Raw genomic sequence first — 72,089 nt, forward strand, 5'->3', positions numbered from 1 at the left:
CACCTCTATCTCCCTCCTCCCTCTTCTCTTCTTTTTGTAACTCTGTGAACCTCTCTGGGTGTCCCTCAATGTGGAGAATCTTTTCACCATTAACCTAGATGTTTTATCATTGGTGCTGTATGGATGCAGAAATCTTGAGGCTACTATAAGAATAAGACTGAAAGCCAGAGGCAGGAGACCCAAATCCAAAACTTGAGAACACCAGAAAACTCCTGACTCTAGGGAACACTAATTGACAAAAGCTCATCCAAAAGCCTCCATACCTATACTGAAACCAAGCTCCACCCGAAGGCCAACAAGTTTAAGGGAAAGACATGCCAAGCTAATTGTCCAACAAAGCAGGAACATAACCTTGAGAACAAAAATACAGGCGGCCAAGAGTCATACCAAACCCATAGACACCTCAAAACTCACTACTGGACACTTTATTGCACTCTAGAGAGAAGAGAACTCTGACATAATCTTCCCTAAACAGGAAACCTTGACAAGCCACTCGTCCAACCCCACCCACAAGGAAAAACATCCACAATAAAGAGGAACCACAAATTTCCAGCATACAGAAGGACCACCCCAAACACAGCAACCTAAACAAGATGAAGAGGCAGAAAAATATTCAGCAGGTAAAGGAACATGTTAAAAGCCCACCAAATCAAAGAGGGGGAGAAAAGGAATCTAACTGAAAAATAATTCAGAATAATTACAGTAAAAACGATGCAAAATTTTGAAAACAAAATGGAGTTACAGATAAATAGTCTGGAGACAAGGATTGAGAAGATGCGAAAAAAGTTTAACAAGGACTAAGAAGAAATAAAAAAGAGTCAATCAATAATGAATAATGCAATAAATGAGATCAAAAGCACTGTGGAGGGGACCAAGAGTAGAATAACTGAGGCAGAAGATAGGATAAGTGAGGTGGAAGACAGAATGGTGGAAATAAATGAAGTAGAGAGGAAAAAAGAAAAAAGAATTTAAAGAAATGAGGAAAACCTCAGAGACCTCTGGGACAATGTTAAACTCCCCAAGATTCGAATCATAGGAGTCCCAGAAGAAGAAGACAGAAAGAAAGGCCATGAGAAAATACTTGAGAAGATAACAGTTGAAAAATTCCCTAAAATGGGGAAGGAAATAGCCACCCAAGTCCAAGAAACTCAGAGTCCCAAACAGGATAAACCTAAGGTGAAACACCCCAAGACACATATTAATAAAATTAACAAAAATCAAACACAAAGAAAAAATATTAAAAGCAGCAAGGGAAAAACAACAAATAACCCACAAGGGGCTCCCCATAAGGATAACAGCTGATCTTTCAATAGAAACTCTTTAGGCCAGAAGGGAATGGCAGGGCATACTTAAACTGATGAAAGAGATAAACCTACAACCCAGATTACTGTATCCAGCAAGGATCTCACTCAAATATGAAGGAGAAATCACAAACTTCACAGACAAGCAAAAGCTGAGAGAATTCAGCACCACCAAACCAGCTCTTCAACAAATGCTAAAGGATCTTCTCTAGACAGGAAACACAGAAAAGGGGTATAAATTCAGACCCAAAACAACAAAGTAAATGGCCATGGGATCATACTTATCAATAATTACTTTAAATGTAAATGAGTTTAATGACCCAACCAAAAGACAAAGACTGGCTGAATGGATACAAAACCAAGACCCCAATATATGTTGTCTACAAGAGACCCATCTCAAAACAAGCGACACATACAGACTGAAAGTGAAGGGCTGGAAAAAGATATTTCACGCAAATGGAGACCAAACGAAAGCAGGAGTATATGTACTCATATCACATAAAATAGACTTTGAAATAAAGGCCATGAAACTAGACAAAGATGGACACTACATAATCATCAAAGGATCAACCTAAGAAGATACAACAATTATAAATATATATGCACCCAACATAGGAGCACTGCAATATGTAAGGCAAATGCTAACAAGTATGAAATGGGACATTAACAGTAACACAATAATACTGGGAGACTTTAATAGCCCACTCACACCTATGGATAGATCAACTAAGCAGAAAATTAGCAAGGAAACACAAACTTTAAATGATACAATGGACTAGTTAGACCTAAATGATATCTATAGGACACTTCACCCTAAAACAATGAATTACAACTTTTTCTCAAGTGCACAGGGAACCTTCTCCAGGATAGATCAAATCCTGGGCCAAAAATCTGGCCTTGGTCAATTCAAAAAAACTGAAATCATTCCAAGCATCTTGTTTGATCACTATGTGGGAAGATTAGATGACAACTATTGGAAAAGACCCTGATGCTGGGAGGGATTGGAGGCAGGAGGAGAAGGGGACAACAGAGGATGAGATGGCTGGATGGCATCACCGACTCGATGGGCATGGGTTTGAGTAAACTCCGGGAGTTGGTGATGGACAGGCAGGCCTGGCATGCTGCGATTCATGGGGTCACAAAGAGTTGGACACAGCTGAGTGACTGAACTGAACTGAACTGAACAGGGGAAAAAAAATCTAGAACAGACTTTTGAACTTTGTGGGAGAATGTGAGGGTGGGATATTTCAAAAGAACAGCATGTATACTATCTATGGTGAAACAGATCACCAGCCCAGGTGGGATGCATGAGACAAGTGCTCCGGCCTGGTGCACTGGGAAGACCCAGAGGAATCGGGTAGAGAGGGAGGTGGGAGGGGGGATCGGGATTGGGAATACATGTAAATCCATGGCTGATTCATATCAATGTATGACAAAACCCACTGGAAAAAAAAAATAATAATAAAAAAAAAGATTAAAAAAAATGCAAACATATGGAGGTTAAACAACACACTTCTGAATAACCAACAATTCACAGAAGAAATCAAAATATGCATAGAAACGAATGAAAATGGAAACAAAAAAACCCAAAACCTATGGGATTCAGTAAAGACAGTTCTAAGGGGAATAGTCATAGCAATGCAAGCCTATCTCAAGAAACAGGAGAGAAATCTAATAAATAACCAAAATTTACACCTAAAGCAACTAGAAAAGGAAGAAATTAAGAACCCCAGAGTTAGCAGAAGGAAAGAAATCTTAAAAATTAGGACAGAAATAAATGTAAAAGAAACAAAGCGATCATAGCAAAAATCAACAAAGCTAAAAGCTGGTTCTTCAAGAAGACAAATAAAATAGACAAACCATTAGCCAGACTCATCAAGAAACAAAGGGAGAAGAATCAAATCAACAAAATTAGAAATGAAAATGGAGAAATCACAACAGACAAAACAGAAATACAAAGGATCATAAGAGACTACTATCAGCAATTATATGCCAATAAAATGAACAACTTGAAAGAAATGGACAAATTTTTAGAAAAGTATAACTTTCCAAAACTGAACCAGGAAGAAATAGAAAATATGAACAGACCCATCACAAGCATGGAAATCGAAACTGTAATCAGAAATCTTCCAGAAAACAAAAGCCCAGGACCAGGACAGCTGACTTCTACCAAAAATTTAGAGAAGAGCTAACACCTATCCTACTCAAACTCATCTAGAAAATTTCAGAGGAAAGTAAACTGTCAAACTCATTCTATGAGGTCACCATCACCCTAATACCAAAACCAGAAAAAGATACCACAGAAAAAGAAAACTACAGGCCAATATCACTGATGAACATAGGTGCAAAAATGCTTAACAAAATTCTAGCAAAGAGAGGCTAACAACATAATAAAAAGATCATAAATCATGACCAAGTGGACTTTATCCCAGGGATGCAAGGATTCTTCAATATTCGCAAATCAATCAACGTGATACACCACATTAACAAATGAAACGATTAAAAACCACATGATTATCTTAATAGAAGAATAGAAAGCCTTTGACATAATTCAACATACATTGGTGATAAAATCCCTCCAGAAAGCAGGCATAGAAGGAACATACCTCAGCATAATAAAAGCCAAATATGATAAACCCACAGCAAACATTATCCTCAATGGTGAAAAATTGAAAACACTTTCCCTAAAGTCAAGAACAAGATAAGCATGCCCACTCTTACCACTGCTATTCAATATAGTTTTGGACATTTTGGCCACAGCAATCAGAGCAGAAAAAAACATTAATGGAATCCAGATTGGAAAAGAATTAAAACTCACTGTTTGCAGATGACATGATCCTCTACATAGAAAACCCTAAATACTCCACCAGAAAATTTCTAGAGCTAATCAATGAATACAATAAATTTGCAGGATATAAAATTAACACACAGAAATTCCTTGCATTCCAATACACTAACAATGAGAAAACAAAAAGAGAAATTAAGGAAACAATTCCATTACCATTGCAACGAAGAGAATAAAATACTTAGGAATAAATCTACCTAAAGAAACAAAAGACCTATATATAGAAAACTATAAAACACTGATGAAAGAAACCAAAGACTGCACAAATAGATGGAGAAATATACCATGTTCATGGATTGGAAGAATCAATAGAGTGAAAATGAGTACACTACCCAAGGCAATCTATAGATTCAATGCAATCCCTATCAAGCTACCAACAGTATTTTTCAGAGAATTAGAACAAATAACTTCACAATTTGTATGGAATTACAAAAACAAAACAGAACAAAACAAAAAAACCTTGAATAGCCAAAACAATCTTGAAAAAGAAGAATGGAACTGGAAGAAGCAACCTGCCTGACTTCAGAGTATACTACAAAGCTACAGTCATCAAGACAGTATGGTAGTGGCACAAAGAAATATAGATCAATGGAACAAAATAGAAAGCCCAGAGATAAATCTACGCACCTATGGACACCTTATCTTTGACAAAGGAGGCAAGAATGTACAATGCAGAAAAGACAACCTCTTTAACAAGTGGTGCTGGGAAAACTGGTCAACCACTTGTAAAAGAATGAAATTAGAACACTTTCTAACACAATACACAAAAATAAACTCAAAATGGATTAAATAAGTAAGACCAGAAACTATAGAACTCCTAGAGGAGAACATAGGCAAAACACTGTCTGACATAAATCATAGCCGGAATCTCTATGCCCCACCTCCCAGAGTAATGGAAATAAAAGCAAAAATAAACAAATGGGACCTAATAAAACTTAAAAGCTTTTGCACAACAAAGGAAACCATAAGCAAAGTGAAAAAACAGCCTTCAGAAAGGGGGGAAATAATAGCAAATGAAGCAACTGACAAAGAATTAATCTCAAAAATATACAAGCAACTCCTGCAGTTCAATTCCAGAAAAATCAGAGGCCCAATCAAAAAAACGGGCCAAAGAACTAAACAGACATTTCTCGAAAGAAGACCTACATATGGCTATCAAACCCATGAACAAAGGATCAACATCAGTCATTATCAGAGAAATGCAAATCAAAACCACAATGAAGTACTATTTCACGCCAGTCAGAATGGCCACTATCAAAAAGTCTGTAAACAGTAAATGCTGGAAAAGGTGCAGAGAAAAAGGAACCCTCTTACACTGTTGGTGGGAATGCAACCTAGTACAGCAACTATGGAGAACAGTGTGGAGATTCCTTTAAAAAGTGGAACCAGAACTGCCATACGACCCAGCAATCCCACTGCTGGGCATACACCCCAAGGAAACCAGAATTGAAAGAGATACATGTACCCCAATGTTCAACGGCAGCATTGTTTACAATAGGCAGGACATGGAAGCAACCTAGATGTCCATTTGCAGATGAATGGATAAGAAAGCTGTGGTACATATACACAATGGAATATCACTCAGCTATTAAAAGGAATGCATTTGAATCAGTTCTAATGAGGTGGATGAAACTGGAGCCTATTAAACAGAGCGATGTAAGTCAGAAAGAAAAAACACCAATACAGTGTATTCACACATATATATGGAATTTAGAAAGATGGTAATGATGACCATATATGTGAGACAGCAAAAGAGACACAGATGTAAAGAACAGACTGTTGGACTCTGTGGGAGAAGGCGAGGGTGGGATGATTTGAGAGAATAGCATTGAAACATATATATTATCATACACGAAATAGGTCGCTAGTCCAAGTTCAATGCATGAGGCAAGGTGCTCAGGGCTGGTGCACTGGGATGGCCCTGAGTGATGGGATGGGGAGGGAGGGTCAGGATGGGGAACACATGTAAATCCATGGCTGATTCTTGTGAATGTATGGCAAAAGCCGCTACAATATTGTAAAGTAATTAGCCTCAAATTAAAATAAAAATAAGTAAATAAAAATATATACTTTTAAGTAAGAACAACATGATTCTATGTCTGATAAATCCATTTGTATAAATCATAATAAATCCTATTTAAAACTTCCTTACTCAATCACCAAATTCAGTCATCAGAGCAAAATACCCAAAGCAAGATTATGTTTGACTCCATTTGTATTGTATGGTCTAGAAAGTATTTCCAGTGACTTAACCACTTGGAAAACTCTAGAGAAGGAAAAATGAATAATAGGAACTGGTAAGAGTATTCAAAAAAGTTAATAGGGGGAAAATATACACAATAAAATTAATAGATATCTTCCATACTAGCAACAATGAGAAAAGATAAAGCAAAAGTAATCTATGTGCAATAAAGGAAAAAATTCTAATACCAAGGAATAAAAGTATTATGAGTTTTTTTGATCTATATAAGATAAATGTGAACTCTCTCAAGCAGTTAAATAACAGGCTTAATCAACTATACACATATTCATGGTTGATAAGAATAATCAATATTGTATAGATGCTAACCTTTCAAGATTTATTATAGGCATAATTAAAATGCAATTATAACATTTTATAATAATCCATATTCATATTAACAATCGTTTGCTGGAATAAATAAGGGAGATTGGCCAAGGAGTATACATATTTTAAAAGGCATAATGTGGGACATGAGAGGGCTACAAGCAGCATGATTAGTTACAAAGTATAAATAGAATTTAGATACGATGCCTGGGTGGGGAAGAATCCCTAGAGGAGGGCATGGCAACCCACTCCAGTATTCTTGCCTGGAGAACCCCATGGGCAGAGGAGCCTGGTAGGCTGCAGTACCTAGGGTCACACAGAGTAGAACATGATTGAAGCGACTTAGCATGCATGCAAATATATGTATGAATATATTGTTATGTGAAAGGAGCCTCATGAGGCTGTAGTTTCCTCAAGAGGGGAGGCTTGTGGGACCAGATACAGTGTGTGTGTAGCTGGATCATTTCATGTCATATAATCTCTTTATCTGGAAAAAATGCAGTTTTTTAGACCACAATAATTAAAAACATAATTGAATTGATAGATCTAATGATGTTGGTTGAATGCGATATCCTCAGGGAAGTTTTTCAACTTATTCACTTCACAAAGTATTATCAATGAATAACATAATATTTAAATGTAGAATTGCTAAAAATAAATTTTGAAATAATTGACATAAGGATAGGTACTCAGTATTCAACATTGTTGAGAAAAGAAAAGCAAGTTGTAGTATGGTGCATATAATAATCTCCAGGGTTATTAAAAAAATACATGTTAAATGTGATTTTAAGTATGAAAAACCAGTGGAAGGGGATGTACTAAGATGTGGATCTGGAAGGGGAAATAAATGAAGGTAAAACTTTAACTTTCTCTTTAATCATTTGGTACTATTTCTCTAGATTTCATTTTGATATATTAATTAGGTAGTTAAAACATTTAGAGGGGAAAATGCCTAATCTATAGAGGAACAAGGGTAAGAATTATATTGGATTAATCATCAGTAACCATGTAAGGAAGAAGAGATTGGAGTGAAACTTTTAAAATGCTTAAAGAAATAACACTATTAACCTAGTATCCTGTATCACACAAATTATAATTCAAAAATAAACTTAAACACTTAAACATAACACCTGAAAGCATAAAATTCTTAGAAGCAAACAGGAAAAAATCCCCTTGATATTTTCCTTGACAATGACTTTTCTGGATATGACAAAAAGCTCAGGCAACACTAGCAAAAATAAATAAGTGAGACTACATTAAACTAAAAAGCTTCTGCACAGCAAAGGAAACAATAAAATGAAAAAGCAACCTACAGATAAGGAGAAAATATTTGCAAACTGACAAGGGTCTAATATTAAATATATATATATATATATATATATATATATATGTATATATATCAGGAAATTATACAACTTATAGCAGCAAACAACCAGATTGAAAAATGGGCAAAGGACCTGAATAGACATTTTTCCAAAGAAAACATGCAAATGGACAACAAGAATATGAAAAGATGCTCAACATCGCTAATCATGAAGGGCCTGCAAATCAAAGTCATGACAAGATATCACTTCACACCTGCTAGGATGGCTATTACCGGAAGGACAAGAGATAACAAGGGAACCCTGTGCACTATTGGTGGAACTATACATTGGTACAGCCACTATGGAAATCAATATGAAAGTTTCTCAAAAAACTATTCCTGGGATAAAGCCCACTTGGTCATGGTGTATGATTTTTTTAATATGTTGTTGGATTCTGTTTGCTAGAATTTTGTTAAGGATTTTTGCATCTATGTTCATCAGTGATATTGGCCTGTAGTTTTCTTTTTTTGTGGCATCTTTGTCTGGTTTTGGAATTAGGGTGATGGTGGCCTCATAGAATGAGTTTGGAAGCTTACCTTCATCTGCAATTTTCTGGAAGAGTTTGAGTAAGATAGGTGTTAGCTCTTCTCTAAATTTTTGGTAGAATACAGCTGTGAAGCCATCTGGTCCTGGGCTTTTGTTTGCTGGAAGATTTTTGATGACAGTTTCGATTTCCTTGCTTGTGATGGGTCTGTTAAGATCTTCTATTTCTTCCTGGTTCAGTTTTGGAAAGTTATACTTTTCTAAGAATTTGTCCATTTCATCCAAGTTGTCCATTTTATTGGCATAGAGCTGCTGGTAGTAGTCTCTTATGATCCTTTGTATTTCAGTGTTGTCTGTTGTGATCTCTCCATTTTCATTTCTAATTTTGTTAATTTGGTTCTTCTCTCTTTGTTTCTTAATGAGTCTTGCTAATGGTTTGTCAATTTTGTTTATTTTTTCAAAAAAACAGCTTTTAGCTTTGTTGATTTTTGCTATGGTCTCTTTAGTTTCTTTTGCATTTATTTCTGCCCTGATTTTTAAGATTTCCTTCCTTCTGCTAACTCTGGGGTTCTTCATTTCTTCCTTCTCTAATTGCTTAAAAATAGAATTACTATATAATCCAGCAATCCCACTTCTGGGTATATATCCAAGGACATTAAATCAATATCTTGAAGAGATATCTGTTCTTCCATGTTCATTGTGTGAATTATTCACAATAGCCAAGATATGGAAACAACCTAAGTGTCCCTCAACAGATAAATGGAAAAATAAATTATGGAATACATATTCAATGGAACACCATTTAACCTTCAAAAAGGAGATCCTGCTATTTGCAACAGCATGAAAGAATCTTGGTGACACTATGCTAAGCGAAATGAGGAAGACCCAGAAAGCAAAATATACTTCATTTCACTTATATATGGAGCCAAAAATGTCAAATACACTGAAAGAGTAGAACCGTGGTTACTACATGATGGGAAAGTGGGGAAGTGCAGAGATGTTACGTAGGATGAGTAAGTCTGAATTCTAATGTACAGCAGGATTATACTGAATAACATTGTATTATATATTGATGATTTGCCAAAAGAGTAGATTTCAGGTGCTCTCACCACACCCCTCAAAAATGAGATGGATATGGACATTACTTGACTGCAATTATCATTTCACCAATATGAAATGTATATCATGCTATATACTTTAAATATATTTTCATTAAAAAAACACAAAACAAAGTGATGAAGCAAAGCATTTTTCAAAAGGCAAATATTAAAGAAATTTTATGCCAGTAGATAGGCCTTGCAAGAAGTGTTAAAAGAAGTTAATCAGGAGAAATGTAAAATGATTTCAATCACAAATTCAGATCAGAGAAGGAATACATGAAGGTAATATAAAATATTTTACATTTCTAGATCTTAACTGATTGGACAGGTAACTGTTCAAAGAAATAATAGTAAAAATATATCAAATGGATATACATGTACATATGGATAAGTGAAATGAATGACAATGTTAATGCTATAAATAAGAGAAGGAAGCAATTGGGAATACTCTACTATAAGATACCTGCAGTACCCAAGAAGTGGTATAGTATTATGTGAAAGTGGACTTAGATTAGTTGTAAATGTATAATGTAAATTCTAGGGCAAATAACAAAAAAGTTTTAAGGCAATACAGTTTGTATAAGAAGAGAAGAAAGTAAATGGAATCAACACAAAATGCTCTATTAGAATGAAGTAGGAAAGGGGGTAAAGTTATAAAATAAATTAAAAACTACTGCAATGAGTAGAAAAGGGTTACAAACATGGAAGATATTAACCCAACAATATCAGTAATCACTATAGACATGTAAGGTCTAAACATAGCAATTAAGAGACAGAGACTGTCAGAATAGATAAAAAATAAAAAGACCATAAGTAAAAGATCTGGACACCTCACCAAGGAAGATGCACAAATGACAAAAAAAAGCATATGGAAAGATGTTCAACTTTGTACACATTAGGGAATAGAAAATTAAAACAAGACCACTACTCACCTATTAGAATGGACAAAATCTAAAACAACTGACAACAACAAATACTGGTGAGGTTGCTGAGCAATAGGAACTCATGCATTGCTGAGAGGACTGCACAATGGTACAGCCATTTTGGAAGGCAGTTTGGGAGTTTCTTACAAAATTAAATACATTTTTACCATATGATCCAGCAACTATACTCCTTGCTGTTTAACAAAAGCAGTTGAAAATGCAGGTGCACAAACTCATGTACACAAATGTTTATAAAAACTTTATTTGTAAGAGGCAAAACTTGAAAGCAGCCAACTTGTTCTTCAACAGGTGAATGAATAAGTAGTGTGGTACATCCAGAAAATGAAATATTATTTAGCTACTAAGAAAATGAGCTATTAAGCTACAAAAAGATATGTAGGAACCTTAAATGCATATTATTAAGAGAAGCCAATCTGAAAAGGTTATACACTAGATGGTTACAGCTTTATGACATTTTGGAAAAGGTAAAACTATGGAGACACTAAAAAGATCAGCAATTTCCAGAGGTTGGTGAGAGAAAGAGATGAATAGGCAGAACACAGAGGCTCTTAGGGCTGTAAAATTATTTTGTATGATACTATAGTGATGGATATATGTCATTATACATTTGTCCAATTCCACAGAATGTACAACATCAAGAGTGAACCCTGATGTAAAGTATGGACTTTGGGTGATTATAACGTATCAATATGGGGTCACTGATTTTGAAAATGTACCACTCTGGTGGTTGGTCTGGGGGAGGCAAGAATAGGTGGATTAGAGAATTTTTAGGGCAGTGAAAATACTCTGTATGATACTAAAGTGATGGATACATGTCATTTATACCTTTGTCCAAACTCATAGAATGCACAACAAAAAGAGTGAGCCCTAATGTAAAGTATCAACTTTGGGTGATTATACATGTCTGCATAGATTCATGAATTGTTAACAAATGTGCCACTTCAGTGGGGGATGTTAATACTGGGGAAAGGTGTGCATGTGGGGGGCAGGGAATATATAAGAAATCTCGAGACAGATTCCTCTCAATTTTGCTATGAACCTAAAACTGCTCTAATAAAAATAAACCAAAATCAAACAAACAAGCAAACAAACATGGAGGGCTGCCCTGGTGGCTCAGTGGTAAAGAATCCACCTGCCAATGCAGGATACACAGGTCCGACCCCTAGTCTGGGAAGATCCCACATGCTGCTGAGCTAATCCTGGGTACCACAACTATTGAGCTCTAGGGCCTGGGAACTGCAACTACTGAAGCCCGTGCACCCTAGAGGCTGTGCTCCACAACAAGACAAGCCACTGAAATGAAAAGCCCATACATTGTAACTAGAGAGTAGCCCCTGCTCACTGCAACTAGAGAAAAGCCCATACAGCAACGAAGACCCAGTGCAGCTGAAAATAAATAATAAATTAGAAAAAAACATGGAAACCTCTCTCATGACTTTCAGTAGATGTAAGGAGTAAAACTAACAGTGCCAATAATGTTAGTTAATTTGTTTTTAGACAGAGGGAAAAATACAAAAACACAGAACTCAGAACATATTACAAAGTTCATCCCTTATGGCTTAAAATGCTGGGTTTCAGGACACATGAATTCAAACCAAGATATGAATAGAACTCCATAGATATCTATGATGTATTGTTATGTGAGAAAAGCAAATTGCATAATATGTATTAGATCCAATTTTATAAAATATATCCCCAAATACTATGTAAATATGTCTATGTGTATGTATTCATTTAAATATGGAAAAGTCACTCATGTCATTGGCAAAATCAATGAAGTCAGTTTTACTTCTAGTAATAGCTTCCCAAAGAGTAAACATATATATATATATATATATATATATATATGTTGTGTGTGTGTGTGCGTGCATATATATATATATATATATACTCTAAACTAGAAGTAGCAGTGGCAATAATTTTAATAAAATCAATACAGTTAGGACTGACCCAGGGCTGAGAATGAGTCAGATGATATGCTCAGTGCTTCTATGTGGGAAAGTGAAAGTGAAGTTGCTCAGTCATGTTCGACTCTGCAACCCCATGGACTGTAGCCTACCAGGCTCCTCTGTCCATGGAATTTTCCAGGCAAGAATACTGGAGTGGATTGCCATTTCTTCTCCAGGAGATCCTTCCAACCCAGGGATTGAACCCGGGTCTCCCGCATTGTAGACAGACACTTTACCATCTGAGCCACCAGGGAAGGTTTGCCTTTTAATAATCACATCATTCCTATAGAGGAGATGCTCCCATTAATCTGAATTTAGAAGCTTATCTATCACAAGGATCAAAGAAAGCACCATGTCTGTACAGACATGACGAATGCCAGTATACAGTAATTTTTTCACAGAACACAGAAATGAGAATTATATTTTTATATTTTAAAATAAGAATGTGACTATCTACACACACATATCCTGTGAACACACCCAAGGTTGTGCATATACTGAGGAAGTCTGCTTAATAGCTAGTCTGAAATTTCATTTGTAAACCACCTTTTTTTCCAGTGGAAGATCCGCTGGAGAAGGGATAAGCTACCCAGTCCAGTATTCTAGCCTGGAGAATTCCATGGACTATATAGTCCATGGGGTCACAAAGAGTTGGACATGACTTGAAAAACTTTCCCTTTCATTTTTTTTTTCTTCTCTTTTTTTCAAACCAGAAGATCTGTAGTGAGTTGGGCTTTTATGTGATTACCTGGATATGCCTGGTATTAAAGTTCCTCTAAGCACATTTTCTGAGAGCCTGGATTTCAGAAAGGAATCCAGTTTCCTAGGGCCAAAAGTAAAAGGCTTCTGACTGATCTATATGTATATATACATCAAAGAATTTCCATGACATGGTATGTGTTTTTGTTATAAAGATATATCAAAATTACAAAACAAAATCTATATAGAAAGCAAAGTAGTAAAAAATACTCATGATCTTACTTATAAGTGAAATCGGAAAAAGTCAAACTCATAAAACTAGAGAGTATATTGGTGGTTACCAGAGTCTGGAGGGTAGGGAAAATCCGAAGATTTCGTCAAAAGGTACAAACTATCAAGTCTTAAGATGAGTAAGTTCAGGAGATCTATAATGTATAGCATGGTGATTATATTTAATACAAATGCATACTTGAAATATGCCAGGAGAGTAAATCTCAAGTCTCACCACACACACAAAAATGGTAACCATGATGATGGATATACTAATTTGCTTGTGGTAATCATTTCAGCATGTATATGTAAATCTAAACATCATGATGTACACCTTAAATATACACAATTTTATTTCTCAATCATATTTCAATGAAGCTAGGAAAATAGTTAAGTGAGGAAACTTCAGAATACATAATACTTTTAGAAAAGGGACAAAAAGTATAAATTGAGAAATATCAATATAGTCCTTCAATTCAATTCAGTCACTCAGTCATGTCCAACTCTTTGTGATCCCATGGACTGCAGCATGTCAGTTTTCTCTGTCCAGCACCAACTTCTAGGGCTTGCTGAAACTCATGCCCATTGAGTTGGTGATGCCATCCAACCATCTCATCTTCTGTAGTCCCCTTCTCCCCCTGCCTTCAATCTTTCTCAGCATCATGGTCTTTTCTACTGAGTCATTTCTTCACATCAGGTGGCCAAAGTATTTGTGTTTAGCTTCAGCATTAGTGCTTCCAATGAATATTCAGGACTGATTTCCTTTAGGATTGACTGGTTTGACTTCCTTGCAGTCCAAGGGACTCTCAAGAGTTTTCTCCAACACCACATTTCAAAAGCATCAATTCTTTAGTGCTCAGCTTTTTTATATTCCAACTCTCACACCCATACATAACTACTGGAAAAATCATAGCTTTGACTAGACGGATGTTTGTCTGCAAAGTAATGTCTCTGTTTTTTAATATGCTGTCTAGGTTGGTCATAGCTTTTCTTCCAAGGAGCAAGCATCTTTTAATTTCATGACTGCAGTCACCATCTGCAATGATTTTGGAGTCCTTACATTACAGAATTAAATAGGAACATAGAAATAAGAAAACAAATTGAGAAATTACAGAGCCTATAATTAAAGCACAAAGTTGTAGTATATAAAAGTGTTTGAAATAACAGATATATACCCATGCTTTCAAACATGAAGTTGATATTGTAGAGATGTTAACTTTTCTCAAATTCCTTTATGTTTTAAGGTAATCAGATGTAAAATCCCTATGGGAATTTTTTTGTAATTCGACAAATAGCTCTTACAACTTCACCTGGAAGAGTATATTAGTGAAATTCAACAAAGTAAGAAAAATATTGAAGGCCAGTATATTAGTTTCCTAGAGCTGCTATAACAAAGTACCAGAAACTTGGATGACATTAAACAACACAGATTTATCATTTCTTAGTTTTGTAGGCCACAAGCCCTAAATGAAAGTGTTGGCAGGACCATAAGCCCTGTGAAGACTCTAGAAGGAGGATTCCCTCCTTGCCTCTTTCTGCTTCTAGCAGTCCAGAAGTTCCTTGGCTCATAGCAGCATGCCTCTAACCTCTGCCTCTATCTTCACATGGCAATCTTCCTTCTATCTGTGTCTGTATCAAAATTTCTCTCTTCTTATAAGGATACCAGTCAAATTGGATGAAGGGAACCATCCTATTCCAGTATTATATCATCTGAACTAATTATATCTACAATAATCTACTTATAAGAACACATTTTGCATATTAGGACTTCAACATATCTTTGGGGAGGAGACATAATTTAACCCATTGTAGGCAGTGAAGACAAAAGTAACACTAAGTTTACTTCAAAAAATGTGATATTGTATTGGCTTAAAAACTAAAGGAGAATCAAGGAAATAAATGACTTTCCTAAAATTCAGTTATGTGCCCTGGCTCTTTTTAGGAAAATTTAATTTGATTCTTTTTTGGAAATCATATCACATAATGACATCTATTCAGGTTTAAGTTGAATTTTAAAACATAAAATAATTAAGTATATGATGACCTAGAGAGATGTCTAGGAAAATATGCCCAAAAAGAATACTAATTATCAAGAAATGTGTATGATAATATTAACAAGCATTAGTAAAATTTTTATAAAATATTATCCTTGAAAAATGGATATAAACAAGAAAACCATGACATTTTCTACATGTGTATAAATTATTGGCTGTTTTTCTGCATAGAGGGAGATGGAGCACAAGTTTAATATAGGTAATGGAAAAGGTGTGGCATGAATTAGGTTTTTTTTTTTGGAATGAATTAGTTTTTCATGTAGGTTATTAAATTTGTTAAGTTTTTGTAAATTAATTTCTTTTTATTGGAGGCTAATTACTTTACAATATTGTAGTGTTTTTTGCCATACATTCACATGAATCAGCCATGGGTGTACATGCTTCCTCCATCCTGAACCCCTCTCCCACCTCCCTCCCATCCCATCCCTCATGGTTGTCTCAGTGCACTGGCTCTGAGTGCCCTGTCTCAGGCATCAAACCTGGACTGACGATGTATGGTAATAATTTTTATCTGTAAATTCTTTCCTTAGGGAAACTGTGAAAGGACTAATTTTAATTTTAATGATATTGACAATGAGCATTCATATTTTTTAAAAATCAGCGAAAATATCAGCCACTCTCTTGGTTTTGTGTGCTTAAACATGTCATTTAACTTCTCTAAACACACACTTCCCATCTAGAATCAAGAACAAAATAACTACTTTTAATAATAATGATAGTTGCAATAATAAGAATGATAATAAAATCATTAACATTCACTGAAGGTTTACTCCCAGGTATGAAGTCTGGAAATGCCTCTTTATATATTATCCCATAAAAGACCTGATTTGGATATCATCATTAAATCCATGTCATAGGATTGATGTTAGGACTGACTCATTATTCAACATTTGCAAAACACTTCTGTAAATTCAATAGCTCCTTAGAAGCATAAAACATTATATTGTGATGACAATTGAGTCCATGTTTATAAAAATATGTTTAAATGGACATGTAAGTCTTTAGAATATACATACTCATTAACCAATATGTAAGTATTCTGTGCAATTTTTCTTACTAGTTGTTTGCTGCTACTGTTCTTTTTTTTAATTCAGCAATTATTTAATGAGCACACAAGACATTATCTGCAAACAAAATAGAAAAGAATACTTCTTTATTGAACCTATATGCTCTACTTTGGGGTAGAACATGACAATAAAGAAAGAAAACAAAAAATAAAATAAAATTAGATCTAAAAAATTAGATCATAATCAATGTAGTGCACAAAAACTGAAGACTCTATCAGAATAAAAAGAATAGGATTGGTGTTAAGATGGTCAGGTTTCTCCTTACAGAATGCATCAAGATGGTTATATCTGAGGAATGACTTGAAGAAAGTAGTAGTTATCAATGACGCAAAATTGACTCCCAAAAGTTTGTTGTATACATTAGTTACTCGGGAGGAAAATGTCAAGTTTTAATTCATTTGAAAAATTAAACACTAATGAAGAGGTTAGAGAAAGTTGCATTTAAAAAATGATACATGCATATATTTTAAAAGCATATGTCTGTATTATATATTAAAGTCTTCAGATTTATAGATACATGTATATTCTTTATGTTCCTAAATCACATGTGAAAATCAAGCTTGGAAAACTCTGAACAGTGATAAAACATTGTAGTAAGTTGTGTACTAAGAAATAAGCAAAGAAAAATCACTGCTTTCACTTTATGCCAACATTTTATAAAGACAACACAATTAAGAACTAATTCACAATAGCAAGCAAAAACTTTTTTCAGTTACCCACTTGTGAAAACTTATTCAGCCCTATATAATGGCTTCCCTGGTGGCTCAGATGGTAAAGAATCCACCTGCAATGTGGGAGACCTGGGTTTGATCCCTGGGTTGGAAAGATCCCCTGGAGAAGGGAAAAGCTACCCACTCCAGTATTCTGGCCTGGAGAATTCCATGGACTATATAGTCCATGGGATTGCAAAGAGTCAGACATGACTGAGCAACTTTCACTTTCAAAGAAATGACAAAAATTCTTCAAATGGATTTAAAGGGTGGCTTTGAAAAAGGACTCACAAAGACACAACACACAAGATCTGAGACAATAAGTCAATTATCAAATATTTGTTTTCTCTAGTGCTATGGCAAATAAGTTAAGCCAAATGTGGTGTTAGAGAAATTAGAAAAGTGAGGTTACATTTTAGCTGTTAGTCTTTAGTAGGTAGTGGAGCTTCCCAGATGGCACAGTGGTGAAGAATCTACCTGTCAATATAGGAGACAGGCTTGATCCCTGAGTTGGGAAGATCCCTTGGAGGAGGAAATGGCTACCCACTCCAGTACTCTTGCCTGGAGAATTTCATGGACAGAGAAGCCTGATGGGCTATAGTCCATGGGGTCGCAAAGAGTCAGATGTGACTGAGCATGCACTCACACACGCTTTAGTAGGTGATATTATACAAAGAAAACCTCAAAAGAAAGGTAATGAGAGATACTTGTGATTATAGATGTTAAATGGTTCATTAATTAAGAGTTTCATATTGGAACATTAGTTTAAAAAGATAACACTAAATTCCATATATATATGTTAGTATGGTGTATGACAAAACCCACTGAAATGTTGTGAAGTAATTAGCCTCCAACTAATAAAAAAAAAATCTAAAATAAATAAAAAAAAAGATAACACTAAAGCAAAATTGATCATTTAATGGTGCTGGGCCAGTTTGGCATTTCTGCAGTGTGGGGCAGACTGAAGAAATGACTGAAACTTTCACTTCATACAATGTACCCAGATGCATGTTGCATGGGTTGTAAAGCTGAACTTAAAAATATAGCAAAATTAACACACACATATATATATATATGGAGTTTAGAAAGATGGTAATGGCAATACTACATGTAGGACCACAAAGGAGACATGGATGCAAAGAACAGACTTTTGGATTCAGTGGGAGAAGGAGAAGGATGATTTGAGAGAATAGCATTGAAACATGTATATTACCATATGTAAAATAGATGACCAGTGCAAGTTCAATGCATGAAGCAGGGCACCCAAAGCTGGTGCTCTGGGACAATCTAGAGGGATGGGGTGGGGAGGAAGATGGGAGGGGGGGTTCAGGTTGGGGAGACATGTGTGCAGCCGTGGCTGATTCATGTTGATGTATGGCAAAAGCCATCACAATATTGTACAGTAATTATTCTCCAATTAAAATAAGTAAATACACAAATAAAACTAGGAATAAAACTACCATATGACCCAATAATCCCTCTACTGGGCATATACCCTGAGAGGGCCATAATTCAAAAAGATACATATATTCCAATGTTCATAGCAGCACTATTTACAATAGCTAGGACATGGAAGCCACCGAGATGTCCACCGACAAATGAACAGATAAAGAAGATGTGGTACATATACACAGTGGAATATTAGCTATAAAAAGAAGGAATTTGAGTCAGTTCTAGTGAGGTGGATGAACCTAGAGCCTGTTATACACAGTGGAGTAAGTTAGGAAAACAAATTTGGTGTGTTAACACATATATATGGAATCTAGAAAAATTGCATTGATGAAGCTATTTGCAAGGAAGGAATAGAGATGCATATATAGAGAATGGACTTGTGGATACAGGGGGAAGGAAAGAGTGGGATGAACAGAGAAAGTAGAATCAAGATATATGCAATATCATGTGTAAACTAGATAGTTGGTGAGACGTTGCTATATAACACAGGAGGCACAGCCTGGTTCTGTGATGACCTAGAGGGGTGGGATGGGAGGACAGGCTGGAGGCTCAAAAGGGAAGTGATCTATGGATAATTACGGCTGTTTTGCATTGTTGTACGGCAGAAACCAACACAACATTGTAAGCAATTTTCCTCCAATTAAAATATTTTTTTTAATGACAAAAAAGAGCCCTTTTAACATAGGTTGGTGGCTCTGAGGCACTGTTAGGTGTGACAACAGCAAAAAACCTGCAAGTAATATATCAATTATATCTCTCAATTTTTGTATGAACAAAAACAAAAATACATGCCTAGGCAGATGGCAGGAGATGCACCAGGCTATTAACACTGATTATGAAAAGCATGGTAAATAAAATTGATGTGGTATGTTGAGGGTGCAGGAAAGTTCTTAACATGTTTATTTTGCTAAAAAAGACAAGAAATAGTTTAGATGTAATGAATATGTTTATTACTTTACTTGTAGTTGATGTGAATACACCCTAATTCATAAAAATATGTTCACTAAATGTGTGCAATTTTTATATGTGTGTGTGTGTGTTAGTGATGCAATCGTGTCTGACTCTTTGCGACCCCATGGACTGTAGCCCACCAGGCTCCTCTGTCCATGGGATTCTCTGGGCAAGAATAACTAGAGTGGTTTGCCATTCCCTTCTGCAGGGGATCTTTCCAACCCAGGGATCAAACCCAGGTCTGCTGCATTGCAGGCAGATTCTTTTCCACTAGCATCACCTAGGAAGTCTTTATAGAAGCATACCTCAATAAAATAGAGAAAATCCATTCCTTGGCTATGCTAAGAGAGAACTGCATTTGTATTGAGCAAACTGAAAGTGTTAGCATCAGCCATTCACTTGCTTTGTGACTCTAAGCCATGAATCATCTCTAAGACTCAAACTTTCCATTTTAAAAAGAGGCCAATAACTATCTCAGTAATAATGAAAGTAACGATAATGATAGCAGTCATAATGAAGTAAGGAACATTCACTGAAAGCTTACTGGAGTGTCAGGGAATGTGGAAATGCCTTTATGGGAATGACCTCTTTTTACCCTCACAAACATTGGCTGCCATAGGTATTATTTGCTCTATGTGGCAGGACTGCCATTACAATTAAATGAGGCAGAATATTGGGAAATAATACTTTTGTGAGCTAAAATGTGACTCAGAAACCTAAGTAATTATTAGTAAATTTGATTTTGTCCTCCCAGCATAACATACAGTGGGTTCATTGAGAATTTACATGCCTAGAACCAGGTTAACCTCAGGTATTTCAAACTGCAGAAAGTGAAACAGCGAATAAGGAGGGACTACTCTAGCACTGTAGGCTCCTCTCCCTATTCCTCACACTCTGACTGCTAGAACTCTGCTGTGGAATCTGGGCCCTCATCTAAATTGTGTGCAGAGGGATTTTTGTCAGCTCTTCCAGATTTGTATGGTCAAGAGTCTGACCAAACCTCATGAGAAACTTGTATATTATCAATTGTGAAACACATCTCCAGTCCAGGTTTGATGCATGACAAGTGCTCAGGGCTGGAGCACTAGGATGACCCAGAGGGATGGGATGGGGAGGGAGGTGGGAAGGGGGTTCAGGATGGAGAACACATGTAAATCCATGGCTGATTCATATCAATGTATGGCAAAACCCACTACAATATTGTAAAGTAATTAGCCTCCAACTAATAAAAATAAATGAAAAAAAAAGGAGGAAAAAAACTCAACATTAAGAAAACTAAGATCATGGCATCTGGTCACATCACTTCATATCAAATAGATGGGGAGAAAGTGGAAACATTGGCAGATTTCATTTTCTTGGGATCCAAAATCACTGAGGACTGTGACTGCAACCATGAAATTAAAAGATGCTTGCTCCTTGGAAGGAAAGCTATGACAAACTTAGGCAGTGATTTAAAAGCAGAGACGTTATTTTGTCAGCAAAGGTCCATCTAGTCAAAGCTGTGGTGTTTCCAGTAGTCATGTATGGATGTGAGAATTGGACCATAAAAAAGGCCGAGTGTAGAAGAATTGACACTTTTGTACTGTGGTATTGGCGAAATCTCTTGAGAGTTCTTTGGCCAGCAAGGAGATCAAACCAGTCAATCCTAAAGGAAATCAACCCTGAATATTCATTGGAAGGATTGATGCTGAAGCTGAAGCTCTAGTGCTTTGACTACCTGATGTGAAGGGCCAACTCATTGGAAGAGACCCTGATGATGTGAAAGATTGAGGGCAGTAGGAGAAGAGGGCGGTTGAGGATGAGATGGTTAGATAACATCACTGACTCAGTGGACATGAGTTTGAGGTGTTTGCTACATGCATTTCTGCATTCTTCTCCATGCTTAAGCATATATACAATCCCACTGTACAGGTTGGTGAGATTATCTATTGAATGGATGATGTACAGAAGTGAAATGAGATATATAATAAATACAGAAACACACACTCCAAGGTTCTTAATGTCAGTGTTTTCCTTTTCTTTTTTTTTTTTTTTTAAAGCTACCAAAATATTCTCACAGCATGCATATCATAAGGTAGATTGATAGTTGAATTGGGACTGTTACTGTAAGGATATAAGAATTACTAAAAGCCCTGATAAGGCTTTAGGTAGGCATATGACTTCTAATTAGGAAAGCAACATGGTATGAAATATCTTATTTTATCAAGAATGGAAATAATATTGTGTTAATAAAGTCACTTGTTTCTCTATGACTCTTGAGTTTCTCAAAGTACTCTTGTGTACACTGATTTGTTTAATTCTCATAACAGATCTGAGATGTGAAATTAAAAGTATTCACAGCTTTAAGTATTCCAACTGCCATGTAAGTAAGCATGAAGTGGATGTAAATTATTATGATTGTTGCAGGTCTGAAGAGCAGACACTATTCCAAAAGATGCAAAAACTAGAGGCTTTTCCTTGTTAGATCCCTTATTAAATGATTTAATATTGTAAAGTAATTAGCCTCCAACTAATAAAAATAATTGGAAAAAATAAAAAAATAAAATAAATAAATAAATGATTTAATAACAGAGTACCCTAAATCTGTTTTCATGTTTTAGATGCATTGTATTTATTTTCTATTTCATTTTTTTTTCATTTATTTTTATTAGTTGGAGGCTAATTACTTTACAGTATTATAGTGGGTTTTGTCATACACTGACATGAATCAGCCATGGATTTACATGTATTCCCCATCCCGATCCCCCCTCCCACCTCCCTCTCTACCCAATCCCTCTGAGTCGTCCCAGTACACCAGCCCTGAGCACTTATCTCATGCATCCAACCTGGGCTGGTGATCTTTTTCACTATAGATAATATACATGTTTCGATGCTGTTCTCTTGAAACATCCCACCCTTGCCTTCTCCCACAGAGTCCAAAAGTCTGTTCTGTACATCTGTGTCTCTTTTTCTGTTTTGCATGTAGGGTTATCATTACCATCTTTCTAAATTCCATATATATGTGTTAGTATTCTGTATTGGTGTTTATCTTTCTGGCTTACTTCACTCTGTATAATGGGCTCCAGTTTCATCCACCTCATTAGAACTGATTCAAATGAATTCTTTTTATTGGCTGAGTAATATTCCATGGTGTATATGTACCACAGCTTCCTTATCCATTCGTCTGCTGATGGGCATCTAGGTTGCTTCCATGTCCTGGCTATTATAAACAGTGCTGTGATGAACATTGGGGTGCACGTGTCTCTTTCAGATCTGGTTTCCTCGGTGTGTATGCCCAGGAGTGGGATTGCTGGGTCATATGGCAGTTCTATTTCCAGTTTTTTAAGGAATCTCCACACTGTTCTCCATAGTGGCTGTACTAGTTTGCATTCCCACCAACACTGTAAGAGGGTTCCCTTTTCTCCACACCCTCTCCATTATTTATTTTGGATAGCAGCCATCCTGACTGGCATGTAATGGTACCTCATTGTGGTTTTGATTTGCATTTCTCTGATAATGAGTGATATTGAGCATCTTTTCATATGTTTGTTAGCCATCTGTATGTCTTCTTTGGAGAAATGTCTGTTTAGTTCTTTGGCCCATTTTTTGATTGGGTCATTTATTTTTCTGGAGTAGAGCTGCAGGAGTTGCTTGTATATTTTTGAGATTAGTCCTTTGTTGCTCCGTTTGCTATTATTTTCTCCCAATCTGAGGGCTGTCTTTTCACCTTACTTATAGTTTCCTTTGTTGTGCAAAAGTTTTAAGTTTAATTAGGTCCCATTTGTTTATTTTTGCTTTTATTTCCAATATTCTGGGAGGTGGATCATAGAGGATCCTGCTGTGATTTATGTCGGAGAGGGTTTTGCCTATGTTCTCCTCTAGGAGTTTTATACTTTCTGGTCTTACATTTAGATCTTTAATCCATTTTGAGTTTATTTTTGTGTGTGGTGTTAGAAAGTGTTCTAGTTTCATCCTTTTACAAGTGGTTGACCAGTTTTCCCAGCACCACTTGTTAAAGAGGTTGTCTTTTTTCCATTGTATATCCTTGCCTTCTTTGTTGAAGATAAGTTGTCCATAGGTTCATGGATTTATCTCTGGGCTTTCTATTTTGTTCCATTGATCTATATTTCTGTCTTTGTGCCACTACCATACTGTCTTGATGACTGTGGCTTTGTAGTATAGTCTGAAGTCAGGCAGGTGTATTCCTCCAGTTCCATTCTTCTTTCTATAGATTACTTTGGCTATTTGAGGTTTTTTGTATTTCCATACAAATCATGAAATTATTTGTTCTAGTTCTGTGAAAAATACTGTTGGTAGCTTGATAGGGGATTGCATTGAATCTATAGATTGCTTTGGGTAGAAACAAAAGAGACCGCACCAAAAATCAACAAAGCTAAAAGCTGGTTTTTTGAAAAGGTAAATAAAATTGACAAGCTGTTAGCCAGAGTCATCAAGAAACAAAGGAAGAAGAACCAAATCAAAAAAATTAGAAATGAAAATGGACAGATCACCACAGACAACACTGAAATACAAAGGATCATAAGAGACTACTACCAGCAGCTGTATGCCAATAAAATGAACGACTTGGAAGAAATGGACAAATTCTTAGAAGAGTATAACTTTCCAAAACTGAACCAGAAAGAAATAGAAGATCTTAACAGACCCATCACAAGCAAGGAAATCGAAACTGTAAAAAAATCTTCCAGCAAACAAAAGCCCAGGACCAGATGGCTTCACAGCTGAATTCTACCAAAAATTTAGAGAAGAGCTAACATCTATATTACTCAAACCCTGCCAGAAAATTTCAGAAGAAGGCAAACTTCCAAACTCATTCTATGAGGCAACCATCACCCTAATACCAAAACCAGACAAAGATGACACAAAAAAAGAAAACTACAGGCCAATATCACTGATGAACATAGATGCAAAAATCCTTAACAAAATTCTAGCAAACAGAATCCAATAACATATTAAAAAGAACATACATCATGACCAAGTGGGCTTTATCCCAGGAATGCAAGGATTCTTTAATATCTGCAAATCAATCAATGTAATACACCACATTAACAAATTGAAAGATAAAAACCATATGATTATCTCAATAGATGCAGAAAAAGCCTTTTACAAAATTCAACATCCATTTATGATAAAAACTCTCCAGAAAGCAGGAATAGAAGGAACATACCTCAACATAATAAAAGCTATATATGACAAACCCACAGCAAACATCACCCTCAATGGTGAAAAATTGAAAGCATTTCCCCTGAAATCAGGAACAAGACAAGGGTGCCCACTCTCACCACTACTATTCATCATAGTTTTGGAAGTGTTGGCCACAGCAGTCAGAGCAGAAAAAGAAATAAAAGGAATCCAGATAGGAAAAGAAGAAGTGAAACTCTCACTGTTTGCAGATGACATGATCCTCTACATAGAAAACCGTAAAGATTCTACCAGAAAATTACTAGAGCTAATCAACGAATATAGTAAAGTTGCAGGATATAAAATTAGCACACAGAAATCCCTTGCATTCCTATACACTAGCAATGAGAAAACAGAAAGAGAAATTAAGGAAACAATACCATTCACTATTGCAACAAAAAGAATAAAATACTTAGGAGTATATCTACCTAAAGAAACGAAAGACCTATATATAGAAAACTATAAAACACTGATGAAAGATATCAAAGAGGACACAAATAGATGGAGAAATATACCGTGTTCATGGATTGGAAGAATCAATATTGTGAAAATGTTGAGTTTTAACCAAGCTTTTTCACTCTGCTCTTTCACCTTCAGGAGGCTCTTTAGTTCCCGTTTGCTTTCTGCCATTACAGTGGTGTCATCTGGATACCTGAGGTTGTTGATATTTCTCCCAGCAATCTTGATTGCAGCCTGTGAGTCATCCAGCCCAGCATTTCACATGATATATAGAGCATATAAGTTAAATAAGCAGGGTAACAATATATAACCTTGACATACTTCTTTCCCAGTTTGAAACCTGTCCATTATTCCATGTCTGGTTCTAACTGTTGCTTCTTGACCTGCATACAGATTTCTCAAGAATCAGGTCAGGTGGTCTGGTATTCCCATCTCTTTAAGAATTTTCCACAGTTTGTTGTGATCCACACAGCCAAAGGTTTTAGTGTAGTCAATGAAGCAGAAGTAGATGTTTTTTCTGGAATTCTCTTGTTTTCTCTATGATCCAATGGATAGATGTCGGCAATTTGACACCACTGCATACAGATCAGAATGGGTAAAATTTTACAAGACTGACCTTACGAACTGTTGTTGAGTTTGTGGGGCACATAAAACTCATTCATTGCTGGTGTGGAGGCAAAACTGTTAACCCACTTTGGGAAAATTGTATGGTGATACTTTATAAAGTTAAATATATTTGTATACTAAGACCCAGTGATTCTACTCGTCAGTGTTTACTCAAGAGAAACAAAGGCCTTTGCAAAACTGTGTACTGGAGTGCTTACAGAAACGTCATTCAAAACAGCCTCAAAATGGAAACAAATACGGTTCAAAAACTGGTAATTTAATAAACAGATTATGGTATAATGTACATGGTACCATGGAAAGCAGTCTATAAACAGAAAGGAATAATACAATTAATATATGCAATAACATAGAGAAATCTCAAATGCCTTATGCTGAAGTAACAGAAGTACAATGAAAAATATTTCATTTGTATGAAATGTTATCAAAGGCAGACCTATTATGTAAGAAAATATTCTTAATAGTTGCCTGAGTCCCAGGATGGAATAGGAGACTGAATGCAAGGGAACATGAGGAAATTTTTTTTATGATTATAAAACTGTTCTGTATCTTGACTATGTACATGTAATTGTATACTATTACCAAAATCCTTCAAAATTTACACTTAAAATTGGTAAACTTTATTGCATATTACTGTATATAAAGCAATACATTAGTAAACAGGGAAAAGCTGATAGGCAAGTATCATTGGACATTAGGAAAAAATGCTAATCAAAACAATAATGAGATCTCACTAAACTCCACCAGAATGACTAAAAGAAGAAAGAAAAAGGACTGACAACTGCAAATGTTGGTGAAGATGCTGAACAATCAGAACTGTTATACAATGCTCGTGGCAGTGTAAAAGTCTTTGTGCCAATTTTTCATAAAATTAAAAATATTCCTTCCTACGAACCAGCAATTACACTCCCTAAGAATTTATTAAAGAGAAATGAAAAAAATATATCCACAGACCTGTACATGGATGTTAATAGCAGCTTTATTTATAACAGTCACAAATTAGACATGGAAATTCATGTATCCATCTGCAGGAGAATGGGTAAATTATTTGTGATAGATTCATAGATAGAACATTACTCAGTAATAAGAAGTATTAAAACACTGATAGATCAAGTGGAGAGATCTCAAAATGAGTTTTCTTATGAAAGAAAAGAGTTATACACAAAAGACTACATATTACATTATACCATTCACATGAAGTTCTAGAACATATACAACCAACTGTGGTAGAAAAATAATAATGAATCTCTCTGGGGTTGGAGTGGGAAAATATGGGGGGCAATGATAATATTTATAACTTGATAGGGGTTTGGGTTACACATATGAATGAATTGGTAAATTCTCATGTAAGTATACTTAAGAATTTTAAATCTCACTGTATGCAACTTTCACCTCAAAATAAATAAAACTGTCAACAAATATTAAATTCTAGCTTAAAAGTGATAGTTAAAATGCTGTATCATATAATTACATGCATGTGTGCTAAGTCACTTCATTCATGTCCGACTCTGCGACCCTATGGACTACAGCCCACCAGGCTCCTCTGTCCAAGGAATTCTCCAGGCAAGAACACTGGAGTGGGTTGCCAAGCCCTCCCCCAGGGGATCTTATTGACCCAGGGATTGAATCCACATCTCTTACATCTCCCACACTGGCAGGCAGATTCTTTACCACTAGTGGCACCTGGGATTCAGTGTGGAGAATGATATGAATGATCTGAAGTTCTAAAATATGCCTCAATTTCCAGTTTTTTAAGAAATCTCCACACTGTTCTCCATAGCGGCTGTACTAGTTTGCATTCCCACCAACAGTGTAAGAGGGTTCCCTTTTTTCCACACCCTCTCCAGCATTTATTGCTTGTAGACTTTTGGATAGCAGCCATCCTGACTGGAGTGTAATGGTACTTCATTATGGTTTTGATTTGCATTTCTCTGATATTGAGTGATGTTGAGCATCTTTTCATGTGTTTGTTAGCCATCTGTATGTCTTCTTTGGAGAAATGTCTGTTTAGTTCTTTGGCCCATTTTTTGATTGGGTCATTTATTTTTTGAGCTGCAGGAGATCACACTTCTGGGCATACACACCGAGGAAACCAGATCTGAAAGAGACACGTGCACCCCAATGTTCATCACAGCACTGTTTATAATAACCAGGACATGGAAGCAACCTAGATGCCCATCAGCAGACGAATGGATAAGGAAGCTGTGGTTCATATACACCATGGAATATTACTCAGCCATTAAAAAGAATTCATTTGAATCAGTTCTAATGAGGTGGATGAAACTGGAGCCCATTATACAGAGTGAAGTAAGCCAGAAAGATAAACACCAATACAGTATACTAATGCATATATATGGAATTTAGAAAGATGGTAATGATAACCTTATATGCAAAACAGAAAAAGAGACACAGATGCACAGAACAGACTTTAGGACTCTGTGGGAGAAGGCGAGGGTGGGATGTTTCGAGAGAACAGCATCGAAACATGTATATTATCAAGGGTAAAACAGATCACCAGCCCAGGTTGGATACATGAGACAAGTGCTCAGGCCTGGTGCACTGGGAAAACCCAGAAGGATGGGGTGGGGAGGGAGGTGGGAGGGGGAATCGGGATGGGGAATACATGTAACATGGCTGATTCATGTCAATGTATGGCAAAAACCACTACAATATTTAAAGTAATTAGCCTCCAACTAAAAAAATTAATGGGAAAAAATAAATAAATTTAAAAAATAATAAAATAAATAAAATATGCCTCAAGAAAAACTCCAGGATAGAGGGTTTATGTGGGGATGTTACTAAGTTTTCAATGTTCAATTTTACTGACTTTGTCTAGTTTGGCTTCCCAGGTGGTGCTAGTGGTAAACAAACAAACAAACAAATAAACAAAAACCTGCCTTCCAATGCAGGAGAAATAAAAGACGTGAGTTTCACCCCTGGGTTGGGAAGATTCCCTGGAGGAGGAAATGGCAACCACTCCAGTATTCTTGCCTGGAAATTCCCATGGACAGGGGAGCCTGGCAGGCTACAGTCCATCAGGTCACAAAGAGTTAGACAGCACAGAAGTGACTTAGCACACACAGGCTGAGAAAACATTGGTTAAAAAAGAATGTAGAAAAACAATACATAAAACACAAAAATAATGTTGCAATTAATGCAGAGAATCAATTAAAAATTTTTGAAAATGATAAAGTAGTTAAGAAAATTATGATAGAAAATAAACAAGATATTGAAATTCATTGTATATGTTAAAGCTATAGTAACTGAAATGGTGTGGGATAGGTTCAAATAATCAGAGTTCACTGGAAGAAAACAGAGCTGAAATAGTGCTTGATTAAGTCCATACTTGAGAGGGAAAATAATAAAAACCCTCAATTCACTGCCTTCACCATCACACATTCTGCATGGGTTAAAGTGTAGAAATTTAACACAAACGTTAAACAAATCCTATTTACCAGTGGAGATATGCACGGTGTATTGAACTGAGGATGGTGACTGCAGCCATGAAATTTAAAGGTGCTTGCCCCTTAGAAGTAAAGTTATGACAAACCTAGAGAGCATATTAAAAAGTAGAGACATCACTTTGCTGACAAAGGTCCGTCTAGTCAAAGCTATGTTTTTTCCAGTAGTCACGTATGGATGTGAGAATTTGGCCATAAAGAAGACAGAGTGCCGAAGAATTGATGCTTTCTTTCAAATTGTGGTGCTGGAGAAGACTCTTTATAGTCCCTTGGACTGCAAGGAGATCAAACCAGTCAATCCTAAAGGAAATCAATGCTGAATAATCATTGGAAGGACTGATGCTGAAGCTGAAGCTCCAATACTTTCGCCACCTGATTCAAAGACACGCTGGAAAAGACCCTGATGGTGGGAAAGATTGAAGCCAGGAGGAGAAGGGGACAACAGAGGATGAGATGTTTGGATGGCATTATCAACTCTATGGACATGAGTTTGAGCAAGCTCTGGGAGTTGGTGATGGACAGGGAAACATGGCGTGCTGTAGTCCATGGGGTCACAAAGACTCAGACATGACTGAGCGACTGAACTGACAAAACTGGATATGTTTTTACTGTTAGGAATCCACCACCAAACACATCCAAAGCCTATCAAACACCCAGAGGATCCCTAAACCCTCATGACTTCACCTAGGCAGCTCAAGGATCTACAGTTTCCAGTTTGTCATGGGTTGAAGCTCACCAAAAATATTATTTTGAGCATCACTCAAACTAGAAGGGCACTTTTAACAAATAGTTGAAGTGAACAGCACCTCTCTAGGTGGGTAACTGCACAGAGCATGACCTCAAGGTGGACCTGCCTGTCCCCTTTCAACTCTCAAATGAACCTTTCTTTCTTACTCCCACTGAGTCCTGTGCACTGCACTCAAGATTTATGCATCGACCATTAAAATGGTGACCAACTCCTTCCAGCTTGCATCCTTCCCTCAGTAGACCATCTTCACTACTTCTACATACTGTGCACATGCAGAAGGATGATGACCCAGAGAGAAAAAGGTGGTTTAGATCTATCTTCATTTCAAAGAAATTACCCTTCTCTTTTTAAATCTGTACCTGTTCAACTTTTAGAAATGGAACCCAGAGTTCTGCTGACCACTGCCAAGGACAGACCCTCTAGTCATCTGTTGCAATCCAAGGAGGCCTGTCCACATGGCAGGCAATACCGAGTTACTGCTGTGTCAGAGATCTCCATTATGTTCTTGTGCACTGGGTTTTGGAACTCAAGTAAAGGCCCTTTCATTTCGGGTGAAATTCCTCATGGTAGATTGGACTTAGGCTGGTTTTTGGAGAGGGATCAAGCCCTGAGCCTTTGGAGTGGGAGCACTGATTCCAACACCTCAGACAACCAGAGGACTAACCCTTCAGTTCAGTTCAGTTCAGTCGCTCAGTTGTGTCCGACTCTTTGTGACCCCATGAATCGCAGCACGCCAGGCCTCCCTGTCCATCACAAACTCCTGGAGTTTACTCAAACTCATGCCCATCGACTCGGTGATGCCATCCAGCCGTCTCATCCTCTGTCGTCCCCTTCTCCTCCTGCCCCCAACCCCTCCCAGCATCGGGGTCTTTTCCAACGAGTCAACTCTTTGCATGAGGTGGCCAAAGTATTGGAGCTTCAGCTTCAGCATCAGTCCCTCCAATGAACACCCAGGACTGATCTCCTTTAGGATGGACTGGTTGGATCTCCTTGCAGTCCAAGGGACTCTCAAGAGTCTTCTCCAACACCAACTTCTCCAACACTCAAAAGCATCAATTTTTTGGCACTTAGCTTTCTTCACAGTCCAACTCTCACATCCATACATGACCACAAGAAAAACCATAGGCTTGACCAGACGGACCTTTTTTGGCAAAGTAATGTCTCTGCTTTTTAATATGCTATCTAGGTTGGTCATAACTTTCCTCCCAAGCAGTAAACATCTTTTAGTTTCATGGCTGCAGTCATCATCTGCAGTGATTTTGGAGCCCAAGAAAAATAAAGTCTGACACTGTTTCCACTGTCTCCCCATCTATTTCCCATGAGGTGATGGGACCAGATGCCATGATCTTAGTTTTCTGAATGTTAAGCTCTAAGCCAACTTTTTCACTCTCCTCTTTCACTTTCATCAAGAGGCTTTTTAGTTCCTCTTCACTTTCTGCCATAAGGGTGGTGTCATCTGCATATCTGAGGTTATTGATATTTCTCCGGGCAATCTTGATTCCAGCTTGTGCTTCTTCCAGCCCAGCGTTTCTCATGATGTACTCTGCATATAAGTTAAATAACCCTAGGGAGTATCAAATAGTGAGAAGTAACACAAATGAAACCACTTAAATATAAGATCTGGCATCACCCAACCACCAGTAGCACCCTGTGCAGGACATCTCATCTAAACAACAAACAAAACAAAAATACAAACCCAATCATCAGCAGATAGGATTACCAGCTCACTCAGCCTTGCCCATCAGAGGAAAATCAAACAAACAAACAAAAAACTCAGCACAAATCTCACCCTATATGAAGCTTCCACAAACCACTGGACCAACCTTAGGAGGGCAGAAACCAAAAGGAAGAAAGAATTCAATCTTGAAGCCTGAGAAAAGGAGACCTCAAACACAACAAGTTAAAAAAAATGATGAAAAGCCAGAGAAATACTATATAAATGAAGGAACAAACTAGAAACACTGAAGTCAAAATAAATGAAGAGGAAATAAGTAAACTACCTGAAAATAATTTAGAATAATGATAGTAAAGGTGATAAAAAACCTTGAAAACAAAATGGAGAAAATGCAAGACTCAATTAACAAACACCTAGAAGAATTAAAGAATAAGCATACAGAGACAGACAACACAAATTGCTGAAATTAAAAATACTCTAGAAGGAATTAGCAGAATATCTGAAGCAGAATATCTCTAGCAGAATATCTGAAGCAGAATATCTCTAGCAGAATATCTGAAGCAGAAGAATGAATCAGTGAGCTGGAAGATAAAATGGTGGAAATAACTTCTGAAGAGCAGAATAAAATAAAAAGAAAGAAAAGAACTGAGGATAGTCACAGATACCCTGGAACAAGTAGCAAATGTGCCAACATTCAAATTATAGGGGTCCTAGAAGAAGAAGAGGAAAAAGAAAGGATATGAGAAAATTTTTGAAGAGATTATAGTTGAAAATTTCCCCAACATAGGAAAGGAGATAGTCAAGTTCAAGAGGCACAAAGATTCGCATAAAGGATAAACCCAAGGAGGAACATGCCAAGACATACACTAACCAAACTAACAAAGACTAAACACAAAGAAAGAATATTAAAAGCAGCAAAGGAGAAGCAACAAATAACATACAAGGAAAACTCCATACGCTTAACAATTGATCTTTCAGCAGAAACTCTGCAAGCCAGAAGGAAATGGCAGGACATATTTAAAGTACTGAAAGGGGAAAATCTATAACCAAGATTACAGTACCCAGCAAGGATCTCATTCAAAATTGATGGAGAAATAAAAAGCTTTTCAGACAAGCAAAAGTTAAGAGAGCTCAGTACCACCAAACCAGCTTTTACAACAAATGTTAAATGGACTTATATAGTCAAGAAATACAAGAGAAGAAAAAAGATCTACAAAATCAACACCATACAATTAAGAAAATGGCAATAGGAACATATATATCAATAATTACTTTAAATGTAAATAGATTATATACTCCAACCAAAAGACACAGACTGGCTGAATGGATACAAACCAAGACCCATATATATATATACTGTCTACAAGAAACCCACTTCAGACCTAAAGACACATATAGACTGAAAGTGACAGAATGGAAAAATATATTCCATGCAAATAGGAAGCAAAAGAAAGCTGGAATAGTAATCCTCATATCAGACAAAATAGACCTTAAAATAAAGAAGATTACAAGAAATAAAGAAGGACACTACATAATGATCAAGGGATCAAAGAGGAAGACATAACAATTGTAAATATCTATACACTCAACATAGGAGCACCTCAATACATAAGACAAACACTAACAGACATAAAAGGAGAAACTGACAGTAAATAGTAGGAGACTTTAACACCCCCACTCACACCAATGGACAGATCCTTAAAACAGAAAATTAAAAAGGAAACACAAGTCTTAAATGATACATTAGATGAGATGGATCTCATTGATATCTTCAGGACATTCCATCCAAATGCATAAGAATACACCTTATTTTCAAGTGCACGTGGAACATTCTCCAGGATAGACCACATCTTGGGTCACAAATCAAACTTCAGCAAATTTAAGAAAATTGAAATCGTATCAGGCATCTTCTCCGACCACAATGCTATGAGACTAGGCATCAATTACAAGAAAAAAAATGTAAGAAACACAAACACATGGAGATTAAACAACATGTTTCTAAATAACCAACAAGTTACTGAAGAAATCAAAAGGGAAATAAAAAAATTTCTAGAAAGAAATGACAATGAAAGCATGACAACTCAAAAGCTATGGGATGCAGCAAACACAGTTCTAAGAGGGAACTTCATAGCAATACAATCCTACCTCAAGAAGCAAGAAAAACATTGAATAGACAACTTAACTTTACACCTAAAACAACTGGAAAAGAAAGACCAAACACCAAAATTAGTAGAAGGAAAGAAATCTTAAAGATCTGAGCAGAAATAAATTAAAAAGAAATGAAAGAAACAATAGCAAAGATGAATAAAACTAAAAGCTGATTCTTGGAGAAGATAAACAAAATTGACAAGCCTTTAGTCAGACTCATCAAGAAAAAAAGAGAAGAATCAAATCAACAAAATTAGAAATGTAAAAGGAGAGGTTACAACAGACAATGCAGAAATACAAAGGATTATAAGAGACTATTATGAACAACTATATGGCAATAAAATGGATAACTTGGAAGAAATGGACAGATTCTTAGAAAAGTTCAATCTTCCAAGAATGAACCAGGAATAAATAGAAATTATTAACAAACCAATTAAAAGCACTGAAATGAAGATGTGACTAAAAATCTCTGAAAAAACAAAAGCCCAGGACCAGACAGCTTCACAGGAGAATTCTATTAAACATTTAGAGAAGAGCTAATGCCTATCCTTCTAAAGCTGTCAAAAAATTGCAGAGGAAGGAGCACTTCCAAACCCTTCTACAAGGCCACCATCATCCTGATACCCAGACAAAGACAACACACAAAAAAGAAAACTACAGGCCAATATCACTGATGAACATAGATGCAAAAAGCCCCATCAAAATTTTAGCAAACAATTCAACAACACATCAAAAATCTCATACACCATGATTAAGTTGGGTATATTCCAGGAATGCAAGGATTCTTCAATACACTCAAATGAATCAATGTGATTCACTATATTAACAAATTGAAAGATAAAAACCAAATGATCATCTCAATAGATTCAGAAAAGGCCGTTGACAAAATTCAGCACCAATTTTTGATTTAAAACTCTTCAAAAAATGGGCATAGAAGGAACCTACCTCAACACAGTAGAGGCCATATATGATAAGCCTATATCAAACATTATTCTCAATGGTGAAAAACTGAGAGCATTTGCTCTAAGATCAGGAACAAGACAAAGATATCCACTTTCACCACTATTATTCAACATCATTTTGGAAGTCCTAGCTATAGCAATCAGAGAAGAAAAAGAAATAAAAGGAATCCAGACCAGTAAAGCTCTCACTGTTTGCAGATTACATGATACTGTACATAGAAAACCCTAATGATATCAGAAAATTACTAGAACTAATCAGTGAATTTAGCAAAGTTGCACTATGCAAAATCAATACACAGAAATCATTGCATTTCTATATACTAACAATGAAAAATCAGAAAGAGCAATTAAGGAATCAATCCCATTCACCACTGCAACAAAAAGAATTAAATATCTAGGAATAAATGCACTTAAGGAGACAAAAGAACTGTACAGAGAAAATTATAAGACACTAATGAAAGAAATCAAAGATGACATAAATGGATGGAGAGATATTCCATGTTCCTGGGGAGGAAGAATTAATATTGTGAAAATGACTATACTACCAAATGCAATTTACAGATTCAGTGTGATCCCTATCAAATTACCAATGGCATTTTTCACAGAACTAGAACAAAAAAATTCACAATTCATAAACACAAAAGACCCTGAAAAGCCAAAGCAGTCTTGAGAAAGAAGAATGAAGTCAGAGGAATCAACTTACCTGACTTCAGATTATACTACAAAGACAGTAGGGTACTGGCACAAAAACAGAGATATAGACAAATGGAACAAGATAGAAAGTCCATAAATAAACCCATGCATCTATGGGTACCTTATTTTTGACAAAGGAGACAAGAATATACAATGGGGTAAAGACAGCCTCTTCAATAAATGGTGCTGGGAAAACTGGACAGCTACATGTAAAAGAATGAAATTAGAACACTTCCTAACACCATAGACAAAGATAAACTCAAAATGGATTAAGGACCTAAATGTCAGACCAGAAACTATAAAACTCTTAGAGGAAGGCATAACACTCAATGGCATAGATCAAAGCAAGATCCTCTAGAAGCCACCTCCTAGAGTAATGGAAATAAAAACAAAAGTAAACAAATGGGACCTGATTAAACTGAAAAGCTTTTTCACGGCAAAGGAAACTATAAGCAAGGTGAAAAGACAACCCTCGGAATGGGAGAAAATAATAGCAAATGAAACAACTGACAGGAGATTAATTTCCAAAATATATAAGCAGCTCATACAACTCAATACCAGAAAAAGAAACAACCCAATCAAAAAGTGGGAAAAAGACCTATACAGACATTTCTCCAAAGAAGACACATAGATGGCTAACAAACATATATGAAAAGATACTCAATATTGCTCATTATTAGAGAAATGCAAATCAAAACAACAATGAGATATCACCTCACATCAGTCAGAATGGCCATCATCCAAAAGTCTACCAACAATAAATGCTGGAGAGTGTGTGGAGAAAAGGGAACACTCTTGCACTATTGCTGGGAATGTAAATTGATACAGCCACTATTGAAGACAGTATGGAGATTCCTTAAAAAATAGGAATAAAACCACCATATGACCCAGCAATCCCACTCCTAGACATATACCCTGAGGAAACCAAAATTGAAAAGAACAAGTGTATCCCATTGTTCGTTGCAGCACTATTTACAGTAGCTAGAACATAGAAGCAACCTAGCTGTCCACTGGCAGCTGAATGGATAAAGAATATACATAATGGAATATTACTCAGCCATAAAAAGGAACACATTGTGGTCGGTTCTGATGAGGTGGATGAACCTAGAACCTATTATTCAGAGTGAAGTGAGTCAGAAAGAGAAAGATAAATACCATATTGCAACACATATATTCGAATCTAGAAAAATGGTACTGAAGAATTTATTTTCAGGGCAGCAATGGAGAAACAGACATAGAAAATAGACTTATGGACTTGGGGAGAGGGGAGGAAAGGGTGAGATGTATGGAAAGAGTAACATGGAAACTTACATTACCATGTATAAAATAGACAGCCAACAGCAATTTGCTCTATGGTTTAGGAAACTCAAACAGGGGTTCTGTATCAATCTAGAGGGGTGGAATGATGGGGGAGATGGGAGGCAGTTTCAAAAGTGAGGGGATATATGTATATCTATGGCTGACTCATGTTGAGGGTTGACAGAAAACAACAAAATCTGTAAAGCAATTATCCTTCAATAAAAATAATTAAAAATATAAATGGAACTCATAAGTCATACTGAAGATTTCAGAGAGTCAGGTGCTTCAAGGGTGTTCTAAGAACACGACTAGTGTGCAGTTAAGGACACTTTGAACTCCACTCTTAAACTGAATCCTACACTAATAACAAAACACCAACATTCCTGGAGACTCTCACTCACCCACACAGTCACTGCTTGTACATTGTCAAAGTGAACAGTACCTGCCTGGAAAGGAGGACACTGCACGCAGGAATTCTTTAATGTGTAAGCACAGTACAGTCCATTCTATATGCTTCCAAGTAGGTTTCATGTCTCTTGTTTCCACATCCTGAAGGCTCCATGAAAAAAATATCCAGAATCTGAGCAAATATTCACCCACTTTTTGTAACTTGCAACCTCCCCCCAGTGGATATCCCCTCCACACCCCTCTATGCTAACATGAGATATATGAGGGTGCAGAGAGAAAAGCACCTCATATTTCTCTCTTCTCCTCATAGGTATCATCTTACCCTCTGTAAACTCTTTGTGTTCACATTGTGAGGAGAGGACCGTTGACATCTTCCCAAGGATGCTAGAGGCACAGATGACACTGGGGTCATTATGACATCAAGGCAGGCAGTTCAGGGCCACCCACAACCCCATCCACATCACTGGTCCAGAAGCCACCACAAACAATCTTATTGTGAGCCTTACTCTACACAGGCAGGCCGTTAACAGGAAGTCTAAGTGAACAGCTCCTGACTGGGCAGGGCACTGCACACAGCAAGTCTCCAAGGGGAAGGACACACCTTGTATCCCTATCAATATCTCATGAAGCTTTGAGAACCCTACGCACCACATCCCTATGCCTGTACACAATATTTTCTATACTCCAAAAAATGTTATCTCACTGCCCTTCAATTTCCATCCTGCTCTCTTTGGGAACTTCCTCACAAGCTCTGTGTACACCTGTGTACACCATATTTCAGAATGGGCCACGGAAATCACAGATACCTATGTGGCTACTATAGCCATGCTGAATTTATGGAAGACAGCTCAGAGTCACTAGCAGCCCCATACCCAGGACTGATTCAGAGGCCACCACAAGTCATAATCCTGTTGCACATTACACAACCCAGAAAGGTGCTATGTACATCTAGTTTACATTAACATTGTCAAACTGGGCAAGGCACTGTACCACACCATGGTCTCATGGTAGAAAACCTCCTTAGGCACCACATTCTACACTGCAGGGAAATTTCTTTCCCTACTAGCACCATACCTTGATCACTGCACCCAAGATTTAGCTGTGGACCTAGAAATACTCGACTCAGTATGCTTAAACATGGATCACATACCACTCTCAGGATCTCTTCACCTGTTCTCCTTGTATCTGCACCAGGATGAGGTACCATTGTAAAAGCTTACTCCCTTTACTTAGTTTCCTAATAGGAACTGCACTTCCATTGTCTAAGTTGTAGGTGCTGATGCTCTCAGGAATATTCAAGGACTGGAAGCATCCACAAAATGCCTAGAATGCAGGAGGTTCCCTTGGGCGCTCAAGACACCATGGCAAGAATCCCAAGGACACATGCAGCTCCAGCACTAGAACTACACCAAGGTCAACCACAAATCTCGTTCATTGTGAGCTTTATTCTATCCAGGCAGATACTGATTACATGATGTCTACATGATCAGGACCTCTCTATGCAGGACATTGTACACAGCAGGGCTCTTATCAATTGATCAAGCCAAGACTCTGGGTTGTCACAGAAGAACCTATGATCTCTCACTCCATTGCATCTTACAAGCTGCACTTAAGATATAACCAGATCCCCAGAGGATATCGACCCCCTGATTGTAACCTGAATCTCTCCTTCATGAGATATCCACAGTCCACTTATCTATGCCTTCTTGAGATGTACAAAAACCAAGACAGTGAGTGAGAGTGAGAGGGAGAGAGAGAGAGAGAACCTCTGGTATTTCTATCTTCTCTTAGGAATCATCTTGCCTTCCAAAAAATCTTTGTGTTCACATTGTGAGGACAGAAAAACGAAATCATCCTGAGTATGCCTGAGCCACAAATTACTCCATGGGTCATTATGATATAAAGGTATGAAGCTAAGTGAAACCTGCAAATCCATCCACATCACTGGTCCAGAAAACACCACAAACGATGTTCTTATGAGCCTTACTCTACCCAGCTGCAGCACAGTACACCAATTCTACATTAACTGCACCTGTCTGGGCAGGGCACTGCACACAGCAGGACTTCCAGGTGGAGGATTGCCCTCTCACCCTCACAGCCACACATACCTTTGCTCATTATATCCTGATGCTACAACAAAGATTTATCGATTTCCTTTTAAAACATGGACAGACTGTCATCCCACTTGCATCTCTTCTCCTTGAGAATCTCTTCAGCTGGTTTACAAGTATCTGGAGAAATATGTGAACGTGGGACAAATGATCAGCAAGTAATGTGAATGTGATTCTAGTAGCATTTACGTTTGCATTCTCTACATTATATGTGGTCACATTTTTAGATCAGGACTACTGAGATCATAATCGAGGTTTCTTTGACAACTCTGGCTTCCAGGGGCTCCCTGATATCTTGGAATAATATCACCTGGAGCCCCACACCCACCCATCATCCAAGGCAACCAGTCATGATGTTGCAGTTGCACATTATTCTACCAAGGAATGCTCTATTTGCACTTCTTTAAGTGATGACTACACCCAACATTTAGCTATGGACCTAGAAAAGTTGAGCCACAGTCCAACAACATGTTTTTCATCTCTCTTAGGGTCTCATCACTTGTTTTATGTGTATCTGCACAAGGATGAGGAACCATGGGTAAAAGCTTATTCCCTTTAGTTCTTTTACTCATAGAATGTGTGTTTCTAGTTTCTAACTTGAAGGTGCTCATGCTATTGGGAATATTTCAGTATTCGAAGACTCCTCAAAATGCAGGGATCTATGTGTCTCCCTGGAATCTCATGACATCATGGCAAGCACATGAGGGGCACATCAGCTCCACCACTAGAACTCTCCTAAGGTGAACCACCATTGATGTTTCTTGTGAACCTTACTCTACCCAAACAGATACTATTCGCACCAACTTTAAGTGATCAGTACTTGTCTGGGCAGGGTGTGGATTCAGGTAGGAGGACCAACCCTGTACTTCACACACTTCCAAATATCATGTTCACCTCTCTTCCTACCACATCCTATTGAATTATTTCAAGATTTCCCTTAACTGAGACACATGCATTCAGTGCCCACACAACACATCCATTACTCAATAGAGTCCTGCTCTTCTGCTCTATGTCTTACTGGAAAGATGAGCAGCAGCACCAGAGGACAAGACAGGTGGAGTTCTCTCTTACTCTACTGGAAAGACTCTTTATCTTCTCTAATGTAGGTGTTCACACTGTGAGCAAGAGAATAATGAAATAACACTGAAGATTTCTGAGACTGGGGGAATGCCAGTGTCTTCATGCCTTTTCAGCAGCAGGAACAAACACACCTGAATCTCCACCATTATCCCTCATACAAAGGTCAGCACATGTGTTTCCTGTTGAGCACTATCGACTGAAACATGCAATAGTGACATGAAACAGTAATGACCAGCTACTGCCTATAGGGCAATCTACCCAGAAGGACTCTCAGTGGAGGATCTACCCAAGCCCCTGCTCTCTGTGAGAAGCAGCTATGACCTCTCTCCCCATCGTGCCCATGATTGCACTCAGCATATATCTGGCCCCTGGAGATAACACCTAAATGACTTTCATCATCATCCCTCCCTGAGTGGCTGTCCACTCTATGCAACTCTATGCTTGTTTGAGATATATGAGGACACAGAGTGTAAAAAGCATCTTGAATTTGTCTCTTCTCCTTATATAGATATAGATATAGATATCATATAACTCTCTCTCTTCACATTGTCAGGAGAGGACCACTGAAATGTTCCCAAGGATGCTAGAGTCACAGATGACTTCAGGGTCATTATGACATCAAGGCATCCAGCTCAAGGACATCTGCAAGTCCATCCATAACATTCTGTGTTCCAGAGGCCATCACAAACGAATATATTGTAAGCCTTACTCTGCCCAGGCAGGTGCTTTTACAGGGAGTCTACATCAAGAGCACCTGACTGCACAGGGCATGGCACACAGTGTGGCCTCGAGTTGGAGGACATGCTGAGTGTACTACCCATGCTCTTTTTCAATTTTCTTCTGTCTTTCCACCATACCTAGATCACTGCAGTGAAGATTTAGCTCCAGATGTTGAAAAAGTTGCCCCACTTCCCTCAAATTTGCATCCCATTTCTTTGAGGAACTTGTCACCTTTTATGTGTATCTGAACAGATATGAGGGATATTGGAAGAAGTTCAATCTCTTTCAGTTCTTTCATTTTTCTAACCTGTACTGAGATGATATTAGAAATATTCAAGCACTGGAAGCATCCTCAAAATACCTAGAATCTACATGGCTCCCTGGACCCTCATAACATTATGGCAAGTAGCCAAGGACATATGCAGCCCCAACACTAGAACTGCTCCAAAGTCAGCCACAAATCATGTACCTTGTGGTCCTTATTTTACTCAGACAGATACTGATTACATGAGGTTTACTTGGACAGTACCCATCTAGGCAGGGCATTTCATACAGCAAGGCTCTCACTAATTATCAACTCAAGATCCTGGCTGTCTTAGAAGCACCTATGATTTCTCTTCATCACATCCTGATGGCTGCACGGAAGATACATCCTGACCCCCACATAATATCCGCCCACTGATTGTAACCTGAATCTCTCCTTCACTAGATATCCACCATCCACTTCACTATGCCTTCCTGAGATGTACAAAACCAGAGACAAAGAGAGAAAATCTCTAGTATTTCTCACTTTTCCTCTTAGGAATCATCTTGCCTTCTGAAAAAACATTGTGTTTACATTGTGCGGATAGGACCAGTGAAATAATCCTGAGGATGCTTGAGTCATAGATGTCTTTCCAGGTCATTATGATATACAGGCAGATAGTTCAGTGAAACCTGCAGATCCATCCACATGATTGGCCCAGAAGACACCACAAAATATGTTCTTCCCAGTCCCCATCTTACCCAGTCCCCATCTTACCCAGTCCCCATCTCTCTTGCCTGCACATCCTGATGGCTCCATTCAAGATATATGCAGACACTCAGGGAATATCCACCCACATTGTGAATCCCTTCTCCATCTCAGGGGCTGTCCCCTCAACTCCCCTTTATAGTTATTTCAGATGTACGAGGACCAGTGAAAGAAAGCATCTTGTTATTTCTTCTTCTTCTCATACATATCAACTTATCCTCGGTAAACTCTTGGCACTCACATTGTGAGGAGAGGACCACTGAAATCTGCCTGAGGATGCTAGAGGCACAGATGACTCCATGGTCATTATGACATCAAGGCAGATGCTCAAGGACACCTGCAATTCCACCCCTCACTGGTCCAGAGGCCACCACAAATGATGTTCTTGTGAGCCTTACTCTGACCAGGCAGGTGCGTTCACAGGGAGTCTACGTCAACAGCACCTGGCTGGGCAGGGCACATTGAACAGTGTGGCCTCAAGGTGGACGTCATAATTAGAGCACTTCCCACACTCCTCTTCAATTTTCTTCTCTGGTCCCACCACACCTTGATCACTGCACACAAGATGCTTCGGATGTTGAAAAAAAATGTCCCACTACCATAAAACCTGCATCCCACTTCTTTGAGGATCTTGTCATCTTCTATCTGTATCTGCACAGAGGTGAGGGACATTGAAAGAATATAACTGTCTTGCAGTTTTTTTCCCTATTCTAACCTGTAGGTGCAGATGATATAGAAATATTCAAGCACTGGAAGAATCCTAAAAATGCCTAGAATCCACATGGCTTCCTGGATCCTCATGATATCATGGCAAGTAACCAAGGACATAGGCAGCTCCAACACTAGAAATGCTCCAAGGTCAACCAAAAATCATTTTCCTTGTGAGCTTTACTCTACCCAAACATATACTAATTACATGAGGTATACTTGGTTGGTACCTGTCTGGGTAGGGAATTTTCACACAACAGTGCTCTCACTGATTGATCAACCCAAGATCCTGGGCTGTCCTAGAAGCACCTATGATCTCTGCATTGCATCCTGATGGCTGCACAGAAGATATATGCAGATGCCTAGAGAACATGCACCTGATTCAGACTTTAACCTGAATCTCTCCTTCACTATATACACACCATCCACTTCACTATGTCTTTTTGAGATGTATGAAAACCTAGAAAGAGAAAACCTCTAGTATTTCTTCTCCTCTTAAGAATAACCTTGCCTTCTGAAAAATCTTTGTTTTCACATTAAGTATATAGGACCAATGAAACCATCCTGAGGATGCCTGAGCCACAGATGACTCCTTGGTTCATTATGATATTTCAATTTCCAAGATATTTCAAAATATATTTCCAAATATTTCAAAGATAATTCAATTTCCCTTTAAAACTTGGACACACTGTCATCCAATTTGCATCTCTTCTTCTTTATAATCTCTTCTGCTGGAGAATCTCTTCAGCTGGTCTATAGGTATCTGAAGAAATGTGTGAGCATAAGGGAAATGATCAGCAAGCAAGATGAATGTGATTCAATTAGCATTTATCTTTCTATTGTCTACACATGGGAACATTTTCAGATATGGCCTACTGAGATCATAATCAATATATGTTAGATATCTCTATGGCTTCCAAGGCCTTCCTGACATCTTGGAGGAATATCATCTGGAGCCTCACACCCACCCCTGTACAAAGGCCACCGATAATGATGAACCAGTTGCACTACTCTACCCAGGAAGGCTCTGTTTACTGTTAGATGAAGTCAACAGCACTTCTCTAGGCGGAGCACTGCACAATGCGTTTCCTTTTGCTGGAGGCCCTGTTTGTCCCCTTCGCATTTTCAAATGAAACATTCCTGATTATTCCTACCACTTCCTTGGATGTCAATCAAGATTTATGCATAGAACGTGAAAATGATGACCCACTGCCGTCCAACTTGCATTGCTCCCTCACTAGACAGTCCTCATTATGTCTGCTTAATGTACACACTCAGATGAATGAGGACCCAGAGAGAAATAGGTGTTCTAGATTTCTCTTCATTTCAAAGGAATTAACCTTATCTTTTCTAACAGTTCCTTTTCAAGTTTTAGAAATAGAACCCCTAAGTCATACTGAAGATTTCAGAAACTCAGCTGTTTTTAAACGTACTCATAACTTTCTGGAGTGAGCTAAGGACAATTAAAGCTCCACAATCACACTGGACCTGACACAAATAACACCACTAAAACATGCTTGGAGAGTCTTGCTCACGCAGACAAGCACTGTTCATACATTGTCAAAGTGTATGTGTAGGGCAGTACACACAAGAAATCTTTAAAGTATAGGCACAACCCAGTCTCCATTACCCTCTTCCATGTAGCTTCCATCTCTCTTGCCTTCACATCCTGATGGCTCCTTGCAAGGTATATCCAGATACCCCGGAAATATCCACACACTTTGTAAACCCTTTCTCCATCCTCAGGGACTGTCCCTTTAGATCCTCTTTATACTTACTTCAGATGTAGGAGGATCAGAGAAAGAAAAGCATGTCATATTTCTATATTCTCCTCATACGTATCCTCTTACCCTCTGGAAACTCTTGGGGTTCACATTGTGAGGAGAGGACCACTGACATCTGCCCAAGGATGCTAGAGGCACAGATGACTCCAGGGTCATTATGACATCAAGGCAGGAAGCTCAAGGAGGTGAGGTGAAGTCGCTCAGTCGTGTCCGACTCTTTGTGACCCCATGGACTGTAGCTTCCCAGGCTCCTCCCTCCATGGGATACTTCAGGCAAGAGTACTGGAGTGGGTTGCCATTTCCTTCTCCAGGGGATCTTCCCAACTCAGGGATCGAACCGGGGTCTCCCGCATTCCAGGCAGACGCTTTAACCTCTGAGCCACTCAAGGACACCTGCAAATTCATGTGCATTACTGGTCCAGAGGCCACCACAAATGATGTTCTTGTGAGCCTTACTCTGCACCAGGAGGTACGTTTACAGAGAGTCTATGTCAACAGCACCTGGCTGGGCAGGGCATGGCACATAGTGTGGCATCGGGGTGGAGGACCTTCTTAATGCACCTCCCACACTCTTCTTCAATTTTCTTCTCTTCTGACCATATCTTGATCACCACATCTAGATCTAGATATTGGAAAATTTGTCCCACTGCCCTCAAATTTGAGTCCCACCCCTTTAAGGATCTTGTCACATTCTATGTGTACCTGAACAGATATGAGGGATATTGGAAGAAGCTCACTCTCTTGCAGGTCCTCCCCTTGTCTAAATTGTAGTTACAGATATTAGAAATATTCAAACACTAGAAGCATCCTCAAAGGCCTAGAATCCATGTGGTTCCCTGGACCTTCAGGACATCATGGCAATTAGCCAAGGACATATGCAGCTCCAACACTTGAACTGCTCCAAGGTCAACCACAAATCATGTTCCTTGTGAGCCTTATTCTACCCAGACATATACTGATTACATGAGATCTACAAGGACAGCCCCTGTCTAGGCAGGAAATTGCACACAGCAGGGCTGTCTCTGATCCATCAAGCCAACATGCTGGGCTGTCTTAGAAGCAGCTATGATGTCTCTGCATGGCATACTGATGACTGCACACAAGATATATCCAGACCCCTAGGGAATATCCACCCACTGGTTGTAACCTGAATCTCTCCTTCACTAGATATTCACTATCTACTTCACTATCAGATGTATGAAAACTGAGAGGCAGAGAGGAAAATACCTCCAGTATTTCTCTCTTCTCCTCTTAGGAATCATCTAGCCTTCTGAGAAATCTTTGTCTTCACATGGTGTGGATAGGACAAATGAAATCATCCTAGGATGCCTGAGTCACAGATGACTCCTGAGGTAATTATGATATAAGGGCAGGGGGCTCAGTGAAACCTGTAAATCCATCCACATCACTGGTCCAAAATACAACACAAATGATGTTCTTGTGAGCCTTACTCTACCCAGCTGTGGCACAGTACACCAATTCAATGTGAACTGCACCTGTCTGGTCAGGGCACTGCGCACAGCAGGACTTCCAGGTGGAAGATTGCCCATTGACCCTCACACCCGCCCATACCTTTTCTCATCACATCCTGTTGCTACAATAAAGATTTATTGATTTCCCTTTAAAACATGGACACACTCTTGTCCATTGTGCATCACTTATCATTGAGAATTTCTTCAGCTCGTCTACAGGTATCTGGAGAAATATGTAAGTGATCAGCAAACAAGGTGAATGTGATTCTAGTAGGATTTACCTTTCCATTCTCTACATTATATACGTGGTCACATTTTCAGATCTGGAATACTGAGATCATAGTCAAGGTATGTTTGACAGCTCTGTGGATACCAGGGCTTGCCTGTTACCTTGTAATAATATCACCTGGAGCCACACACCTATCCATAGTCCAAGGCCACCAGTCATGATGATCCAGTTGCACATTACTCTACCCAGGAAGGCTTTTGTTTCCAGATTCTTTAAGTGATGACTACACCCAACATTTAGCTATGGACATAGAAAAGATTGACCCATAACCCACCAACATGTTCTCATGTCTCTCGGGGTCTCGTCACTTGTTCTATGTTTATCTGCACAAGGATGAGGAACCATGGGTTAAAGCTTACTCCCTTTAGTTCTTTCTCTGATAGGAAATGTGTCTCCACTTTCTAACCATTAAGTTCTCAAGCTATTGGGAATATTTCAGTATTAGATCCTCAAGATTCAGGGATCCATGTGGCTCCCCAGAATCTCATGACATCATGGCAAGCACACAAGGGACACATCAGCTCCACCACTAGAACTCTCCTACAGTCAACCACCATTGATTTTCTTGTGAGCCTTACTCTACCCAAAAAGACACTATTCACACCAACTTTAAGTGCTCAGTACCTGTCTGAGCAGGACACTGCATGCAGGGTGGATTCAGGTAGGAGGACCAACCCTGTACTTCATACACTTCCAAATATCATGTTCACCTCTCTTCCTACCACATCCTATTGAATGATTTCAAGAATTTTCCTAAACTGAGACACACGCATTCACTGCCCACACAACACATCCATCACTCAATGGAGTCCTGCTCTTCTGCTCTATGTCTTACTGGAATGATGAGGAGTTGCACCAGAGGACAAGATAGGTGGAGTTCTCTCTTACTCTACTGGAAAGACTCTTTATCTTCTCTAATGTAGGTGTTCACACTGTGAGCAAGAGACTAATGAAATCACACTGAAGGTTCCTGAGACTGGGGCAATGACAGAGTCTTCATGGCTCTTCGGCAGCAGGAACAAACACACCTGATACCCGACCATTATCCCTCATACAAAGGTCAGCACATGTGTTTCCTGTAGAGCATTATCTACCGAAACAGGTACTAGTGACATGAAATAGAAGTGATCAGCTCCTGTCTGCAGGGCACTACACCCAGCAAGGCTCTCAGTGGAGGATTTACCCAAGCCCCTGCTTTCTCTGAGAAGCAGCTATGACCTCTCTCAGCATCATGCCCAGATGACTGCACTCAGGATATATCCAACCCCTAGAGAATATCAACCAAGTGATATTCACCATCATCCCTCCCTCAGTGGTTGTCCTCTCTACTCAATTCTATGCTTGTTTGAGATATATGAAGGCGAAGAGTGAGAAAAGCATCTTGAATTTCTCTCTTCTCTTCATAGGTATCATCTTTCCTCTTTAAATTGTCAGTGTTTACATTGTGAGGAAAGGACTACTGACACCTTCTTGAGGATGCTAGAGGCACAGATGATGACAGGTTCATTATGACATCAAGGCAGGCAGTTCAAGGGCACCTGCAACTCCACACACATAACTGGTCCAGACGCCACCACAAACAATGTCCTTGTGAGCCTTACTCTGCCCAGGCAGGTGCGTTTACAGGGAGTCTACATCAACAGCACCTGACTGGGCAGGACACGGCACACAGTGTGTCTTCTAGTTGGAGGACCGACTTAGTGCACTTCCCAGACTCTTCTTCAATTTTCTTCTCTGTTCCCACCATAACTTATTTACTGCACTGAAGACTTAGCTCCAGATATTGAAAAAGTTGTCCCATTGCCCTCAAATTTGCATCTGACTTCTTTGAGGATCTTGTTACATTTTGTGTGTATCTACACAGCCATGAGGGACATTGGAAGTTCACTCTCTTGCAGTTTCTTCCCTTTTCTAACCTGTAGTTGCAGATGATATTAGTAATATTCAAGCACTGGGAGCATCCTTAAAATGCCTAGAATCCACGTGGTCCCTGGACCCTCATGACATCATGGCAAGTAGCCAAGGACATATGCAGCTCCAACACTAGAACTGCTCTAAGTCAACCACAAATCATGTTCCTTGGGAGTCTTACTCCACCCGACAGACACTGATTATATGAGGTCTACAACATCAGGACATCTCTAGGAAGGGCATTGCACACAACAGGGGGGTCACTGAATCATCAACCCAAGACCCTGGGCAGTCTTATTTTTTTCCATTTTTATTTCCATAACTTTATAGAGTATTTTAATCTTAATAAGTTCTATTTCATAAAGTTTGTTTAGTTGAGTCTTGTTCAGTGCATGTTCCAAGAATACAGACCTGGGCAGTCTTAAAAGCATCTATGATCTCTTTGAATCACATCTTGATGACTGCCCCTAAGATATATCCAGACCCCTAGAGAATATTCACCCACTGATGGTAACTTGCATCTCTTCTTAACTTGATATCTACCATCTACTTCACTATGCCCACTTGAGATGTATGAAAACTGAGAGACAGAGAAAAAACCTCCAGTTTTTCTCTCTTCTCCTCTTAGGAATCATCTTGCCATTTGAAAAATCTTTCTGTTCACATGACGTGGATAGAATCAATGCAATCATCCTAAGATGCCAGAGCCACAGATGACTCCCCAGGCAAAAATGATGTAAAGGCAGGTAGCCCAGTGAATCCTGTAATTCCTTCCACACCACTGGCAGAGAAGCCACCACAAACAATGTTCTTATGAGCCTTATTCTACCTATCCAGGGCACAGTACACCGATTCTACATGAACTGCACCTGACTGGGCAGGGCACACACGGCACACAGCAGGACTTCCACTTGGAGGACTGCCATTTCACCCTCACAGGCACACATAATTTTGCTCATCATATCCTGATGCTACAACAAACATTTACCAATTTCCCTTTAAAACATGGGCACACTGTCATCCAACATGCATCTCTTCTCCTTCAGAATCTTTTCAGCTGGTCTACAGGTATCTGGAGAAATATGTGAGCATAAGAGAAAGGATCAGCAAGAAAGAGGAATGCAATTCTATTAGCAACTATCTTTTTATTCTCTACTTATACATGGGTACATTTTCAGATCTGGATTACTGACATCATAGTCAACATATTTGACATCTCTATGGCTTTGAAGGCCTTCCTGACATCTTAGAAGAATATCACCTAGAGCCCCATACTCACCCCAGGTACAAAAGCCATGAGTAATGATGAACCAGCTGCCCAGTACTCTACCCAGGAAAGCACTCTTTACTGATAGTTGAATTCAACAGCACCTCTCTAGGCGGGGCACTGCACAATGCATGGCCTAAAGGTGGAGTCTCTTCTTGTTCCCTTCATAATCTCAAATGAAATATACCTCATTATCCCTACCACATCCTTGGACTTCACCCAAGATTTATGCATAAAACTTGAAAATGGTGACCCACTGCCCTCCGGCTCACATCCCTCCCTCATTAAACCATCCTCACTACATCTACATACTGTACACACTCTGAAGAATGAGGACCCCAAGAGCAATAGGTGTTTCAGATATCTCCTCATGTCAAAGGAATTATCCTTCTCTTTTCTAACCCGTTCCTGTTCAAATTTTAGAAATGGAACCCCTAAGTCATACCAAACATTTCAGAGATTCAGGTGTTTTAATGGTGCTCATAATGTTCTGGATGTAGCTGAGGACACTTGGAGCTCCACACTTAAAACTGCACCCAACACAAATAACACCACACCAATGTTCCTGGAGAGTCTTACTCACCCACACAGGCACATTTCACACACTGTCAAAGTGAACAGTACCTGTATGGGTAGGGCACTAAACAAAGAAAGCTTTAATGTGAGGCACAACCTAGTCCCCATTATGCTCTTCCAAGTAGCTTCCACATCTCTTGCTTCCACATCCTGATGGCTCAATGCAAGATATACCCAGAACCCAGGGAATATAAGCCCACTTTTTAATCCCCTTTCCATCCTCAGGACTGTCCCTTTCAATCCCCTTTATACTTACTTCAAATATACGAGGACCACAGAAAGAATGGCATCTCACATTTCTCTCTTCTCCTCATATATATCATTTTACCCTCTGTAAACTCTCGGTGTTCACATTGTGAGGAGAGGACTACTGAAATCTTCCTTAGGATGCTAGACCCACAGATGACTCCAGGGTCATTATATCAAGGCAAGCAGCTCAAGGACACCTGCAACTCGACTCATACCACTGGTCCAGGGCCACCACAAACAATCTTCTTGTGAGCCTTACTCTGCCCAGTCAGGTGTGTTTATAGGGAGTCTATGTAATAGCAACTGATTGGGCAGGGCGTGCCACAGAGTGTGGCCTTGAGGTGGAGGACATGCCTAATGCACATCCGACACTCTTCTTCAATTTTCTTCTCTCCTCCCACCATATCTTGATCACAGAACTCAAGATTTTGCTCCAGATGTTGAAAAAAATTGTCCCACTGCCCTCTTTGTGCATCCCACCTCTTTGAGGTTCTTGTCACCACCTATGTGTATCTCCACAAAGATGAGGGACTCTGGAAGAAGTTCACTCTCTTGCAGTTCCTTCCCATTTGTAACTGATAGGTGCAGATGATATAAGAAATATTCAAGCACTGGAAGAATCTTCAAAATGCCTAGAATCCATGTGGCTCCCTGGACCCTCATGACATCATGGCAAGTAGTCAAGGACATATACAGCTCCAACACTACAACTTCTCTAAGGATAACCACAAATTATGTTGCTCGGGAGCCTTATTCTACCCAGACAGATACTGATTACACGAGGTATACTTGGTCAGTACCTGTCTAGGTATGGCATTGCACACAACAGGGTTCTCACCAGTGATCAACCCAAGATCCTGGTCTATACTAGAAGCACCTATGATCTCTGCATCACATCCTAATGGCTGCACGGAAGATATATCCAAATCCCTAGAGAATATACCGGAGAAGACAATGGCAACCCACTCCAGTACTCTTGCCTGGAAAATCCCATGGATGGAGGAGCCTGGTCAGCTGCAGTCCATGGGGTCAGGAAGAGTTGAACACGACTGAGCAACTTCACTTTCACTTTTCATTTTACTGCATTGGAGAAGGAAATGGCAACCCACTCCAGTGTTCTTGTCTAGAGAATCCCAGGGATGGTGGAGCCTGGTGGGCTGCCATCTGTGGGGTCACACAGAGTCAGACATGACTGAAGTGACTTAGCAGCAGCAGCTGCAGAGAATATCCACCCATTGACTGTAACCTGAATCTCTCCCTCATTAGGTATCAACCATCCACTTCACTATGCCTACTTGAGATGTATGAAAACCGAGAGATACAGCAAGAGAGAAAACCTATAGTATTTCTCTCTTCTCCTCTTAGGAAACATTTTGCCTTCTGAAAAATCTTGAATTTACATTTTGTGGATGGGGCTAATGAAATCATCCCAGGATGTGTGAGCCACAGACAACTCCCCAGGTCATTATGATATAAAGATAGGCACTTCAGTGAAACCTGCAAATCCATCCACATCACTGGTCCAAAAGACACCACAAGCGATGTTCTTGTGAGCCTTACTCTACCCAGCTGCAGCACAGTACACCGATTCTACATGAACAGCACCTGTCTGGGCAGGGCACTGCACACAGCAGGACTTCCAGGTGGAGGAGTTTCCTCTCACCCTCACACCCACACATACCTTTGCTCAACATATCCTGATACTACCACAAAAACCTACTGAATTCCCTTTAAATCATGGACACACTCTTGTGCCACATGCATCTCTTCCCCTTGAGAATCTGTTCAGCTGGTCTATAAGTATCTGAAGAAATGTGTGAGCATAAGGGAAATGATTGGCAAGCAAGATAAATGCAATTCTATTAGCATTTATCTTTCTAGTCTCTACTTTACACATGGGCACATTTTCAGATCTGGACAGCTGAGATCAAAATCAACATATGTTTGACACCTAGGCGGCTTTGAAGGCCTTCCTGACATCTTGGAGGAATATCACATGTAGCCCCACACCCACCCCTGGTCTAAAGGCCATCAGTAATGATGAACCAGGTGCACAGTACTCTACCTAGGAAGGCTCTGTTTACCAATAGTTGAAGTCACCAGCACCTCTCTAGGCATGGCAATGCACACAGCATGGCCTCTAAGTGGAGACCCTGCTTGTGCCCTTCACACTCTAGAATGAAACATTCCTCATTACTCTTACCACAACCTTGGACATCACCGAAGAATTATGTACAGAACTGGAAAATGGTGACCCACTGCCCACCAAATTGCATCCCTCACTCACAAGACTGTCCTCACTACTTCTATATACTATACACACTCACAAGGATGAGGACCCAGAGAGAAATGGGTGTTTCAGATATCTCTTTGGTTCAAAGGAATTAACATTCTCTTTTCTAACTTGTCCCTGTTCAGATATTAGAAATGGAACAATTAAATCATACTGAATATTTCAGAGACTCAGATGTTTTAAGGGTGTTCGTAACTTATCGGAGGAGCTAAGTACACTTGGAGCTGCACACTCCAAAGTGCATGGGACACAAATAACACAACACCAATGTTCTAGAGAGTCTTACTCACGAAGACAGGCACTGGTCACACACTGACAAAGTGAAGAGTACATGTCTGGGTAGCACAATCTGCAGAAGAAATCTTTAATGTATATGCACAACACAGTCCCCATTTTACCCTTCCAAGTAGCTTCTATATCTCTTCCCTCCAAATCTGATGGCTCCATGCAAGATATATCCAGGCATCAAGTGAATATCCAACAAGTTTGGAATCTTTTATCCATCCAGAATGGCTGTCTCCTTCATTTCATTTTATATGTACTTCACATGTACAAGAACCAGAGAAAGAAAAGCATATTGTATTATCTCTTTTCCGCATAGGTGTAATATTACCCTTATAAAACTTCTATATTCAAATATTGAGGAGAGGATCACTGACATCTTCCCAAGGATTATAGACATACAGACGATGCAAGGGTCATTACGACATTAAGGCAGGCATATCAAGGATCTCTGCAACTCCATGCACATCACTGGTACAGACGCCACCACAAGTGATCCTCTTGAGAGACTGACCCTGCCAGGGAGGTGTGTTTACAGGGGATCTAGGTCAACAGCACCTGGCTGGGCAGGGCATAGCACACAGTTTGGCCTCGAGCTGGAGGACCTGCTCAGTGCACTTCCCAGGATTTCTTACCATGATCAACACACCCATGATTAACTTCTCCTTGTTGAAAATCCTATCACACTGCCCTCGAATTTACATCCCAGCTCTTTGCACGTGTTGCCAACTACTCTGGGTAAAAGAAGAGATATGAGAATCATTGTAAGAAGCTCACTATCCTGTATTTCTTCCCTCATCTACTCTGTAGGCTCAGATGATACTAGAAATATTCAAGAACTGCAAGCATCTTCAAAGGCCTAGAACCCATGTGGCTCCCTGTACCCTCATGGTATCACGGCAAGTAGGGAAGGACATGTGCAGCTCTAACTCAAGAACTGTTCCCTCGTCAACCACAAATCGTGTTCCCTGTGAGCCTTATTCTACCCACACAGATACTTATTACACGATATCTACATGGACAGCCCTGTCTAGGCAGGGCAATGCACACAGGAAGGCTGTCACTGATCCATCAATCAAAGAAATGGGCTGCATTAGACGCAACTTGGACCTCTCTGCATCGCATACGAAAGGCTGCGTGAAAGATAAATCCAGACCCCAAGAGAATATGCACCCACTGATTGTAAGCTGCATCTCTCCTTCACAAGCTACCCAACATCTACATAACTATGGCTACTTGTGATGTCTGAAAACTGAGAGACAGAGAAGAAACACCCCCAGTATTTCTCTCTTCTCCTCTTAGGAATAATCTACCATTTGGAAAAATTACTGTGTTCCTAAGGTATGAATAGGACCAAAAAAATCCTCCTAGGATGCCTGAGCCACAGATGATGCCCCTGGGCATTATGATACCGAGACAGGCAGCTCAGTGAAACCTGAAAATCCATCCACATCCCTGGTCCAGAAGACACCACAAACGATGTTCTTATGAGAATTACGCTACACAGCTGGGGCACAGTACACAGTACCCAGATCTACATGAACTGCACCTGGCTGGGTAGGGCACTGCACACATCATTGCTTCCAGGCAGAGGATTTCCCATTCCCCTCACAACCACACATGACTTTCATTTATCCTGATGCTACAACAAATATTTACTGGTTATCGTTTAAATCATGCACACACTGTCATCCAGTTTGCATCTCCTCTTCTTGAGAATGGCATCTGCTGGTCCACAGGTAGCTGAAACAATGCATGAGCATAGGAGAAATGCTCATCAAGGAAGAGGGGTGTGACTCTATAAGCATTTATGTTTCTATCATCTGCTTTCTACATGGGAACATTTTCAGGTCTGGACTACTGAGATCACAGTCAACATATATTGACATGTCTTTGGCCTCGAGCACCTCCCTGACATCTTGAAGGAATATCAATTGGAGTACCAAACCACTCTTGGTCCAAAGTGCACAAGTAATGATGAACCAGATGCACAGTATTCAAAACAGGAAAGCTCCGTTTTCCAGGAGTTGAAGTCAAAAGCAACTATCACGGCGGGATATTACACAATGAGCAGTCGCAAGTTGAAGTCCCTTCTGGTCCCCCTTCACACTGTTAATGAAATCATTTCTTATTACTCCTACCACGTCCTTGAACCTAACCCAAGATGTATGCATCGAACTGGAAAATGGTGCCCAGGGACCCTGATACTTGCATCCCTCCCTAACGATACCGTCCTCACTGCACTTCCGAGTGTACATATTTAGAAAGATGAGGACCAAGATATAATTAGGTGTTTCAGGTCCCTCTTCCTTTCAGTAGAAATAACCTTCCATATTCTAACAGTTCCTGATCAACATTTAGAAATGGAAACTTAGGTCATACAGAGGATTTCAGAGGCTCTGTTAAAGCTGTCAAGGTGCTCCTAAAAGTTCTGGAGGGAGCTAAGGACATTGGAGCTCCACACTCAAAGCTGCCCTGAACACAAATAAAGCCACCCCAATGGGCCTGGTGAGTATGACTCACATATACAGGCAGTGTTCACAGATTGTCAAAGGGAAGAGTAGCTGCATGGGTGAGGCACTAAACCCAAGAAATCTGTAATGTGTAGTCACACCCCAGTCCCCATCACCCTCTTCAATTTTGCTTCTGTATCTCTTGCCACCACATCCTGATGGTTCCATGCATGATACATCGAGACACCGATGGAATATCCACCCACATTTGAGTCCCACTTCCCTCCTCAGGGACTATCCGTTCGGTCCCCTTTATACTTACTTCAGATGGAAGAGTATCAGAGATAGAAAGGAAACTCAGATTTCTATATTGTTCTCATACTTATCATGTTACTTCTGTGAACTCTTGGGGTTCATGTCGTGAGGAGAGGACCACTGACATCTTTCCGAGGATGCTAGAGGCACAGATGACTCCAGGGTCATTATGCCATCAAGGCAGGCATCTCAAGGACCTCTGCAACACCGTGTACATCACTGGTACAGACGACAAGTGATCTTCTTGTGAGCCTGACTCTGCCCAGGCAGGTGCGTTTAGTGGGGATCTACGTCAACAGCAACTGGCTGGGCAGGGCATGGAATACAGTATGGCCTCGAGCTGGAGGAACTGCTCGGTGAACTTCCCAGGATTTTCTTCCATTTTCTGGTGTCTTGCCACCATACCATGAGCACCACACCCCTGATTAAGTTCCCCTGGTTGAAAATCTAATCCCACTGCCCTCGAATTTACATCCCAGCTCTTTTCGGGTGTTGCCACTGTTCTGTGTACCAGAACAGATATGAGAATCATTGGAAGAAGCTCACTGTAGTGTAGATTCTTCACTCATCTACCCTGCAGGTTCAGATGTTACCAGAAATATTCAAGCACTTCAAAAATGCTAAAAGGACTAGAAACCACGTGGCTCCATGTAAACTCATGATAACATGGCAAGCAGCGAGGGACATGTGCAGCTCCAACTCGAGAACTGTTCCCTTGTCAACCACAAATCGTGTTGCTGTGAGGCTTATTCCACCCACACAGATACTTATTACACAATATGTACATGGACAGCCCTGTTTAGGCAGGGCAATGCACACAAGAAGGCTGTCACTGATCCATCAATCCAAGAAATGGTCTTCATTTGATGCAACTAGGACCTCTCTGCATCGCATACGAAAGGCTACATGAAAGATATATCCAGACCCCAAGAGAATATGCACCCACTGAATGTAAGATGCATCTCTCCTTCAGCAGCTACCCACAATCTACTTAACTATGCCTATTTGAGATGTCTGAAAACCCAGAGATGGAGCAGAAAACACCCCTGTATTTCGCCCTTCGCCCCTGTAGGAGTCATCTGCCCTTTGGAAAAATTACTCTGTTCATATGGTATGAATAGGACCAATGAAATCCTCCTAGGATGCCTGAGCCTGAGATGAGGCCCCTGGTCATTATGATACCGAGGCAGGCAGCTCAGTGTAACCTGCAAATCCATCCACATCCCAGGTCCAGCAGACACAACAAACTATAATCTTGTGAGCCTTACGCTACCGAAGCGGGGCACAGTACATAGTACACAGTTCTATATGAACTGCACCTGGCTGGGTAGGGCATTGCACACATCACTGCTTCCAGGCAGAGGATTTACCTTTCCCCTCACACCCACACATGTCTTTCACCATCATATCCTGATGCTACAACAAAGATTTACCGGATATCCTTTAAATCATGCATGCACTGTCACCCAGTTTGCATGTCCTCTTCTTGAGAATGGCGTCTGCTGGTCCACAGGGAGCAGAAAAAATACATGAGCATAGGAGAAATGCTCATCAAGGGAGAGGGGTGTGACCCTATAAGCATTTATGTTTCTATCATAGGCTTTCTACATGGGCACATTTTCAGGTCTGGACTGCTGAGAGCACAGTCAACATATATTGACATCTCTTTGGCCACAAGCGCCTCCGTGACATCGTGGAGGAATATCACTTGGAGTCCAAACCCACCCTTGTCCAAAGGCCACAAGTAATGGTGAACCAGATGCACAGTACTCGAACCAGGAAAGCACCGTTTACCGGGAGTTTAAGTCAGTAGCAATTACTATGGCGGGATACTGCACAATGAACGGCCACAAGCTGAAGTCCCTTCTGGTCCCCCTTCACACTCTTAAAGAAATAGTTCCTCATTACTCCTACCATGTCCTTGAACCTCACCCAAGATGTATGCATAGAACTGGAAAATGGTGCCCCGGGACCCTGCAACTTGCATCCATCCATAGTGATACCATCCTCACTGCACTTCCGAGTGTACACATTTAGAAGGATGAGGACCAAGAGGGAAATAGGTGTTTCAGGTCCCACTTCATGTCAGTGGAAATAACCATCCCTCTTCTAACGGTTCCTGATCAACGTTTAGAAATGGAAATCTTACATCATACAGAGGATTTCAGAGGCTCTGTTAAAGCTGTCAAGTTGCAACTAAACATTCTGGAGGGAGCTAAGGACATTGGAGCTCCACACTCAAACCTGCCCTGAACACAAATAAGGACACCCCAATGGGCCTGGAGAGTATGACTCACCTAAACAGGCACTGTTCACACATTCTCAAAAGGAACAGTAGCTGGATGCATGGGGCACTAAACCCAAGAAATCTGTAATGTGTAGGCACAGCCCAGTCCCCATCACCCTCTTCCATTTTGCTTCTCTATCTCTTGCCTCCACATCCTGATGGTCCCATGCATGATACATCGAGACTCCAATGGAATATCCACCCACATTTGAATCCCTTTTCCCTCCTCAGGGACTGGCCCTCTCGGTCCCCTTTATACTTACTTCAGATGGAGGAGGATCAGAGATCGAAAGGAATCTCAGATTTCTATATTCTTCTCATACGTATCTTCTTACCTCTGTAAATTTGTGGGGTTCATGTCGTGAGGAGAGGACACTGACATGTTTCCGAGGATGCTAGAGGCACAGATGACTCCAGGGTCATTATGTCTTCAAGGCAGACATCTGAAGGACGTCTGCAACTCCATGCACATCACTTGTAGAGACGCCAACACAAGTGAACTTCTTGTGAGCCTAACTCCGCCCAGGCAGTTGCATTTAAAAGGGATCTACTTCAACAGCACCTGGATGGGCAGGGCATGGCATACAGTTTGGCCTCGAGCTGAGGACGTGCTCAGTGACCTTCCCAGGATTTCCTTCCATTTTCTGGTGTCTTGCCACCATACCATGAGCACCACACTACTGATTAAGTACCCCTAGATGATAACCAGTCTCACTGCCCTCGAATTTACTTCTCACCTCATTCTGTGTGTTGCAACCTTCTCTATGTACTGGAACAGATATGAGAATATTGGAAGAACACAATATCGTGGAGATTCTTCCCTCATCTACCCTGTAGGTGCAGATGATACTTGAAATATTCAAGCACTGCAAGCATCCTAAAAGGCATAGAACCCACGTAGCTCCCTGTACCCTCATGATATCATGGCAAGTAGCGAAGGACATGTGCAGCTCCAACTCGAGAACTGTTCCCTCATCAACCACAAATCGTGTTCCTGTGAGGCTTATTCCACCCACACAAATACTTAATACACAATATCTACATGGACAGCCCTGTCTAGGGAGGGCAATGCACACAGGAAGGGTGTCACTGATCCATCAATCCAAGAAATGGGCTGCATTTGATGCGAACAGGAACACTCTGCATCGCATACGAAAGGCTGCATGAAAGATATATCCAGACCCCAAGAGAATATGCACGCATTGATTGTAAGCTGCTACTCTCCTTCACTAGCTACCCACCATCTATTTAAGTATGCCTACTTGAGGTTTCCGAAAACCGAGAGATAGAGAAGAAAACCCCTCGATTTCTCCCTTCTCCTCTTAGGAGTCATCTGCCCTTTGGAAAAATTACTGTCTTCCTATGGTATGAATAGGACCAAAGAAATCCTCCTAGGATGCCTGAGCCACAGTTGACGCCCCTGGTCATAATGATACCGAGGCAGGCAGCTCAGTGTAACTTGCAAATCCATCCACATCCCAGGTCCAGCAGACACCACAAACGATGGTCTTGTGAGCCTTACGCTACCCAACCCGGGCACAGAACACAGTACACAGATCTATATGAACTGTACCTGGCTGGGTAGGGCACTGCACACATCATTGCTTCCAAGCAGAGTATTTCCCTTTCCCCTCACACCCACACATGTCTTTCATCATCATATCCTGATGCTACAACAAATACTTACCAGTTATCCTTTACATCATGCACACACTGTCACCCACTTTGCATCTCTTCTTTCTGAGGATGGCGTCCGCTGGTCCACAGGGAGCTGAAACAATACATGAGTATAGGACAAATGCTCATCAAGGAAGAGGAGTGTGACTCTATAAGCATTTAAGTCTCTATGATCTGCTTCCTACATGGACACATTTTCAGGTCTGGACTACAGAGATCACAGTCATCATATATTGACATCTCTGTGGCCTCGAGTGCCTCCCTGACATCTTGGAGGAATATCACTTCGAGTCCCAGAGCCTCCCTTGTTCCAAAGGCCACAAGTAATGGTGAACCAGATGCACAGTACTCGAACCAGGAAAGCTCCGTTTACTGGGAGTTTAAGTCAATAGCAGCTATCACGGAGGGATACTGCACAATGAACGGCCACAAGCTGAAGTCCCTTCTGGTCCCCCTTCACACTCTTAAAGAAATAGTTACTCATTACTCCTACCATGTCCTTGAACCTCACCCAAGATGTATGCATAGAACTGGAAAATGGTGCCCCGGGACCCTGCAACTTGCATCCATCCGCAGTGATACCATCCTCACTGCACTTCCGAGTGTACACATTTAGAAGGATGAGGACCAAGAGGGAAATAGGTGTTTCAGGTCCCTCTTCATGTCACTGGAAATAACCGTTCCTTTTCTAACGCTTCCTGATCAACGTTTAGAAATGGAAAACTTACGTCATACAGAGGATTTCAGAGGCTCTGTTAAAGCTGTCAAGTTGCAACTAAACATTCTGGAGGGAGCTAAGGACATTGGAGCTCCACACTCAAACCTGCCCTGAACACAAATAAGGCCACCCCAATGGGCCTGGAGAGTATGACTCACCTAAACAGGCAGTGTTCACACATTCTCAAAAGGAACAGTAGCTGGATGCATGGGTCACTAAACCCAAGAAATCTGTCATGTGTAGGCACACCCCAGTCCCCATCACGCTCTTCCATTTTGCTTCTCTTTCTCTTGCCTCCACATCCTGATGGTTCCATGCATGATACATCGAGACTCCAATGGAATATCCACCCGCATTTGAATCCCTTTTCCCACCTCATGGAATGACCCTCTCGGTCCCCTTTATACTTACTTCAGATGGAGGAGGATCAGAGATTGATAGGAATCTCAGGTTTCTGTATTCTTCTCATACGTATCTTCTTACCTCTGTAAACTCGTGGGATTCCCGTCGTGAGCAGAGGACCACTGACATCTTTCCGAGGATGCTAGAGGCACAGATGACTCCAGGGTCATTATGCCATCAAGGCAGGCACCTCAAGGACCTCTGCAACTCCACGCACATCAATCCTACAGATGCCCCGACAAGTGAACTTCTTGTGAGCCTGACACTGCCCAGGCAGGTGCGTTTAGTGGGGATCTACGTCAACAGCACCTGGCTGGGACGGGCATGTCATGCAGATTGGCGTCGAGCTGGTGCAACTTCTCAGTGAACTTCCCAGGATTTCCTTCCATTATCTGGTGTCTTGCCACTGTACTATGATCAACACACCCCTGATTAAGTTTCCCTGGTTGAAAATCCGATCCCAGTGCCCTGGAGTTTACATCCCATGTCTTTTCCAGTGTTGTTAACTTCTCTGTGTATCGGAAGACATATGAGAATGATTGGAAGAAGCTCAATGTCATGTATATTCTTCTGTCATCTACCCTGTAGTTTCAGATGATAGTTGAAATACTCAAGCACTTCAAACATCCTAAAAGGCCTAGAACCCACGTGGCTCCCTGTACCCTCACGATATCACGGCAAGTAGCGAAGGACATGTGCAGCTGCAACTCGAGACCTGTTCCCTCGACAACCACAAATCGTGCTCCAGTGAGGCTTATTCCACACACAGATACTTATTATACGATATCTAAATGGACAGCCCTGTCTACGCAGGGCAATGCACACAGGAAGGCTGTCACTGATCCATCAATCCAAGAAATGGTCTGCTTTTGATGCGACTAGGAACACTCTGCATCACATACGGTAGGCTGCGTGAAAGATATATCCAGACCCCAGGAGAATATGCACCCATTGATTGTAAGCTGCTACTCTCCTTCACTAGCTACCCACCATCTATTTAAGTATGCCTACTTGAGGTTTCCGAAAACCGAGAGACAGAGAAGAAAAGCCCCCACTATTGCTCTCTTCTCCTCTTAGGAGTTACCTGCCCTTTGGAAAAATTACTGTGTTCCTATAGGAAATTTCCCTGTGGAATAAGACCAAAGAAATCCTCCTAGGATGCCTGAGCCACAGTTGACGCCCCTGGTCATTCTGATACCGAGGCAGGCAGCTCAGTGTAACCTGCAAATCCATCCACATCGCAGGTCCAGCAGACACCACAAACGGTGGTCTTGTGAGCCTTACGCTACCCAAGCGGGGCACAGTACACAGTACACAGATCTATATGAACTGCACCTGGCTGGGTAGGGCACTGCACACATCATTGCTTCCAAGCAGAGTATTTCCCTTTCCCCTCACACCCACACATGTCTTTCACCATCACATCCTGATGCTACAACAAGTACTTACCGGTTATCCTTTATATCATGCACACACTGTCACCCAGTTTGCATCTCTTCTTCCTGAGGATGGCGTCCGCTGGTCCACAGGGAGCTGAAACAATACATGAACATAGGACAAATGTTCATCAAGGAAGAGGGGTGTGACTCTATAAGCATTTATGTTTCTATGATTTGCTTTCTACATGGACACATTTTCAGGTCTGGACTACAGAGATCACAGTCATCATATGTTGACATCTCTGTGGCCTCGAGTGCTTCCCTGACATCTTGGAGGAATATCAGTTGGAGTCCCAGCTCCTCCCTTGTTCCAAAGGCCACAAGTAATGGTGAACCAGATGCACAGTACTCGAACCAGGAAAGCTCCGTTTACTGGGAGTTTAAGTCAATAGCAGCTATCACGGAGGGATACTGCACAATGAACGGCCACAAGCTGAAGTCCCTTCTGGTCCCCCTTCACACTCTTAAAGAAGTAGTTCCTCATTACTCCTACCATGTCCTTGAACCTCACCCAAGATGTATGCATAGAACTGGAAAATGGTGCCCCGGGACCCTGCAACTTGCATCCATCCCTAAGGATACCATCCTCACTGCACTTCCGAGTGTACACATTTAGAAGCATGAGGACCAAGAGGGAAATAGGTGTTTCAGGTCCCTCTTCATGTCAGTGGAAATAACCGCCCTTTTCTAACGGTTCCTGATCTACATTTAGAAATGGAAACCTTACGTCATACAGAGGATTTCAGAGGCTCTGTTAAAGCTGTCAAGTTGCAACTAAACGTTCTGGAGGGAGCTAAGGACACTGGAGCTCCACACTCAAACCTGCCCTGAACACAAATAAGGACACCCCAATGGGCCTGGAGAGTATGACTCACCTAAACAGGCACTGTTCACATATTCTCAAAAGAAACAATAGCTGGAAGCGTGGGGCACTAAATCCAAGAAATCTGTAATGTGTAGGCACAGCCCAGTCCCCATAACCCTCTTCCCTTTTGCTTCTCTTTCTCTTGCCTCCACATCCTGATGGTTCCATGCAGGATACATCAAGACTCCAACGGAATATCCACCCGCATTTGAATCCCTTTTCCCTCCTCAGGGACTGTCCCCTCTCGGTCCCCTTTATACTTACTTCAGATGGAGGAGGATCAGAGATGGACAGGTATCTCAGATTTCTGTATTCTTCTCATACCTATCTTCTTACCTCTGTATACTCGTGGGGTTCACGACGGGAGGAGAGGACCACTGACATCTTTCCGAGGATGCTAGAGGCACAGATGACTCCAGGTTCATTAAGCCATCAAGGCAGGCATCTCAAGGACCTCTGCAACTCCGTGCACATCACTCCTACAGATGCCCCGACAAGTGAACTTCTTGTGAGCCTGACACTGCCCAGGCAGGTGCGTTTAGTGGGGATCTACGTCAACAGCACCTGGCTGGGCAGGGCATGTCATGCAGATTGGCGTCGAGCTGGTGCAACTTCTCAGTGAACTTCCCAGGATTTCCTTCCATTATCTGGTGTCTTTCCACAGTACCATGTGCAACACACCCCTGATTAAGTTCCCTGGTTGAAAATCCGATCCCAGTGCCCTGGAATTTACATCACATGTCTTTTCCAGTGTTGTTAACTTCTCTGTGTATCGAAAGAGATATCAGAATCATTGGAAGAAGCTCACTGTCATGTATATTCTTCCGTCATCTACCCTGTAGTTTCAGATGATACTTGAAATACTCAAGCACTTCAAACATCCTAAAAGGCCTAGAACCCACGTGGCTCCCTGTACCCTCACGATATCACGGCAAGCAGCGAAGGACATGCACAGGTGCAACTCCAGAACTGTTCCCTCGAAAACCACAAATCGTGTTCCTATGAGGCTTATTCCACCCACACAGATACTTATTACACGATATCTAAATGGAAAGCCCTGTCTAGGCAGGGCAATGCACACAGGAAGGATGTCATGATGCATCAACCCAAGAAATGGTCTGCATTTGATGCGACTAGGAACACTCTGCATCACATACGAAAGACTGCGTGAAAGATATATCCAGACCCCAAGGGAATATGCACCCATTGATTGTAAGCTGCTACTCTCCTTCACTAGCTACCCACCATCTATTTAAGTATGCCTACTTGAGGTTTCCAAAAACAGAGAGACAGAGAAGAAAATCCCCCACTATTGCTCTCTTCTCCTCTTAGGAGTCATCTGCCCTTTGGAAAAATTACTGTGTTCCAATGGGAAATTTCCCTGTGGAATAAGACCAAAGAAATCCTCCTAGGATGCCTGAGCCACAGTTGACGCCCCTGGTCATTCTGATTCCGAGGCAGGCAGCTCAGTGTAACCTGCAAATCCATCCACATCCCAGGTCCAGCAGACACGAGACGATGGTCTTGTGAGCCTTACGCTACCCAACCCGGGCACAGAACACAGTAAACAGATCTATATGAACTGTACCTGGCTGGGTAGGGCACTGCACACATCATTGCTTCCAGGCAGAGTGTTTCCCTTTCCCCTCATACCCACACATGTCTTTCATCATCATATCCTGATGGTACAACAAATACTTACTGGTTATCCTTTACATCATGCACACACTGTCACCCACTTTGCACCTCTTCTTCCTGAGGATGGTGTCCGCTGGTCCATAGGGAGCTGAAACAATACATGAGCATAAGATAAGTGCTCATCAAGGAAGAGGGGTGTGACTCTATAAGCATTTATGTTTCTATCATCTGCTTTCTACATGGACACATTTTCAGGTCTTGACTACAGAGATCACAGTCATCATATGTTGACATCTCTGTGGCCTCGAGTGCCTCCCTGACATCTTGGAGGAATATCACTTCGAGTCCCAGAGTTTCCCTTGTTCCAAAGGCCACAAGTAATGGTGAACCAGATGCACAGTACTCGAACCAGGAAAGCTCCGTTTACTGGGAGTTTAAGTCAATAGCAGCTATCACGGAGGGATACTGCACAATGAACGGCCACAAGCTGAAGTCCCTTCTGGTCCCCCTTCACACTCTTAAAGAAGTAGTTCCTCATTACTCCTACCATGTCCTTGAACCTCACCCAAGATGTATGCATAGAACTGGAAAATGGTGACCCGGGACCCTGCAACCTGCATCCATCCGCAGTGATACCATCCTCACTGCACTTCCGAGTGTACACATTTAGAAGGATGAGGACCAAGAGCGAAATAGGTGTTTAAGGTCTCTCTTCATGTCAGTGGAAATAACCTTCCCTTTTCTAACCGTTCCTGATCAACGTTTAGAAATGGAAACCTTACGTCATACAGAGGATTTCAGAGGCTCTGTTAAAGCTGTCAAGTTGCAACTAAACGTTCTGGAGGGAGCTAAGGACATTGGAGCTCCACACTCAAACCTGCCCTGAACACAAATAAGGCCACCCCAATGGGCCTGGAGAGTATGACTCACCTAAACAGGCACTGTTCACACATACTCAAAAGGAACAGTAGCTGGATGCGTGGGGCACTGAACCCAAGAAATCTGTAATGTGTAGGCACAGCCCAGTCCCCATCACCCTCTTCCATTTTGCTTCTCTATCTCTTGCCTCCACATCCTGATGGTTCCATGCATGATACATCGAGACTCCAACGGAATATCCACCCGCATTTGAATCCCTTTTCCCTCCTCAGGGACTGTCCCTCTAGGTCCCCTTTATACTTACTTCAGATGGAGGAGGATCAGAGATCGAAAGGAATCTCAGATTTCTATATTCTTCTCATATGTATCTTCTTACCTCTGTAAACTCGTGGGGTTCACGTCGTGAGGAGAGGACCACTGACATCTTTCCGAGGATGCTAGAGGCACAGATGACTCCAGGGTCATTAAGCCATCAAGGCAGGCATCTCAAGGACCTCTGCAACTCCATGCACAACACTCCTACAGATGCCCCGACAAGTGAACTTCTTGTGAGCCTGACACTGCCCAGGCAGGTGCGCTTAGTGGGGATCGACGTCAACAGCACCTGGCTGGGCAGGGCATGTCATGCAGATTGGACTCGAGCTGGTGCAAATTCTCAGTAAAGTTTCCAGGATTTCCTTCCATTATCTGGTGTCTTGCCACCGTACCATGATAAAGACACCCCTGATTAAGCTCCGCTGGTTGAAAATCCGATCCCAGTGCCCTGGAATTTACATCCCATGTCTTTTCCAGTGTTGTTAACTTCTCTGTGTATCGAAAGAGATATCAGAATCATTGGAAGAAGCTCACTGTCATGTATATTCTTCCGTCATCTACCCTGTAGTTTCAGATGATACTTGAAATACTCAAGCACTTCAAACATCCTATAAGGCCTAGAACCCACGTGGCTCCCTGTACCCTCACGATATCACGGCAAGTAGCGAAGGACATGTGCAGCTGCAACTCGAGAACTGTTCCCTCGGCAACCACAAATCGTGTTCCTGTGAGGCTTATTCCACCCATGCAGATACTTATTACACGATATCTAAATGGACAGCCCTGTCTAGGCAGGGCAATGCACACAGGAAGGCTGTCATGATCCATCAATCCAAGAAATGGTCTGCATTTGGTGTGACTAGGAACACTCTGCATCGCATCCGAAAGGCTGCGTGAAGGATATATCCAGACCCCAAGAAAATATGCACCCATTGATTGTAAGCTGCTACTCTCCTTCACTAGCTACCCACCATCTATTTAAGTATGCCTACTTGAGGTTTCCGAAAACCGAGAGACAGAGAAGAAAATCCCCCACTATTGCTCTCTTCTCCTCTTAGGAGTTATCTGCCCTTTGGAAAAATTACTGTGTTCCTATGGGAAATTTCCCTGTGGAATAAGACCAAAGAAATCCTCCTAGGATGCCTGAGCCACAGTTGACGCCCCTGGTCATTCTGATACCGAGGCAGGCAGCTCAGTGTAACCTGCAAATCCGTCCACATCCCAGGTCCAGCAGACACCAAACAATGGTCTTGTGAGCCTTACGCTACCCAACCCGGGCACAGAACACAGTACACAGATCTATATGAACTGTACCTGGCTGGGTAGGGCACTGCACACATCATTGCTTCCAGGCAGAGTGTTTCCCTTTCCACTCACACCCACACATGTCTTTCATCATCATATCCTGATGCTACAACAAATACTTACCGGTTATGCCTTATATCATGCACACACTGTCACCCAGTTTGCATCTCCTCTTACTGAGGATGGCATCCGCTGGTCCACAGGGAGCTGAAACAATACATGAACATAGGACAAATGCTCATCAAGGAAGAGGGGTGTGACTCTATAAGCATTTATGTTTCTATCTTCTGCTTTCTACATGGACACATTTTCAGGTCTGGACGACAGAGATCTCAGTCATCATATGTTGACATCTCTGTGGCCTCGAGTGCTTCCCTGACATCTTGGAGGAATATCACTTCGAGTCCCAGAGCCTCCCTTGTTCCAAAGGCCACAAGTAATGGTGAACCAGATGCACAGTACTCGAACCAGGAAAGCTCCGTTTACTGGGAGTTTAAGTCAATAGCAGCTATCACGGAGGGATACTGCACAATGAACGGCCACAAGCTGAAGTCCCTTCTGGTCCCCCTTCACACTCTTAAAGAAATAGTTCCTCATTACTCCTACAATGTCCTTGAACCTCACCGAAGATGTATGCATAGAACTGGAAAATGGTGCCCCGGGACCCTGCAACTTGCATCCATCCCTAAGGATACCATCCTCACTGCACTTCACAGTGTACACATTTAGAAGGATGAGGACCAAGAGCGAAATAGGTGTTTAAGGTCTCTCTTCATGTCAGTGGAAATAACCGTCCCTTTTCGAACGGTTCCTGATCAACGTTTAGAAATGGAAAGCTTACGTCATACAGAGGATTTCAGAGGCTCTGTTAAAGCTGTCAAGTTGCAACTAAATGTTCTGGAGGGAGCTAAGGACATTGGAGCTCCACACTCAAACCTGCCCTGAACACAAATAAGGACACCCCAATGGGCCTGGAGAGTATGACTCACCTAAACAGGCACTGTTCACACATACTCAAAAGGAACAGTAGCTGGATGCGTGGGGCACTAAACCCAAGAAATCTGTAATGTGTAGGCACACCCCAGTCCCCATCACACTCTTCCATTTTGCTTCTCTATCTCTTGCCTCCACATCCTGATGGTTCCATGCATGATACATCAAGACTCCAACGGAATATCCACCGGCTTTTGAATCCCTTTTCCCTCCTCAGGGACTGTCCCTCTAGGTCCCCTTTATACTTACTTCAGATGGAGGAGGATCAGAGATCGAAAGGAATCTCAGATTTCTATATTCTTCTCATACGTATGTTCTTACCTCTGTAAACTCGTGGGGTTCACGTCGTGAGGAGAGGACCACTGACATCTTTCCGAGGATGCTAGAGGCACAGATGACTCCAGGGTCATTATGCCATCAAGGCAGGCATCTCAAGGACCTCTGCAACTCCGTGCACTTCACTCGTACAGATGCCCCGACAAGTGAACTTCTTGTGAGCCTGACACTGCCCAGGCAGGTGCGTTTAGTGGGGATCTACGTCAACAGCACCTGGCTGGGCAGGGCATGTCATGCAGATTGGACTCGAGCTGGTGCAACTTCTCAGTGAACTTCCCAGGATTTCCTTCCATTATCTGGTGTCTTTCCACAGTACGATGATCAACACACCCCTGATTAAGCTCCGCTGGTTGAAAATCCGATCCCAGTGCCCTGGAATTTACATCCCATGTCTTTTCCAGTGTTGTTAACTTCTCTGTGTATCGAAAGAGATATCAGAATCATTGGAAGAAGCTCACTGTCATGTATATTCTTCCGTCATCTACCCTGTAGTTTCAGATGATACTTGAAATACTCAAGCACTTCAAACATCCTATAAGGCCTAGAACCCACGTGGCTCCCTGGACCCTCACAATATCACGGCAAGTAGCGAAGGACATGTGCAGCTGCAACTCGAGAACTGTTCCCTCATCAACCACAAATCGTGTTCCTCTGAGGCTGATTCCACCCACACAGATACTTATGACACGATATCTAAATGGACAGCCCTGTCTAGGCAGGGCAATGCACACAGGAAGGCTGTCACTGATCCATCAATCCAAGAAATGGTCTGCTTTTGATGCGACTAGGAACACTCTGCATCACATACGATACGCTGCGAAAAAGATATATCCAGACCCCAAGAGAATATGCACCCATTGATTGTAAGCTGCTACTCTCCTTCACTAGCTACCCACCATCTATTTAAGTATGCCTACTTGAGGTTCCCGAAAACCGAGAGACAGAGAAGAAAATCCCCCACTATTGCTCTCTTCTCCTCTTAGGAGTTATCTGCCCTTTGGAAAAATTACTGTGTTCCTATGGGAAATTTCCCTGTGGAATAAGACCAAAGAAATCCTCCTAGGATGCCTGAGCTACAGTTGACGCCCCTGGTCATTCTGATCCCGAGGCAGGCAGCTCAGTGTAACCTGCAAATCCGTCCACATCCCAGGTCCAGCAGACACCACAAACGATGGTCTTGTGAGCCTTACGCTACCCAACCCGGGCACAGAACACAGTACACAGATCTATATGAACTGTACCTGGCTGGGTAGGGCACTGCACACATCATTGCTTCCAGGGAGAGTGTTTCCCTTTCCCCTCACACCCACACATGTCTTTCATCTTCATATCCTGATGCTACAACAAATACTTACTGGTTATCCTTTACATCATGCACACACTGTCACCCACTTTGCACCTCTTCTTCCTGAGGATGGTGTCCGCTGGTCCACAAGAAGCTGAAACAATACATGAGCATATGACAAATGCTCATCAAGGAAGAGGGGTGTGACTCTATAAGCATTTATGTTTCTATCATCTGCTTCCTACATGGACACATTTTCAGGTCTGGACTACAGAGATCACAGTCATCATATATTGACATCTCTGTGGCCTCGAGTGCCTCCCTGACATCTTGGAGGAATATCACTTGGAGTCCCAGAGTTTCCCTTGTTCCAAAGGCCACAAGTAATGGTGAACCAGATGCACAGTACTCGAACCAGGAAAGCTCCGTTTACTGGGAATTTAAGTCAATAGCAGCTATCACAGCGGGATACTTCACAATGAAAGGGCAGAGGCTGAAGTCCCTTCTGGTCCCCCTTCACACTCTTAAAGAAGTAGTTCCTCATTACTCCTACAATGTCCTTGAACTTCACCCAAGATGTATGCATAGAACTGGAAAATGGTGCCCCGGGACCCTGCAACTTGCATCCAACCCTAACGATACCATCCTCACTGCACTTCCGAGTGTACACATTTAGAAGGATGAGGACCAAGAGGGAAATAGGTGTTTCAGGTCCCTCTTCACGTCACTGGAAATAACCGTTCCTTTTCTAACGGTTCCTGATCAACGTTTAGAAATGGAAACCTTACGTCATACAGAGGATTTCAGAGGCTCTGTTAAAGCTGTCAAGTTGCAACTAAACGTTCTGGAGGGAGCTAAGAACATTGGAGCTCCACACTCAAACCTGCCCTGAACACAAATAAGGCCACCCCAATGGGCCTGGAGAGTATGACTCACCTAAACAGGCACTGTTCACACATTCTCAAAAGGAACAGTGGCTGGATGCATGGGGCACTAAACCCACGAAATCTGTAATGTGTAGGCACAGCCCAGTCCCCATCACCCTCTTCCATTTTGCTTCTCTGTCTCTTGCCTCCACATCCTGATGGTTCCATGCATGATACATCGAGACCCGAACAGAATATCCACCCACATTTGAATCACTTTTTCCTCCTCAGGGACTGTCCCCTCTCGGTCCCCTTTATACTTACTTCAGATGGAGGAGGTTCAGAGATGGAAAGGAATCTCAGATTTCTATATTCTTCTCATACCTATCTTCTTACCTCTGTATACTCGTGGGGTTCACGACAGGAGGAGAGGACCACTGACATCTTTCCGAGGATGCTAGAGGCACAGATGACTCCAGGGTCATTAAGCCATCAAGGCAGGCATCTCAAGGACCTCTGCAACTCCGTGCACATCACTCCTACAGATGCCAATACAAGTGAACTTCTTGTGAGCCTGACACTGCCCAGGCAGGTGCGTTTAGTGGGGATCTACGTCAACAGCACCTGGCTGGGCCAGGCATGTCATGCAGACTGGCCTCGAGCTGGTGCAACTTCTCAGTGAACTTCCCAGGATTTCCTTCCATTATCTGGTGTCTTGCCACCGTACCATGATCAATACACCCCTGATTAAGTTCCCTGGTTGAAAATCCGATCCCAGTGCCCTGGAATTTACATCCCATGTCTTTTCCAGTGTTGTTAACTTCTCTGTGTATCGAAAGAGATATGAGAATCATTGGAAGAAGCTCACTGTCATGTATATTCTTCCGTCATCTACCCTGTAGTTTCAGATGATACTTGAAATACTCAAGCACTTCAAACATCCTAAAAGGCCTAGAACCCACGTGGCTCCCTGTACCCTCACGATATCACGGCAAGTAGCGAAGGACATGTGCAGCTGCAACTCGAGAACTGTTCCCTCGGCAACCACAAATCGTGTTCCTCTGAGGCTTATTCCACCCATGCAGATACTTATTACACGATATCTAAATGGACAGCCCTGTCTAGGCAGGGCAATGCACACAGTAAGGCTGT

This window comes from Cervus elaphus, chromosome X (genome assembly GCF_910594005.1).
Source record: "Cervus elaphus chromosome X, mCerEla1.1, whole genome shotgun sequence".
NCBI lineage: Eukaryota > Metazoa > Chordata > Mammalia > Artiodactyla > Cervidae > Cervus > Cervus elaphus.